General features: G+C 47.6%; 1 protein-coding gene across 3 annotated transcripts; it reads right to left on the reverse strand.

Annotated features, from left to right (window-relative positions):
* Positions 1-25676: 25676 nt before the first annotated feature.
* On the reverse strand, positions 25677-50074 carry ASB1 (ankyrin repeat and SOCS box containing 1). Of its 3 annotated transcripts, XM_073306841.1 has the most exons (6): positions 49790-50074; positions 46660-46801; positions 42926-43228; positions 33302-33687; positions 31872-32048; positions 25677-25884 (listed from the first exon to the last, which is right to left on the reverse strand). In XM_073306841.1, the coding sequence occupies exons 1-5, from the start codon at positions 49908-49910 to the stop codon at positions 31915-31917; spliced, it is 1086 nt and encodes a 361-aa protein (XP_073162942.1). In that variant the 5' UTR covers positions 49911-50074; the 3' UTR covers positions 25677-25884; positions 31872-31914. The 3 variants fall into 3 exon arrangements, with proteins under 3 accessions (XP_073162942.1, XP_073162941.1, XP_073162943.1); XM_073306840.1 differs by lacking the exon at positions 25677-25884 and having other exon boundaries at positions 26179-32048; XM_073306842.1 differs by lacking the exon at positions 25677-25884 and having other exon boundaries at positions 26179-32048; positions 46660-46806; positions 49790-49879.
* Between the last annotated feature and the right edge of the window lie 21611 nt (positions 50075-71685).

The following is a 71685-nucleotide window of genomic DNA, read 5'->3' on the forward strand; positions in this document are numbered from 1 at the left end:
CAATGAGACCACAGACTTCCTGTGGGGGTTGGGAATGTCACTTATCTCTCTGCATCTCAGATCCCCATCTGTTCAATGGAGATAATAATACTTCCTTGCTCTGTCTCAGAGCTGGTCTACACTATGCGGGGGAGGGGAACAAGGTAAGTTATGCAACTTCAGCTATGTGAATAGCGTGGCTGAAGTCAATGTACTTAGATCTACTTACCGTGGTGTCTTCACTGTGATATATCGATGGGAGACACTCTCCCATCAATTCCCGTTGTGCTTCTCATTGAGGTGGAGTACCAGGGTCAACGCTAGAGTGAACAGCAGTCAATTTATCGCGTCTACACTAGACACAATAAATCAATCCCCGCTGGATCAATCGCTGCCCATCGATCTGGCCGGTAGTGTAGACAAGCCCTTGGTGATGTAGATTGCCAACTTTCTGAGACAGAATTATTGCATAAAAATGGCCATGCTGAGTCAGACCAATGGTCCATCCAGCCCAGTGTCCTGTCTTCTGATGGTGGCCTGTGCCAGATGCTGCCAAGCGAATGAACAGGGTAATCATCAACTGAACTGTCCCCTGTCATCCAGCCCCAGCATCTGGCAATCAGAGGCTTAGGGACACCTGGAGCATGGGGTTGCGTCCCTGACCATCTTGGCTAATAGCCATTGATGAGTCTATCCTCCATGAACCTATCTAATTCTTTTTTGAACCCAGTTATACTTTTGGCTTTCACAACATCCCCTGGCAATGAGTTCAACATGCTGACTGTGCGTTGTGTGAAGAAGTACTTCCTTATGGTTTTTTTAAACCTGCTGCCTAGTAATTTCATTGGGTGACCCCTGTTTCTTGTATTATGTGAAGGGGTAAATAAACTTCCTTATTCAATTTCTCGACACCATTCACTATTTTATAGACCTCTATCATACCCCCTGACCCCCCAGTACAGTCATCATCTTTTTTTTAAGCTAAATAGTCCAGGTCTTTTTAATCTCTCCTCACCAGGAAGATGTTCTATATCCCTAATAGGGCCTTGAATTTAGCTTCAGGAACTCTAAGCACGAGTGTAGTACAACTAATAACATGAGTCTTACCAATAATATCCCATTGTATATCATTCTGTTTTGTTACAGGGAGGGACTTGCTGGCTGAAATAACATTAGTCACTCCACAGCATACCCACGGGAGCAATATGTCCCTAGCATCTCAAACAGGTGATTAAAATGAAGCAGAAAGCCGACAAGAAATGAAAGTGGGGAGGGATCAGCAAGGAAAGCTACCTCTTGGAGATCAGAGGAAAAGTGAGAACTGCCAAATGCCAAGCAGAGTTGGACCTTACAAAGGGAATTAAAACCAATAGTAAAAGGTTCTATAGCCATCTAAATGAAAACACGGAAAGAAGAAGTGGGACCGCTAAGCACCGAGGATGGGGTGGAGATTAAAGATAATCTACGCATGGCCCAACACCTACATAAATACTTTGCCTCCATTTTTAATAAGCATAATAAGGAACTTGGGGACAGTGGCTAATGGGAATGAGGATATGAAGTAGAAATTACCACATCCGAGGTGGAAGTCAAACTCAGACCATTTAATGGGACCAAACTGGGGGGTCCAGATAGTCTCCATCCAAGAATCTTAAAGGAACTGGCACATGAAATTGCAAGTCCAATAGCAAGGATTTTTAATGAATCTGTCAACTCTGGGAGTCGTACCCTGTGACTGGAGAATTCTTAATATAGTACCTATTTTTAAGAAGGGGGGGTGTGATACAGGAAACTACAGGCCTGTTAGTTTGACCTCAGTTGTATGCAAGGTCTTAGAACTAATTTTGAAACAGAAAGTAGTAAAGGACATAGGGGTGAACGGTAATTGGGATAAAATATGACATGGTTTTACAAAAGGTAGATCGTGCCAGAACAACCTGATCTCCTTCTTTGAGAAGATAACTATTTATTTATTTTTTTAGACAAAGGAAATGCAGTCGATCTAATCTATCTGGATGTTAGTAAGGTATTTGATATAGTCCCACATGGAAAATTATTAGTTACATTGGAGAAGATGGGAATTAATACAAGAATCGAAAGGTGGGTAAGGAACTGGTTAATGAGGAGACTACAATGAAGGTGACCTGTCAGACTCAAGGGAAGTTACTAGTGGAGTTACTCAGGGATCAGTCTTGGGACCAATCTTATTTAACATTTCTATTAATGACCTTGGCACAAAAAGTGGGAGTGTGCTAATAAAATTTGCAGATGACACAAAGTTGGGAGACATTGCCAATATGGAGGAGGACTGGGATATCAGACAAGAAGATCTGGAGGGCCTTGTAAACTGGAGTAATAGAAATGGGATGGCATGCATCTAAGGTCAAGTATCTAAGGACTAACAATAAGAATTTTTTGCGATAACCTGGGGATGTATCAGTGTGAAGTGACGGAGGAGGAGAAAGACCTGGGTGGATTGGTCAGTCACAGGATGACTATGAGCCACCAATGTGATGTGGCCGTGAAAAAGGCTAATGTGAGCCTAGGATGCATTAGGGGAGGTATTTCCAGTAGAGACAGGGAAGTGTTATTGCCATTACACAAGGCACTGGTGAGACCTCACCTGGAATATTGTGTGCAGTTCTGGTCTCCCGTGTTTAAGAAAGATGAATTCAAACTGGAACAGGTGCAGATAAGGGCTAGTAGGATAATCAGAGAAATGGAGCATCTACCTTACAAGAGGACACTCAAAGAGTTTGGCTTGTTTAACCTAACTAAACAAAGGCTGAAGAGAGATATGATTTGCTCTTTCTAAATATATCAGAGCACTAAATATCAGGGAGGGAGAAGAGTTATGTAAGTGCCAATGTGAACACAAGAACAAATAGATATAACCTGGACATCAGTAAATTTAATCTTGAAATTAGATGAAGGGTTCTAACCATCAGAGGAATGAAGTTCTGGAACAGCCTTCCAAGAGGAGCAGTGGGGGCAAAAAACCTAACTGGCTTTATGACTGAGCTTGATATGTTTATGGCGGGGATGGTACAATGAGACTGCCTACAGTGGTATGTAGCTGATCTGCAACTGCTAATAGTAAATCTCTCCAACAGCCGGTGATCGGACATTAGATAGGGAGGGCTACTAAGTTACTACAAAGAATTCTTTCCCAGGTATCTGCCTGGTGGGTCTTGCCCACATGCTCAGGGTCTAACTGATCACCATATTTGGGATTGGGAAGGAATTTTTCCCTGGGTCACATGGGCAGAAAACCTTGATTTTTTTTATTTCGTCGCAGCATGGGTCACTTGTAGGTCTAAATTAGGTAAATGGTGGAATCTCTATAATTTGAAGTCTTTAAAGCATGATTTGAGAAGGTCAGTAACTCAGCCAGAGGTTAGCAGTCTATTACAGGAGTGGGTGAGTGAGGTTCTGTGGCCTGCAATGTGCAGGAGGTCAGACTAGATGATCATGATGGTCCCTTCTGGCCTCAAATTCTATGAGTCTAATAGTAAGCTGCCCTTTGATGCAAAGGAACCACACATACATCTATGCAAAGGCAAACGTTGGTCCCTCATGTGGCTGAACTTTTGCAGATAAATGAATTGTCCATGCTGAAAAATTGTTGTTGGGAGGAGGGGTTTGGATTTGGGACTTTTCTCTAAGACCTCTCCCCCGCCCTTTACTGTATTAATGTCACTTCTTACAGCAAATCCTGCCACTGTGCGCTGAAAAATGATCACCACGCAGAGATGACACTAAAAGACTGCACACAGCTAACTTCCAGCCTCCGTGTTGATGGGCATTCTGAGCCATTATCAATGGGGGAGTACAGCTTAATTTGCCCATAGTCAAATTTGCTGATATCCCGGGCAGCAAATTTTATTGCATGGCAAAGAAATCTGTACTAATAATTACTTTATAAAGCCTAATAAAACATGCTGGGGGAGGAAAGGCAATCAGGACCAACTGGAATATGTTTGTGTTCACATTCTTCCACCTTCTGTCCTAGAGGCCAGGAGACATTGTCCCTCAAGTGTTGCCAAGAAAAGGAACTGAGATCCTTTTCAGTTCCCCCTTTGAATCTGCAAACTTCATCCCTGCTTCCCTCTCCTAGGGGAGGAAATAGTTCAGATTAAATTAGTATTGAAGCTGGAAGCCTGGAGTTGGAATCATTCCCCCGTTGGCCTTTGCTGGGCTCAGAAGGTAAAAGCCTTCAGGGCAAATTTGAAAATGAAATCTCCTGCCAGTCTTTCTCCCACTTAGAGGTCCTAGTGTTTTTCCTCACGTGTTCTGCTTTAGTACTTAAGAGACCTTTTCCTCAGTCACCTTAGATGGACCTCCAGGGCAAACAAAATAATTGGCTTAGTCAAATGCCAGAGAAAAAATGAAAAATTCATTTCTCAGGTGTAGCTCCGCTTGTAAATGGACTGGACCGCCACCTCTCTCCATTTCTAGTTCCCCCTCTCTCTCGGCATCCTTGCCATAGTGAATGCTTCAAAACTCTGAGTCAGAGGGGCAAATGATTAAAAGCAGGGTGTAATTCTAGTCCATTCCTTCGGCATTCCTGTAGAACCCATGACATACAGCCCGAGAGCTGTGTACTTTGTGGGGCTCAGATTTTGAAAGATGGGGTGGGGGTTGAAGCTCAGGCAGTTTGGCACCTAAATGTAGGCTCCTACATCCATATTCAGGCGTCTAAGTAAGTGGCTTTCCAAGGAGGCATAAAGGGACTCAGCATCAGGCCATTAGAAGACTATTTACAGGAAATTGGTCTAAATGGGCTAAGTGATCCGCTGATCTGATCAAACAGCAGAAGGCATTACTGCTTTAAAAGGGGAAGAGCAAGTGGTCAGAGATGGGTCATCCCAGAGAACAGGCCTTGCATAGAGAGACACGGAGGGACTCGAACAGACATTTTCAGGGAGGGCTTTTCTGTATAGGTTCCATTAAACAAATGCCCCGACCCTACTCTGACACTGTTCTAGTAATAGCAAGTTTTTATCTCATGACTCAGAATGCCCCGATTGGGAGCCTGGTCCCATTGTGCTAGACACGGTACAAAGAGACCAAGGACAATCCCTGCCCTGGAGGGCTTCCAACCCATCTTCTTGGACAAGCCCCAGGACTGTAGGATATAAACGCCGCACAGTCATTATCCTCTCCGCACCCTTCGGAGAAGGTGGCTCTTACTCACACCTCCTCAAGCTCGCACAAGGGGCCCACAGCAAAGCCAGGCTTTGACTTTGGAGAGCCTCCTGTCTGATGACTATTAATATTTATCCTTTGGCTCATCCACCTCATTTCCACTTTGGCTGAAGAGCTTCATCCCTAGCTCTGATCATCCTTTAAGTTCCTATCTTTTGGGATCATCTTCTCATAACCCTGTCCTAGCACAGCTGCAAGACAATGGGAAGTAAACACTTGGAAGAGACTGGTGTCTGACACGCTACCTGGGTAACACTCTTCCACCCACCTAAAGGGCAGCGCTGAGTGGTATTATTCCTTATTTTCCCAGTGGGTGATGCTTTACAAATGAAAGGCGGCTACAGACGGCTAGCGACCTCTAGGACACAGTTAAAGGATGGTGTTGATGGGTTTCCAGACCACATTGTTAAATGTGTAAAGGGGATCCCGTGGCAGGGACCATCCAGTCTCTTTCAGCATTGAGCCACTCCTGCTTTGCGGGGTGGGTTCGGCTTGGCAAAAGGTAGATTGCTCCACCAGCCGCGGGTAAGCAGGTCTGAATAAAATGACATCTCTTTTCCCCAGATCTTTGCCCCAAGCTGACCCTGAATGAAGCTGCTTGCAGGATTCTTTTCCACTTGGTCCCTATGTTTTCACAGGGAAGAACAATTCCCTTCACTGCAGCAATCCTGGGATGGAATTCCCTGGCCTGTATGATGCTGGTGGTGATTGATGATTGATGATCGTAGTGGACCCTAGTTCTTTACAATCTATGCCTCTCTTTTCTTGTTTGCCTGTCTTGGAGTGTCTGGTGCCAGCTGGAAGCTCCAGTGCTGAAATGCAGCAGTACAAGCTTCTCAGGTGAGATTTCTAACTTGGTTCTGCATCCTCAAGAGGCCTGAAAAAGCCTATGGATTTGGGTGCTTAACCAAGCCAAACCCCAGTTCCAAATCTTTGGTGGCTCACCCACCACTAATTACAGGAGAGGTACATACAAAGGTAAATCGTATGTGGCAACATGCCAGACTGTGGACACTGTCACAGCACAAGATCTTTGTGAAAGACTTGTTCCTGGAAAACACTCTGCACGGGTCTGCCATTAGGAAGTTGCAATGCAAAGCGATAGGAGTGGGGTGCAAATGATGTGAAGGGCCTGTTATATCATGTCCAATCAGCAAGGCAATCCCTTTGTTGTTGGTGGGGCAGTGGCAACAAATCTGATGGAGAATTTCTGAGCAAGGCCATTAGGAAAGACTGTTCCCGTCAGGTTCAAACATGGTGGGATGTTCTCCAGCAGATTCAAACACAGTGGTAAGGGCAGTGTGGGATACAGGCCTGGCTGACGGTGTCATGTCTTTCCCTGCTAACCCAAACGTATCTTAGAATTCCATCCTGGGTGTCGTTTTGGGCTGGGGTTTTCATGGGTGCCTAAGGAGTGAGATTGGGTGTGTGACTCCTCTGAAAATCCAGGCCTTAGTTACCACCAATCGTGACCCTTGTCTAGCCAGATGGGAATTCTTTGTTCCTTTGCTGCATAAACGAAACATAAACTCTGGCCCTTAACCATGGAGCAGAACATGCTATTGTGCAGAAGGCTTCAGGGCATGCCAAGGAGGGGGAATTTCAGGCACTGATGAGTAATTATGGCCTTTCCCTCTTGAACAATAGGTTGTAGCTTAGACATCATTCCCTAACAAAAATCTTTGTTAAGTCAAAATCTAGTGAAATCAGTGGCAAAACTCCCATTGATTCTGACGGGGGCCAGGATTTCACCCATTATGTAGCACACCAATTATTTTATATATATATGGGATACATGATGGGGTGGGAGAGAGGTTTCACTGACATGCATTGGGACCAAACTCATTGTTCACAAGTTTATTATGTAGCACTTCCTAAAAGATTGCTGGTAATCCTTTGCCCTAGACCATCATGCATTCTGCATATGCTACCTATGGACCAAGAAACAATTACAGAAATACTTCAGAGAGTTTGATTGGGATTATTTTCTTTCATCCTTCTTCCTGAAAAGCTAAGGAACTTTCATTGCCATGACAGGACTCAGGAGGAGCCACAAAACCGCATATGCACCAAAATAGCTTTTCTACACCTAAAGCTCAGGAATTTTAAGTGTATTACCTTGGGATGGTACCACTTCCGCAGAGGAACACTTGAAGGTTTATGATTTACATGGAGCTCCACTGATTGGCACTAGCTGAGGATGGGGCCCTAAAACCTCATTCCTTTATAGAATCCTTTGAATCAGGCAAGGCCTGGGGGAGTCCACATTTTAAAGCCAAAAGGTGGGAGTTCTTCCCACAATAGTCACGTTATTGTCCTACAGAGAACTCTCACCTCTTTCTGTAACGATCAATGTTCAGTCGACTACTAAGACAGAAAATGAGGGCCCCCTGCCTTCCACTCCTTGTAAAGAAATCAGGCAACCACGTACCTGAGGTGCATATTTTCAGAGTGGAATACAGGAAGTGGTCCAATCTCTGACACCCCATCCTCTGGAGGATAACAACTTCAGTTCTTTCTGTTGCATGAGAAAATGGTCACCCAGAGGACCAAATTCTCTGCTGGCATAAACCCATTAATGTTGATGTAGGTACACCGGCAGACAATATGGCCCAGAATCAGATACAAATGAGACAGGAAAAGACTCCTATATCAGCATGTGTATTGACACCACAGGGACTCAAAGGAAAGCCTCATGTCCCAGTTGAGTAAACATCTGATTGCAGCTGGCCAGAAAACTGATATTGAGACAGCAAGGACATGCACAAAAGACAATAGAAAATTCCTGATGCAAACAGAATATTCATTTAATCTCAGACCTGTGAATGGGATCTACAGCCAGTGACCTCACTGTGGAAATCTGCAACTGGTGATGGCAACGGCAAATTGCACACATGCAGATAACTAAAATCCAGCTTTGGGCAAAATTGGCTACAAATGGTATTTCACATCTCGCCTTTGCTATCCAGTTTATATCAAGTAGTTTTATATCTAACTTGAAACCGTTACAGTCTAAAAGAGACTGCCTGCCAGATTCCAAATCTCATTTTCTATCAAGATTTCCAAAACATTGTGGCAAAATGAACACACACAAATAGCCACTCTTTTTGTGTGACTCAACTACCACTCCATGTGGGCTGATCCTACAGTTGCTAGAGATAATAACAGTCTCATGGTTAAGGCAATCAGGATACCTAGATTTGATCCCTGTCTCCACCACACTCCCTCTGCAACCCTGGTCAAGGCTCTCTGTGCCTCAATTTCCCAACAGTAAAATGGGGATAACGTTTGCTTAGGTTGCAAGCTCTTTTTGGGACAGGGCCTCTCTCTTGCTATGTGTATTTACAGTGCTTAGCGCAGTGGGTGCCTCAGAGCACCGCTGTACTACAAATAAGAGCTAACAAACCTTATTCCAGGCACTGTGCATACAACATCACTGATGCCCATCCATTAACAAAGAGGGTAGACATTAATTCCGAATTATAATGCTTGTTGCTGTGTGGCTCACAAGGGAAAAGCCTGAGATTACAATGGGATCAAACAAAACGTGAGAGATTGAAGAGCTTGGTCTAGCCATTCCTTTCACCATGCAGCTCATTGTGTCCTGCAAATGGTCGCACAGAGCTACAGCTGCTTTTGTCCTAGTTAGTTGAGTTGTACTGGGTTAAAACCTGCGGTCCTTTCTTGGGCTTCACTCAGGCCACACCCACTGTGATGCCTATACTGAAAAGGTGCATAACTACGTAAGCACAATGACTCTGCGCCGAATGGCCCCCTACCAGCTCCTTGTAGTTCTACCGGAGTCTAACAATATTGCACGTGACACCTGTACGGGGAGATTTCAGCAAACCAGTGAAGTGCCTGAAACCACTATTGCTTATTGCTAAAAGCAGCCAAGTCAGCAGGCTTAGCTTAACCAAAGAAGGAGGGGAGGGAGTTTTTGGTGCCACAGAAAGGGCAGTTTGACCCCGCATCCTTCCTGATAAGAATTGTGTTGAAGTTGCTGATACATGCATTTTAGAAGAGCAAGATGTGCCCCAGGCATGTCTATTGGGGCCTTAAGACTGCAAACTCTCGAAAAACCCACACCTAGTTAATCAATAATTAGAAGGAACCTCTTGTTTGACCATTCAAACAGCTTACTTAACAAGTTTTCTTTAAGGGACATGTCATTCTATTACTAATGTATAAATAAGGGGGCAAAGTTTGAGGGGGAGGGGTACTCTTCGGGGCTGGACTCTCCCTCTGGCTGCATCTTGTGTTCCCCACTGGCAGACGCCGCTGCTGTGCCACTCGAGAGCCCCACTCAGCTTCGGTAATTATCGAGGGTGGGGGGTGTTCTGCTAACCTGTTGCGGACGTGTGTAAGTGCTGGAGACTAGGTAAAGTTTAGCTTTAAGTGAAAGCACTCATGTGTTGTCCTGTTTGTGCCAGCCATCACGGTCGGACGGCCGTGTCTCCCCTGATTTATTTCCTGACACCTCCTCGCACAGAGTAAAAGTTACCAAGAGCTTTGGGTAGAAAGAACCCCAGGTAACAACACCTAGGCCCAGAATTACATAGAACAATTTGCATTGCAGTATACTCCCGTTTCGCCAAAACCCTATGATCCGAATTGCCACATTAGGCACATCCCTGCCTTGCCCCCCAGCATGAGACACATGAGAAACACACCCTCTGCAGAGACCCCTGGCCAGGACTGTGAAGATGAGCTGGGGCATGAGGCCCCTTCCACCCCCTCAACCCCCCACCCCAGTCACCAGGGAGGCTACCCCACTGCTGAATGGCTCCTGACATCTCAATTATCTGAACTCTGATTAGCCAAATAAAATCCATGCCCCCCCCCATTCAGATAATTGGGGGTACACAGCACTTCAATAACAGTAGCACCCTCAAAAGCAAGTAAGCTGTTAACCCTGCTCCAACGATCTTGCAACCAAAAGAGAAAAAAGAAGGATTATTAGCACCAAGGCTGGCCAGAGAAGAAGAAGGCTGTTTCACAAAAAGCTTTGAGGGGTTGACATTAGTTTCCATTCCAGTGCAAAATGAAACCAAGACCTTTGGAAAAGTTTTGTCAAAGCAACAGAAAGAGGGAGACTGACCATTGGCAGGTCCCATCCACAGACTAAAAAAACCCCAACATTTGAGATGTAATCAGTACGCTGTAGAATGAAGAATTTAGCCTTTATGCATGTCCCTACTATGCCTGAATCAGAGCAGGGAATCTGAATCTCCCAGGGAAGTGCCTTACCATGGGGCTGTTGGTTATTTTCTCTCTCCTCCTGCTCCCAAACCCGATTTGGACCAGAAATTCCAGTCTGCTCCTGAGAAAATTTCAGGTAATCTGACATGTTTCTGTGAAAAGTTTCGGTTGCAACAATTTGGCATTTTCTGACCAAAAAAACTTTGCTGAAAAATTTCCAACCAGTCCTATCTGCCCCATATGACAGTTGGGAAACTGAGGCACAGAGCGCTTTAAATGACTTGCCCACAGGCACAGAAGAAAACTGTGGGCAGAGCTGCCATTACCCCCACTTTCCCAAGTCTAGTCTTTTACTGCAAAGTTAGCTTTAGTGCCCATGCTAAGCCCCTGTGTTCTACAGATAAAACTACACCGAAAACCTGTGTGCCTGAATGGCCACACTGAGTTTGTTTATTAATTTCAGTTTTGTCCCCACAGCCCTCAGGCTGGCTGGATGCTTGCATACCCTAATTTATATATCCACCTTTGCTCTTGTCTACAAATATTCTTATAAAACGTTAGTGAACAGGTTTTAAAAAAAAGAAAGACTGGAAAACAAAATGCCTGCCAAAGGGAAAAGAACCAAACCAGCCAGGAGAGTAATGTTATTGCCAAGAAGCTATCGCAGCCAGAGAAGGGCATTTAAGAAAAAACAGGTGGATGACATGGATCCCTTTAAACTCTTCCCAAGGAAGCAGCCTTCGCGGCTTTTCCCACCGCTTTTGAGAGAGCAGTGCAATAAAAATGTCAGTGGTGAAATAATGCAGCCCATCTTTGGAACCCCTTGCCTGTGTCCAGCCAGATGACGCTATTTTAAAGAGCCAACGAGTATCGCAGTAGTAAATATCAGAACAAGGATGCCTTTAGCATTTGGAAACCTGGCTTCGAATGAGGCTTGGGCTGTAAGTGAAACAAGCATGCATGAAGACAAGGCCACGGCTCAGTTTGAGTGGCGTGTGACATCAGGTGGAAATCACCTTGGTGGTGGTTGCATTATGATCCTGAAATTTGGGTCTAGCCCACCAAAAAGTTCTCAAGACTTTTCTTGGAGCTGAACTGCACTGACAAGTGATCTGTGCTGATGTATCGCTGTGGGTGTAAAACCCAGTTGTTTCTTCTGATTTTAACCTTAAGCTAAGCAAACCTTGGCTGAGTTTCGCTTTGAACTGGGGGTTTGGAACATAAAGCCAAACTCAGTATATGATACCCATGTAAACTAAACCTAAAAATCTGTCTTTGAACTCATAGCAACCAAAACTACTGACCTTCGCACAAGTCTATGTCTATACTAGGTTTTGAGCATAATTACAATCAAGTCAGGAACAAAGTTACAGCATTGTTAAAAACAGTGGGACTTGGCTATCTCCCATTAACCAAGCTATAGCCTTGGCTTTCCAAGGTTTAACTCAGTTATGGGGTTTTGGTTAGGGTCCTGTCTGCACTACAAATGTTAATCACGGTGTAATCAGATCTGGGGGGAACTGTGATTGTAACCAAGATTCCCGATGTTTGTAGTGGTGACACAGTTATAATTGTAGTGTAGAAGAAACATAATTCAGTGAAGAAATGTCTAAAATTGGGTTATAGCCATGCTCACGACAGAAGTGCACTTAGGGTGACCAGACAGCAAATGTGAAAAATCGGGACAGAGGGTGGGGGGTAATAGGTGCCTATATAAGAAAAAGCCCCAAATATCGGGACTGTCCCTATAAAATCAGGGCATCTGCTCACCCTAGATGCACTACAAGGACGAGCTGTATCTGTCAGGCACTAGGCAGTGCTGCCAGCTTCCATGAGAATTGCAATTCATTCTAAGAAAATAGGTGGTGGGGGGGATGAGGAACACAAGGATTTTTAAAAAACAAACAAACCCTGAAACTGTTTCCAGAGTGAAACCAGACATCAGTGATTATCCTGTGAGTAAAGGGCCAGGAACAACGCTAGTATCTGAAGATGTTTTTTCTGTTTTGTCCCAGCGCAGTCACTAATGACAACAGCTAATGTAAAAAGAGAAATATCTGTAACTGATGAAAAACTATTTTCTTATCACTGGGCACCTCATGTGGATTTTAACCCCAAAATGATCTTTCAGTCCTGGAAATATGCCAGAAATACTTCCAATTTTTGTTTAATCCTCCACAATTATGAAATATATTTTCCTCTCCATTGTCATATTCTGTCTCAGTTGTTGGCATGTCGGGAGAGAGAGAAAAATACATTGCTTTCTCATCTTTTAAATATGCTTTTATAAGAAGAGATGAAGAGCCCTGATCATATTCAAAGTCCTTCTGTTAATATCAAGAATGCTTTGGGAGTTCAAGAGGCAGCTGCTCCTACCAAGTGTGTATGTGAACTATGGATATATGGATTCACATAGGCTTTGTCAATCGTCTCGACTGGGATGAAAGGATCTTGGTTTCTCCTAGAGCAGACTCAGTTCCCCCATTTCCTTGTCTGCGATGTGTGAATTTATTTAGTAGCATTCCCCACAGTGATTGTTAGGTTGTTGTCTTGCCTTTAATTTCATGCTTGGTTCCTCCCAAGAACAATGAGATGTAAAAATCAATTTGGGCATAAAAACAAATGGAGCTGACAGAGCTCTTGGTTATTATCAAGAATAAACCCATCCGCTCCGTAAGCCGACCAGATCTTGAGTTTTCTGGTCTTATGAAAGAGAGAAGCAGGCAGAGTTAACTGCTTGTGCACACTTTGTAATTAGACATCCTTTCTGCAATGAAAGAGGGTTTACATTAGATTTACTAAAACAATAATGCTCTTCACTGAGGGTCAGATTTTCAGAGACTTAGGAGTAGAGCTGGGCCATTTGTTGTTGGTTTGTTTTGGACAAATGGTTTATTCGCTGAAAAAAAAAGTTTCAGGTCAAATTTGGGGAATAGTTTTGGCTGGGAAAAAATCACCTATTTGCTCAGCTCGACTTAAGAGCACAGGTCCCATTGACTCTCAGTGAGATGTGTACTCCTAAATTACTTAGGGGTTTTGGAAAATCCCACCTTCGTCAAGAGAAGCAGGTAATTAAAAACCTATTAACTCAACTTTTCACCTCTGTAGGTGTCTCAGCATTGGGGCCTTCAAAGCACATTTGAGAACTTTCACTAGAGGCGTTTCCCAGAAGCAGAGGGACTTAAGGTACTGAGTTCTCTTCACTGCTGGCCATATTATAGCCTTGGCTCCAGTTGAAACTGTAATCTGTTTCTCTAAAAGAACTGGTGGACTAGAAACCTCTCGGAGCTTTCGCTCAAGATGGAAAAGGAACCTAATCCCATGTCTTTGAAAACAATGCAAGCACTGTGTACAAGCTATGGTGGGTTGCATTTTCAAAAGGATCTCTGTGACTTACTTTAAATGGGACTTAGGCTTCTAAATCACCCAACAGTATTTTAGCATTTAACTCCTACAGATTTCAGGCGCCCATTAAATTAATGATCTGGGCCTTAGTACTTTTGAAAATTTTACCCCCATCCAGGGGTCAAGATTTCAAAAGTCACTCCTGATTTCAGATACCACGGTTTTATGGTGCCTAACTTGAGCCACCTGATAAAAAGTGCTGAGCTGCCAAACTCTGAAAATGAAGGCCTATTAATGAGCCTCAAGCTGGTCACCCAAAAACTGAGGCACTCCAAATCACTGGCCAGTTTTATATAGCTTGGCCATTAAGAATACGACAGCTGGTAACAACCAGACATTAATTTTTGCTCTGCTGCTGTGGAAAGCCTGTTGAATTGCAGCAGTACAGTATAGCTTCCTGATTATAATCACAAGCCATCATGATTACCCTGCGTGTAACGAATTCCAGACATGATTACAAGGATTTTTAAAAGTGACCGTGATTCTGAGAGCCCCAATATTTGGGTGTCCAACCTAAGACATCTTAAAGGGACCTGATTTTCTCAGAGCCTGAGGGGTACACTTGGAAAATCAGGTCTCTTTAAGGCATTTCATGTTGGTTACCCAAAAATTAAGGCACCAAAATCAATAGTCACTGTCATAACCATACAGCTAAGGGTAGCTTAGAATTTCTCCTTACCTGTAAGGGTTAAGAAGCTCAAATAACCTGGTTGGCACCTGACCAAAAAGACCAATGGGGAAAGACGATACTTTCAAATCTTGGGCGTGGGGGGAGGCTTTGGGTGTTCTCTTGGGAAGCAGAGAAGCATCAGATCAGAAAACTCCTTCTCCTATAAACCATCCTAAAAGTCTCTCATATTACAAAATTTGTAAGTAAAAGCCAGGCAAGGCGTGTTAGATTATCTTTTGTTCTGCTTGTGAATTTTTCCTTTGCTGGAGGGAGGTTTATTCCTGTTTTTTGTAACTTTGAACCTAAGCCTCGAGGAAGTTCTGCTGTGTTTTTTGAATCTTTTGTTACCCTGTAAAGTTATTTTCCATCCTGATTTTACAGAGGTGATTTTTACCCTTTTTTTAAAATAAAATCCTTCTTTTACGAACCTGACTGATTTCTCTATTGTCCTAAGACCCAGGGGTTTGGGTCTGTGATCACTTTGTAACCATTGGTTAGGATATTATTCTCAAGCCTCCCAGGAAAGGGGGTATAAGGGCTTGGGGGGATATTTTGCGGGAATAGGAAGCCCAAGTGGTCCTTTCCCTTATTCTTTGTTAAATCACTTGGTGGTGGCAGCGTACCCTCCAAGGGCAAAGCATTTGTGCCTTGGGGAAGTTTTAACCTAAACTGGTAGAAATAAGCTGAGGGGGTCTTTCATGCGGGTCCCCACATCTGTACCCTAGAGTTCAGAGTGGGGAGGGAACCCTGATAGTCACTTTCAAAACTCTTGACCGTAACACCTACTTATTAAAAAGCAACAGGTTACACAGGGACTAGGACACAGCGTCAAGTAGTGGAGCGTGTTAGCCATAAACACAAATCCATTTTACTTGGGTAGCATCAATTCCCTTGCAACTTTCGGCAAGAAAATACTGGTTTCCTCTCTCCCAACCAAACTTTTCCTACCTACTTTATTTTATTATGAAGCTACAATGCTACATTTTGCCAGCTCACACCCTTGGGCAACTGCATTGGTTTCTCTGGAAAGAATCTGGCCCATTTGGATTCTGGTGATGATTTGCGTTTCAACAGCCTGTGATGTCACAATGTGCACATGGGATTTTAGAAGTTCAGTGCTGCACAAAGAAGCATGCCGGGCGAGGGAGGAAGCCTTTAGCCAAAAGCCAAGCTATGATATAACTAGAAGGATCACATAAATGTACTGATAAAGTAAAGCATTGGGGGTAAAAACAAAGGGTTGGGGTTTTGGTCTTTTTTAGTTTTTTGTTTGTTTGTTTTTCTGCAAATTTACACAAAAGAGAGGACTGCTCCCCAGTCCACTCAAGAAGTAATAAAAGACAATAAAACTTCTGTTTCCCCCACCTTTGTCTTATCTACTTAGACTGTGAGCTGCTCAGGGCAGGGACTGTCTGTGTATGTACAACTGGGCCCTGCTCTCAGTTGTGGCTTCCAGGAATAAGAAATAATAATAATTAATTTTCTGCACGTGTTGGCAGAGCAGACCTCAGGTCACAGGCACTGAAATCTCCATCCTTAGAGGTTTTGAAGGACCAGCTTGACAAAGCCCTGGCTGGGATGATTTAGTTGGGGGTTTGAGCAGAGGGTTGGACTAGATGTCCTCCTGAGGTCTCTGCCAACCCTAATCTTCTATAATTCTCTGAAATAGACCTGACTCGCAAGACAGTTCATCCACACAGTGCAGGAAAGATAAGGACAAAGCAGACAGGTGCAATGAGGGTGGCTAAAAAGGGGAAAGAGACAAGGGCCAAGGTAAGCAGAGAAGAGCTGATGGGCTAGTGAAACAAGGGAGGAGAAATATGGCAGAAATCACACTGGGTTGTATGACTTATTTTAAATACAACATGATAATTAACAAATAATATTCACATTTTACAAGGAAGGAGTGACCACTCCAGGGCTTCTTTTGCATTGTCCTGCTTCCCCCTGGCTTTACAATGGTCAGGGTGTCTGTCATGGACGGGAGTGTCCCACATTTCGGGGGCTGTGCCCCCCACACTCTGATTGGAGAACTGAGGCTGATGACCCACAGCTCTGTCCACATGGGACCCAAAGGTGGTGGTTTGTCTCCTGCCATGCTCATGGCGGTCACTGCTGTCTGTGGGTGTATGGGGGTGGGGGTGCATGCTACCTGGAAGGCTCCCATCACTGCAATAGTAGCTGATGAGGGATATCGGAGCCTCTCATGGTGCAGTCATCACCAGTGGGGCCACATTAGTTGCCGTCAAACTGCAGCGTTATCTGTCGCCTGGAATTCTAATTTGTGGTTTATGCCCCATAAAAATGTGAGCTTTCCAGGCTGAAAAAAGCAACGGTTGCCTGTTTCAGCTGCCTCTTTTTTTCCACTCGAGCTGCTGTAACCAGCTAGACCTGTGCATGGCCAGAGCTGTGTATTCCAAAACAGTATGGATTTCCCATTTGTAATTTGAAAACCACACAGTGTAATTGGCCCATTGAAGTACTTGGGTCCGTTCTGATCCAGCCTCTCAGGATACTAGGCCAGGGGGAGTTCTGTGGAACACTGCTCTGTCCTAAGAAAGGCCAAATGGGAAACAAGCTGCATTTCACTTTTAATGGATGATATTTTTAAAGAGGAACTCCAGTCTAGGGAGCAAAACAGCCAATTGCTTCTCAAAACACAGCTCGAGTTCACCAGGCCCAATCTAGGTAAGTCAAAATTTCCCTCCCAACTAGGATGTGGTTATATGGGGGGAAGTAGCCTCTGAAACTGGTTTTAAAAGCAGTTGAGTTAAATAGATGCAAACCCATGTGTGGACACTCTTATTTCAGTTTATGCCCAGTAAGCTAAAACCACAAAAAGCCACCATCAAACTGAAATGACTGCCTACACAAGACTTTGCATCTGATTAACTAAATCCTCTGTGTGTGTCTCTGTGTGTGTGTGTGCCCTTCACAGAGACTGTGTTGCCAATTCTCACCATTTTACTGCAAGCTTCATGATCTCTGACATTTTTTTCTTAAAGCCCCAGCTTCTCAGCTGGTGTAGCTTGTCCCAGTGCATTGGGGGGAGGGATAGCTCAGTGGTTTGAGCATTGGCCTGCTAAACCCAGGGTTGTGAGTTCAGTCCTTAAGCGGGCCATTTAGGGATCTGGGGCAAAAATTGGGGATTTGTCCTACTTTGAGCAGGGGGTTGGACTTAGATGATCTCCTGAGGTCCCTTCCAGCCCTGATATTCTATGACTGAAAGCCATGGAGTTCTGATGCCTGACACCAGCTGAGGCTGGGCCCCCTGGAGGCCTGTGATTAAGTGAGCAGCTCCACTTCATTTTTAAAAAGTTTCTACCCCAACCAGTTGCAGAGAAAAGCTTGAAAATGGGACACCCTCCCCCGCAAAGGCACAGAAACCAAAAAGAGGTGGGAGGGAACCCAAACGTATTACTTTTTTACACATCGCTGAGGCTGTGTTCCCTAGTGGGTAGCACATTGCACTGGAACTCAGAACTGGGTTATAGGCCCAGCTCTACCCCTGGTCTGCTGGGTGACCTTGTACAAACCTCTGTGTTGCTCTGTGCCTCAGTTTCCCCATTCATAGAACAGGAATAATGATACTGAGCTGCTGATGAAAACTACTATATAAGGGCTAGGCGGTGGTGTTATTACGCATGCCTGTGTGATGGCTGCCATTTTAGAGGGCTCATACACAACAGCGAAGGAGACAACCCTGCATTTGAGACTAAGCTGAGATGCAGTTTGCCGGAGTCCAATTTTCCGCAGCAGATGGGCTTTTTCTTTCCCGTCATCATTAAAATCCCCATGCCATATGTACCAGCTCTTCAGCTGGCATGTTCCTCCCGGGGAATGATGCCAATTTTCTCCAGCTGAGAGCTGACCTACATTTTTCATTGGCTAGGGTGGTGCTTCCATTGTGAGAGTGAGCATAATGGCTGACATGTGTGGAACCGGTACACTTGGTTAATTGCACTCAGAGCTTTTCACCTCTTGGCCACTGGGGCTGGTCCATTGCTGGCCGGCCGTGACTGGCTGTCACCGTTGGACAGTTGCTGTGAAATGAGTAGGTGGGCTCCAACTCCCCACCTACCGATGCCTGCATCACAGACGCATGCCCCCTGTATTTTGCGTCAGTGTTAGCAATGAATCACAGACAACACACTGGCCACTTGCTCATCACAGCCCATTCACTTCTGTAGGTGGGGAAACGTGGGCACCAAAAGGTGAAGTGACTTGACCACTGAAATCAATGGAAGGTAGGAGGCCATGCCCCTTTGAGGAGCTGGGCCCTGGTTCTTTCATTCAAGCAACAGAGACTTTTTGATCTAGATGTCCCTGGTACCATCCCACAGTTTGCTCAGCAGGGGCATCTTTAGATCAACATAGATAATAAAATAACCAACTGGGTGGGGGGCATCTTATATTGCGGCTTTAGCTGTTCTGTGGCTAAACAAAGAACCTCAATATCCAGGGCTGTTTAACTGGTTCCACTCACTAGCCAAAAAAAATCACTTTACCGAGGGATGGTCTCCAGCAGAACATGAGAGCTATTTGATTTATCAGCTAATCCTCAAATGACAGGCATTGCAGATAAACTATTTTCCATTAAAATCTAGCTGCAGAACGACAGATGACTTGATTTAATTATCCCATATACTACCCTTATACACATTCAAACATCTGACCCACGCTAACAAGACTTGGGACTTCAAAGCCACGTGACTCATCCCTCAAACCACATGAAAGTGAGTAACAGCAGAAAAGCCAACTCCTAGCACACACCCCACTAGGCTCCTTTTGCAAACTAATTTAATTTTTATAGACATATGGTCGTCGCAGTGAAAATGACCCCAATTAACTCATTTCTCCTAATGGCAGGGCAGTGTCCTCTCAACTCCTGTTGGAGCCCGTGGGCTCATGTTTACCTCCCACCCTTCCAAAGCCCCATGTCACAATCTTTTAAGCAGGATAGACAGTTTGGCCAGAGACTTCGCTGTTGAGAGATGGAAGCTATGCGTGGTATCGCTCTAGGACTTTGAGGCCTGGTCAAGCTAGAAAGAATGAGCCCAGATGCTAATGAACAAACCTGAGTACCCTAAACAGCACTGAAGAAGGCAGCTTGCAGGGTGTGTGACTGAAACAGAAATCATCTTAAAATTACTCAATAGCCTGAATGTGTTTTAAATTACCAACTTTTCTGTCGCTTGCCAGTTTCTGTCGCAGATGTAACGTTACAGTATTTAGCTACCTTTTAGAACTAATTTCCAGTGGATTACTCCCACAACACACAATCACAGCCAATGAGACTGGCATTCGTGCACCAGAAATAAGCACACTGATCCTTCCTAGACCCGTGTGACTTGGCACAAATGACTGAGCTGCCATGGGTGCATTTTTCTTCATCTATGATGCCCTAAACATTTAGGCACCTTAAAAGACAGTGATTATGGATCCAGAGCCCATTGAACTCAGTGGTAAGATGCTTGTCATCTTCATTGGGGAATGGCTGTGTTTGTCTGGTAGAGCCCAGCAAGGAAACAATACTCAATGCATGGGTTTCACAATTAGTTCTTCGTGAGTTGGAATACAGGGTTGTATTGTACATGATCACGAGAGTACAGCGCAGTGTTGGAATATCAAACAGTGGTTGCCTGGGGGTCAACATGGGAATTTAAAACAGGGACAGTGAAACTAAGACATCCACACAACAGATGGGTTAAATCTGCAGGCGAGTTGGTAGCCAACTAAGGTAAAGGAGAACGTCTGATGCTTTGATGTTCTGACTATAAGAAAGTTGCACTAATGGAGGTTGGTAATTATAGGAACTGATGTTAGGAACGGAGTTAGGGTAATTGAAAACTTCTGCTTTGCTAGGTATTTATAACATGCTTTATTTGACTTCTTTGATGAATGCAATGACTTTAACTTTTTTTAACTACAGAAATGCGTGCAATACATTTATTATGAAGCAAAATTGTTTTACAAGTGTGCAAGATGAAACAGTCCTACAGTGGTTAACGGCTGAGTGGTAGTGTAGTGTTTGTCCTTTTAAATTGAGGATTAGAAAAATATTTAAATGCTATGGGCCCAGATCCTCAGCCGGCAGATAACAACATAGCTCCACAGACTTCACCCACTCAGGGGATAGCCTATGGGCAGATTTTTAAATGTATTTAGGAGTTGGTCTGCTGGTTGCAAGGCCTAAAACACTGAGCCTAAATCTCATTTAAAGTCAATGGAAGTTAATGATGTTTAGGCATCGAACTCCCAGTGATTTACATACTGAAGCTGATATTTATCTAGTAAATATCCTGGTTCTTTTACAACTCCTTTTTCCCGCTCCACATTGCCAAAATATTTAAGACCCAATCCCACAGAGTTGCTAATTCAGACCAGAGATGGTCAAAATTTTCCAAAATTAGATTTTTTTCAACAAAATATTTAAGTGAAATTTCAAATTTTTACCAAAGAAAGAAAGAAAGCTCTGCATTTGGGGGAATTTATTGTGTGTTTTTTAACCAGCTATAATAACTGATCAACATTTCTTGAATTGCAAAAGTTTCCCCAAAAAATTGTAAAAATTTCAAATTTTGACAATTAAAAAAAAATTAAATAAAAAATTCCCCCCAAAATTATTTATTTATAAATTTTGCATTTTTGACCCAGTAAAATCACTGGCAGAAGATTTGCGGAACTGGGGGTCCCTCAGAATAGCTTTCTCACCATGCTTCTTACCTCTAAAACCGGAGCTATTTGAGTGAGAGTAAGAAAAAAGAAAAAGCAATCTTACATCAATAAAACATTAGTGCTCAGTATGGCCATGATCCAAATTTTGGGTGTTTTTCCACTGACTTTACTGGGCTTCCCTATAACTGAAAAAAGATGATAATTTCTATTATGAAATACAGTTTGCTGTGGATATAACGACCATAGGTCTGTTGGCTGTTTGCTCACTCTATTTACTCCAAATGACTTATTGAGGACGGCTTTGCCCCAGGAGCAGATGGTTCAGTGCAGAAGATCAGTCTGAAAGAGGGTATGCCAAAATATCTGACAACTAGGGAAAACCTCTGAAACACTCTTGTTCCCAGTTGACTGGTGAGTTTGTTGGATGATTTGGTTATCTCCATGTTGACCCATCAGCAGAACTTGACTGCGGATGTGGGAAGAGTGTTGGGAAACATAAGAACCATGGACCCCCATCCCCTAATAAACCTGAATTAAATCTCTCTATTACTAGCTGCTCATTCGTGGCTTTGCCAAGAGCCCTGTGTAAGCAGCAGTGCCTCATTGAGCTGTCCCAGAAGAAGGTTGTGACTGAGTCTGCCTTCTGTATACCCAATTGAGTAAGGTGATGTGTCTACCCTGGCTCTATATGTGGTGCATATGTCCATCGCTGTACTGGCATTGGTGGATAGATCTAATTGCAGGATGGGAAGTAGCCACTCTGAGAAGGGGAATAAGCGGGCTTCTTAGGCCTCTGTATGCCCTTGGGCGCGTACCGCAGACGGGCCCCAGTCTGGCCCTAGATTTAGTGATGTGAAAGATACATATGTCACCCTCACTCAACACTATTCATTTAAACAATTGGAATTTAATTTTAATTTCCCTTTTATAAAGGCTTTTTATTGGCTTTCCTCTTGCAGTTTCTCTGGGCAATTGCTGTTGTCGCTTTATAAAATGGATGTAGGGCTCACTAGATTATTAAAATTGAAGGAGAGTGCCGCATTGGCTAAGTGACTCGTGGCTGGAAATCAATGTCCACAGAAGCTTTCAAACTGCTGTGGAAAGAATCTTTTGGCAAAAATGCACTGTCTCTAAACATGACCTCACCCCTGGTATGTTTGTGAAGCACTGGGAGAGCATAGTGTTTAAGTAATATATCATCCCTGTACCTTTGCTTTGGCTGTTGAAACAATTCATCAGTGACCAAGCCTGTCATAGGCTATATGATCCATCCTGTTCTTATTTTCTCCTTGAGCTCCAGTGACAGAATCACATCTAGATTTCTAATCATGGTGATTTCTTGAACATTTTCCTGTTCCTTCCTGGGAAAATTGTCAAAGCCACTGTGTCTAGGCTTCAAATTTTGGAATACACCACAATTTTGTAGGGCAGCTAGAGGGACACAAAAACTCGTTAGCGAGTTTGCAAAAATTTCAACAAGAAGGGCATGTCTTCTCTCCCGCGGCAGAGCTACGGAGCTCTACTGTAGGGTAGATGCTCCCTCCGGCACCGGAATGGCTTTTCCCATTGATGTAGTTAGTCCATCTCTCCAAGTCAACCTAACTACATTGCTGCACAGGGCACAGCATTTTCCACAGCCCTCCGCGATGTGGCTAGATGGATCTAATTTTTAAGTGTAGAGCTCCCCTAAATTTTCTAATCTCAAAAAGTACAGACTCATTCAAACCTTTCCTATCGTGGTCCCTTGTCGTTGTGATCTAACGCTAAAAATCTCGAGGATTTTGCTCTTTTCTTTTCATTCAGACTCATACTTTGCAGGTGAAGTAAAATTATTTAGCTTATTTGAGACATGGAGATGTTCAAAGGGACCTAATAAAGTTTAAGTGAATAGGCAGGTGACATGAACTTGCACAGTGATGACTAATGGCAGACAGTGCACACTGGAAGAAATCATTTAAACTACTCACACAACTTACTGGATTTTAAGCGTGCTGTAACAACTCAGCAACAAGACCTAGGTATAACTATGGGCAGTACACTGAAGAGCTCTGCTCAGTGAGACCCCGGTCAAAAAGGAAAAAAACATATTTGAGTGTGTAAGGAAAGGGACTGCGGGTAATACAGAAAATGTTATAATGTCATCGTATAAACCCACGGCCCACCCTCACCTAAAGCAGTGTTCATTTCTTGACACCCTGTGGCGCAGCAGAGAGAGGCAGAGTTTTGTGACAGATGACAAGGACGATTAGGGGTACAGAAAAATTCTCCTGTGAAGAGAGACTCAAAAGGTTATCACCAGCAGGAGAGTGAATTTGTGGGGGGGGGGGGGTGGAGGGTGAGAAAACCTGGATTTGTGCTGGAAATGGCCCAACTTGATGATCACTTTAGATAAGCTATTACCAGCAGGACAGTGGGGTGGGAGGAGGTATTGTTTCATATTCTCTGTGTGTATATAAAGTCTGCTGCAGTTTCCACGGTATGCATCCGATGAAGTGAGCTCACGAAAGCTCATGCTCAAATAAATTGGTTAGTCTCTAAGGTGCCACAAGTCCTCCTTTTCTTTTTGCGAATACAGACTAACATGGCTGTTACTCTGAAACCTGTCAAAAGGTTTGGTCTGTTTAGTTTTTGAGAACAGATGAATAAGAGGGGGCATGATAAAGGTATACAACGTTATGAATGGGGAAGAGGAAGTAGATCAAAAATTTCTATTTCCCCTTTCTCATGATACCAGAGGAATGCGACAGTCAGTGAAACTGACAGGCAGCAGATTTCACATGGGTATGGATGAACTAGTTGCTGGACTGCTCAAATATTGCAATGCCTATTTTCCAACACTGGTGCTCAAAATCAGCCTTATATTAGCAGGATTCTTGTAGCCTTAAGTAGGGAGAGTCTATTTGCTCTTCATAACTGCCCCCACCCACACAGCCTTTGCCACACGATCTCATGTTCTTTCTAACCTGCAATATAGGCATCCTGTGACTGATTCTACCCTCACTGAGATCAACAGCACACAATTTACACTGACACCAGTGGGAATGGAACTGAGCGCCAACCAATCTGCAACAAAAATGGTTAATAATTGTATGTAATTATAATCCTTTTTCCTCAGATATATCCAATGCACAAGTTTTTCTGCAGACTTTACTATTTGGAAAGAATGAAAGGGACGTCACAGGCCATTTCTGAGTGGAAAGGAGACAAACAAATGTTAGACATATGTCAGAATTTCAAATGAATTTTTTTTTAAATTAGCCAACTCAAAATCAGTTTGATACAATTCTGCAAGTGTAGTAGAGACACTCTCCTTTGCCTTCGCAGTAAATTCTGGCGAATGCCAGGCCTAATCAATGTTCTAAGCTAAAGTTTAGGGGGTTCTAAAACAGGGTTTTAAAACCCCAGCCTGGGATTGTCTGCCAGGACTGAACTCCAGGATCTAAAAGCTCCTGTTGCTACTGTCTGAGAGAACTCAAACTTTCACCGCTTAAAGGCCACAGCAGACTCATCAACTTCTATACATGGGCTAGCGACTAGGTGGGGACAAAGAGCCATGCGGTATTATCGATGGAAGATGGTTGCAACCTTAGCTCATCCTCTCCATAAAGAAGCTCAGTTCAGAGATAACATCCCTCTCCCAGACCTGCCCCCCCTCCCGCTCCAATATCCTATCAATGCTGAAATCCCATACAATCCATAGATACAGAGAGGCCTCAGCAGACCTGGCCTGCTGCTTCTGGCATCAAGAATTATACTCTGCAGAATGGGGCACCTTTGAACTGAATGCCTACATGCAAGCGATGAGTCAAGCAGCTACCTGCAGCTAGAACTGCTAAGACCTCACCAAATGGGTGTATCATCAGTTTTGTTGGGGAGCGGAGCAGGGTTGTGTTAGGGGTTCAAAGAGAACAAGTTGGGTACCAGGAGTCTCTGCTGGGGAGTAGGAGAAGGAACTAGAGTCGGAAGATAGGGACTGATCTACTGCAGTTATTTCAGAGGAGGGAGGAGACACAGCTGTAACCCTGGGACCTCTGGATCTAAAAGCATGAGAACCAGGCACTCTCCTGCAAAGACTTTAGCAGACCCATAAACCTCTCTCTGTGATCTAGCCAGCAGGGGGAGACAGGGCGTGGGGTTCCTGAGAAGACTGGGAGACAAAACCTGACAAGGCTTGTGTATGTCTCTAGTGAAAAGCTGAGGGTTGGAGGCTTATTCAGCCCTCTGCACCTGCCTGTCACTTGCTTCCATCCCCCACCCTGTTTAGTCTGGCTTGAGCCTGCTGCATGTGAAATGACCCAGGGCTGAGGGTGGCCTGGGAAGGCGGTGCGCTCTTCTCACTACTAGCAGCCGTAACCCAGGCTCAGAGACCACAGGTCTCTTCCCCCCTCGGGTGGTTAGAACAGAAGTTTGTGAGGCAGCTGAACGGTTTTAGCTCAGGCCATAGAGACTTGTGCTTTTTAGAACCAGAAGTCCAAGGTTCAATACCCAGTGCCAACACCTTCTCCAGGGTGCGGTGTCACCCTTTGGTTCATAAATGAGCACGCTGCGAGATGGCCTTTTTTCTTTTAAACATCTTTATTTGGTTACCATGTCCCCAGTTTCACCGCAGATGTCTCCTGTCCGCTCCCCGTTTCAACCTGACTCCCTTTAGAAGCTGTAGTTTGTCCTTGGAAAAAGCAGCAAAACACTGAGCAACATCTGCAGGCATTTCATGGAGCATCTGTGTGTTCTTATAGCAGTCACTGAAAAGAAGGGGTTAAAGAAGGTACTACAACCCCTTTCAGAGCTTCCTGCCACATTCCCATTTGAGTTGGAAGCAAATATTTCCATTCCAAAATATCCCTCCCTGCACAAGAGGGTTTCAGAACGGAATTGGAAATAGTTGACCCAACTTAGACCATGGTGAATTGACTTGAACCCAGCCTTGCTGTTGTCTTTGGAAGTGGTGGGGAGGCACACGTGGGAACAACATCCCAGACAGCATTTATCAACAGCAGAATCCAGACAAGGCAGCAAAGTAAAGAAGAACGCAAAGATGAAATAATTCTCTTTTTTTAATGGCTGTGATTGTTCAAAATGTGTCTAGGTTCATTAGCCAATTTTCCAATCTCGTTACCATATCACAAGCTGCATTCCTAGCAAGGCCACACACTAATTGATACATAATGTGCATGCGTCTATATATGCAATATACACTGTCTGGCTGTTTGATTTCCCACCTAGAATGATTTCTGGCTGGGGCAGAAGATACATGTTTGTTATGAGTTATTTATGCTATTCAGCCATTACTGTAGGACTCTATGGAACAAACGCCTTTGCAAAAGAGGTATTTTTCTACTTATGAGAAAATAGTGAAATATGAGTTAAGGCGAAAATCTCTCTCTATATATAGTTATATAGAAATATATTGTACTACAGCTATACAATATACAGCTCACTCCCAATTAGCCAAATAGCACGGGCACACAGATTTTACTTGGGTAATTGGGAGCTCGGATAATCCAGAGGGCCAGAGCCATTCAGCAGGGGGTGGCCTTCTCAGTGGCCAACACTCATCCTCCTCCTCGCCGTTCTGTTCTATTATCCAAACTCATTCCTTACCTCCCAGCATGAGATACACACCCTCTGCAGCATGTGTCTCATGCAGGGGAGAAAGGAAGGGATTTGGATAATGCAGAGGTTTGGACAATAAAGTTTTGAGTAAATGGGAGCATAGTGTATACATGTTATTACTCAGATTTCATAGTGGAAAATTATCGTTCCTTTGGTTGAAAAAAAAAAGTCAGCAGCTAGATCTAATGCCTGAAGCCACAGGTTGAGAATATCATTGACCCCTGGAAGTCACTTTTTCAATTCACAACTCAACAGTTTCCTCTAAAAATTTCAGGATATACGTATGCTTAACATTGCCCTTTTAAGCAAGGTTTGGCACCCTTGGTAGCAAACCTCCACGGGAAACCACTTTGGCACCTATCCTGCAAACACGCTTGTGCTTAACATTCTGAACATGAGAAGTCCCATTGACTTCAGCTCGTATCTGGCTGTCTCTCCACGAGGAAAGATGAGAATGGTTGACATTTTCAGAGAGGCAAGAGTCTCTGGCTTCCAATGGGAAATGAGCACCTTCAGCTACACAAGCCAGAAATGCCTCCTGCACATGATAGTTTTGATCCTCCAAACACCTGGTTAACTTTAAACATGTTTGGTTTCAATGGAACTACTCATGCATCAAATTAAGCATAGACCCAAGTGTTTGAGGCATCAGGGCCCTCAAGTTCAGACTTTCTTTAGAGAGAGAAATACAGGTAAGATTTGATCACATCTCACCCATAATCCAGGTTGTCCTTTTTAGCAGTCAGAGCAGGTAGGTGAAGATACCAGGGAGAGAAACCACTTACGATAGATATAAACCGAATTTTGTAAGCAAGGTGGGGCCAATGTGTCTTGTACACCCTGACTGTCCTATTGGTCCTTACACATAAATATTGTATGGGAGGAGGACACTGCTTGATGTGTTGTTTTTATGGATAGGAGTAATGTTTTTGAGGAGAGGGTAGATGTGAGGGTTTATATGGTTAAAATTGTATAAGCCAGTAGTGCGCCTTTAGTGGGTTGCTCACAAACATGTTGTATGCGACTGTCTTAGCTGAGTACACACTGGTAAATGGCTCAACTACTGACCTGTTAGGAAGGAAATAATGAAATACAATAACATGGTGCTGTATGACTTAGAAGGGCTATAAGTCTTAGCACTAATTATGCTGTCAAGGCACACTGGGCTCAGATTTAATCACACTCCACAAGAAGTAACTTCAATTGCTGAATTTGATCATACATCCAGCCATCAACCATCTTAGCTATCCAATCGTTTCAGTCATGGGCCAAATTCAACCCTAGCTCAGCTCTACAAAGTTACATCACAGTTGAATTTAGGGCTGTTTTGAGGTTTTGTTCTTTCTCTATCATAATGATGTTCCATCTCAGACCCTTCTTCCAACATCTCCTTTGGGGCCAGGTTTTTAAAGGTATCTAAGTGCCTAAAGATGCACATAGGATTCTACGTAAGAACGGCCACACTGGGTCAGACCAAGGTCCATCTAGCCCAGTAACCTGTCCTCCGACAGTGGTAGGGTGACCAGACAGCAAATGTAAAAAATCCAGATGTGGGTGGGGGGTAATAGGAGCCTATATAAGAAAAACCCCCAAAATCAGGACTGTCCCTATAAAATCGGGACATCTGGTCACCCTAGACAGTGGCCAATGCCAAGTGCCCCAGAGGGAATGAACAGAACATGTAATCATCAAGTGATCCATCCTCTATCACCCATTCCCAGCATTCTAGTGGGATCAGCCAATCTGCTGGGGAGGCCTCCAAGGGGTGGAGCCTAAAGGACCTAAAGACTCTACAATACAGGTTGTCACTGATCTAACTTTCCAAAAGCATGTGTCTGTCTATCCATCCACTTTCCCTCATTTCCTCCCTCCCTATCTATGGTTTTTAAAACACCCATCGCTCTGGTGTCTGAGGACCTACTCATCACTCAAAATTCGGCAAAACCTAATCAGCAGAAATTTGTTTTTCCTTTTCATCTCACATACTCAGATATTTGTTTGCAATGAAACAGCGAGCAGAGGCAATGCAGGACCCATCTTTATATACTTGCCATCTACTGCCGCCTTAGGCCAGACTGCATGGCTGCTAATCTGAAATTAAAAGGCCAATGATAAGGAACACTGAGGACTCTCTGTCCATTGCTCCCCTTTCTTCTAATCTACCTCCTTGCCAGAATGAACTGTTAATGCAGAGCCGTTAATACAAAGTAAGAAAATAGTGAAATAACAGCAAAAAATAGCAATCCAGCATTGCCTACCAAATTTAAACACAAACATTCATAGGATGAAATTCATAAGGACAAATGCAAAGTACAGCATTTAGGAAGGAACAATCAGTGGCACACATAAAAAATGGGAAACGACTGCTTAGGAAGGAGTACTGCGGAAAGGGATTTGGTGGTCATCGTTAAGGCTGCGAGTCTTTCACAGAGGTCACGGAAAGTCATGTGACTTCTGCAGCTGCAGAGGCTGACCCCAGGGCTGGCTGAGCAGCTGGGGTGGCCCCGTGGCCAGCCGCACTGGCTGCTGCTCCAGTGGCCCCAGGCAACTGGTCCTGGGCGCTGCCCCAGAGCAGCGGTAGCAACCCACCCCAGGAGCATCAGCGACCGCCGGAGCACACACACCCCAGCAGCAGTGTCTTCTGGAGGACCCTACCCCAACCCCCCACTGCCTCTCTCTGTCTTTCACACGCCTCAGCCAACTCTCCACAACTGCTGAACTGCAGGAACTCAAGACAAAGCATGGTCTCCTCAGCTGCTTCACACTGGGTAAAAGGGCTGGATCAGAGTAAAAGCACGGTAACCACCCAGGGGCGGCTTTCTCTGGCACAGGCACTGCAGAAGACAGCCTCAAGGCTGCATTTCAAGAACCCCTCAAAACACCTGGTGTAGTGGGTGTGCAGAGCGTGGGGCTGGGAGGTGTTGCGGGGGATGGCTCGAAACCCAGTTTCCAGGCAATTCCCTGTCTAATGCTGGAGCCCCAAGAGTTGCATCCGATGAAGTGAGCTGTAGCTCACGAAAGGTTATGCTCAAATAAAATGGTTAGTCTCTAAGGTGCCACAAGTCCTCCTTTTCTTTTTGCAAGAGATTGCTGTAATTTAGGCTCCTGGGACTGACTACATGACACAGGGGGCCTCCCGCAGCCCCTGCAACGGTCCAGGATTGGGAGGGCACAAAAGCGACTATAGCTTCCCCTCCCTTTGGGCTGCAGGTTTGGTGCTGCACCCTCAGAGGTTCAGCACAGCATCTCACCCAAAGCATATACATAAATATAGTGTATAGAAATCAACAGCTAAACAAATGAGTAAAAGGGAGGGGGAACTTCTTCCCAGCTGTGGGGCCACCTCCTTGCAAACCTTGACACTCCACTGCTAGGAGCACCGCAGAGCACATACTGCGGGGCTCAGTGGGACAGGGCCTCCTATCTGTTTTTAAAACATCCCTACACAAAGCATAGGACAGGAAAGCACTCTAGGTGCTCTCCTTGGGACAGGGAGTCTCTTGTACGGATTGTATTGGGCCTAGTAGAATGTGGCCCCAGTTTGTGATTGGAGCCCATTAGTCATTACTGCCACATAAACAATAATAATTAATGGAGACACTAGAAACAAAGGGCGCCTTGGCCGAGCTGCCCAGCATTCTTCCATTGGGTGCAGTGTTACTCAGTCTTTATTCAAGATAAAACCAAGCAGCTCAGTCACACGGACACCCCAAGAAATTGTTCTGTCCACAGCAGAAGTAGGAAACACCTGATGGTTGGGGAACATTCTATCTGACAATGATGCCAACATAGGATGGGCAGGGAAGGGTGGTAGTAATGTCTATATGCGTGTGCCATGCTTTGCAAACTGCCGACACCTCCCCATCGATAACTGCCAACACGGCTGTTGGAACACTGATAACATTTTAGTGGGGGCGGCATGTTTCTAAGCAATGAAAGCAGACTAGTATTTGGTTTGGTGGAGTTTCTTGAATGGAGTAACCCCACAGCAATTTACAAGCATGGAGTTAATTACCAGTAGCGTAGGGACACTACAGATACATTTACCAAGTCATTCACCGAACAATAGCTCCCGTTCATCCTTGGGTATTTCAACCAGCATTACTGCGCATCGAGCTGTTCAGCAGAACATTGTCTTTTTGAGAAGTGCCATGGGAGCTTTCTGGTGGCCCATGGACATTAGAAACATTAGCTTAATGCCTCATTAGAAGGCTGAGACGCACCACAGTCACGAAGGAGTGGGACAGAGCATCTGAGCACAATCTCAGACTGACGCCTCCACAACTTGTAGCTGAGTGGGCTGCCTGCTAAACCACGTGCCATGGTGAGTGTTATGTGCCTTCTCCACAGTCCCATTGAGAAACCCCATTCTTTTCTTCTCTCTTATGGGTTTTCCCCTTCATGCCATGGCAGTGATTGCTATAGCTGGTCCACTCCCAGGCATTCATGTAATTGGAGACCTATTTTTCTGGTAGCCCACCCAGACCTATATATTTTTGGTAGCAGGTACGTCAGGACACCATATCACATCTGAGAGTGTTTTGAGGACACCTGCAGTTGCTCAGACCGGTTGGCTATCTCCTAGCCTTTTAGTAGTCCCATCTCGGGATTTCTAAATAACAAAAGCCAAGTGATCTGGCTTGGGACTCTGCTGCTACCTTGAACAGCTAGGCACACACAAGCAATTTCATATTCTCCAGCAAACACACGGCACCAGACAAGAAACCCAATGCATTCACCCCAGAATGAGACATACAGCAAGTCAAAACACATCAACTTGCCATATGCACAATAGCAATTGTCAGCTCCTCAAGGGAGCAAGGTCGAAGTAAGGACAGCTGAAGCATGAGAAGATAATGGAACAGTACTGTTGTACACGCCCATTACTGATGAGGTCAGGGACTACCTTTTGCATATTATAGGCAGATAAAAGCCCACCGTTTGAGTATGTACAAGTTCGGCATACGGTAGTGTTGCTAAAACCCAAGACAAGTTACAAGTAACAGCAACAGAGGTAGTGTCATAACAAATAACCTTATGCAAATAAACACAGGATATATCGTTCAAAACAGCACTGTGGGGAGGGGGCGATTGGCACCTGTTTTCATCAGCTTACTCATTTCTTACAGCAAACTGTCCCCAAAGCAGCTGATTGCATTCTAGCTCTGTTTGTGAAGTAAAAATTGTTTGATAGGGTCTGGGACTGGAAGAGCATGTATCAGATGCAGATGGTATTTGCCAAGTATCCTCCGCAGGGCCACACGGCACAAAGACAATAAGCTCCTGGGGCAGCCTGCAATCAAAATAACAAAGGGGAAGAGAGAAAGGAATAAAAGAGCAAATGTAAATTGTTACTGGGCCAGATCTCCCTCGGGTGTAAATTGCCATAGCCCTAACCACTTCAGTGGAGCTATGCTGATTTATACCCCTGGGGATTGGCTCCCTCCCCACGCCCTTGTTCTATACCATAATAGAAATTCACTGTTAATTCTTGCAAGGATCAGACAACGCACTTTGCAAAAGCTCAGCACCCAGGGCAGGCAGGAGTGTGTCTGACACTAAGGCCTCTGGATCAGATCTTCAGCGGCGATAAAGCGGCATGACTCCATTGAAGTCAGTGGAGCTATGCCAATTTACACCTGGTTCTCTGTTTATGAGGGGAAATCTCCAGCTCCCCTGAATGCTTAGCACCAGTCGAGTCATTTTGGTTTTAAGTTACACACATTTTCTTTTTGAATTAAGCATCCCCGGCACACAAAAACAATTAACACTGGGTAGAGCTAGGACCTCTTCTCACAACCTGTCTGCAACGATGCCCTGCAAACCCACTCCCCTTCCCTGACCTCTCTATTTCAGGTGAGAGGCACAGGGTGCACTGTCCTCTTTGCCAGCTAAGCAGGGGTTGAATGGACATCACACCACTTCCTTAACCCTCTGGTTGCTACTTTTCAAGAGGACCATGTGTTCAGCTCTGACCCTATGGCCACACGTTTGCTCCTCCCACCCCTGCTCCCGCTTCTTGCCACCACTGTTCCTCTGCTGCTTTGCTTCCCAGCCAGCATGCTGCAGCTGGAGACCTAGGCCAGCTGGCCCGGATAATCAGGGCCAGACAGGTACTATAGGCTCAGGCCTAGGGCTCCGGCACCAGGACTTGGAAAATGGGGTCAGAATCTCAGCTCTGATGTTTTCAAAGTTAAGTTTCTAGCCCTGTTGGACTCAAACAAGCTGGAAACATCACTTGAGTGTAACTGAGGCCTGCCTGAGTTTGCAGACAGCCTGAATCAAGAGCCCCAAGAGGCACAGACTGCCCTATTGATCTTACCTCTGAAACCTGCTGCCAGCCCAAGGAGGGCTGGCACCATGCTCCAGGGGCAGAACCACGACACAGGGGTGGGGTAGGGCGGGACCCATGTAGGGTGTGCCTAGGGCTCTGAACTGCCTTCAGTCAGCCCAAGCTACAAGCACCACAGCCATAGGGAACCGTTTGCTGTGCTTCTCTCTTGGCAGCACGAGCAAGTCAGTGCCGAGGACTCGCCAGCCACTTACTCCTGGCTTCTTTGAACACCTGCAAGGCTTCTGGGTTGACTTTGACCCTTCCAGTCGAATCGGCAGCCAGGGCTTCTGCCTTCACCAGGTTCAAGTTGGCTCCAAAGTCAATCAAGAGGTTGACAAAGGCTGGCTCGCAGCCGTGTCTCAAGACAGCATCCATCACGCAGACCGGGGAGCCCCTGGAGAAGCCCTGGATGTTGACGGGGCCGCAGCAGTTAAAATCGGGGTTGGCTCCAGCCTGGAGCAGCAGCTTGAAGCACTGGAGGTTGTGATAGGCAGCGCTGATGTACAGAGGGCAGACCACCAAGGAAGTGAGTGGGCGAGAGGAGGGGCTGGGGAGCCGTGAGGGCAAGTGGTGGTTGACGTCCACGTCAGCGCCATACCTGAGTATGAAAAAACAAAAGCCATCTTGGTACCGAGGCAGACGGGTGCGGGCACACAGGGCCTCCAGAGGGAAAATGCTTGAAAGCAATAACACGACTGAAGCTCAGGTCCATGGAGAAGCTGGAAATCACTGAGAAGGCAGGAGAGCCCCACCACCACTAACCATCCAGGGCCTACATCTAGGATACTTTGCTGGCTGCCAGCCTCACAGTATCTGTGCATTTAGTCTCACACTTTGTATGGGGGCGGAGGGCAGTGTGATTATCTCCACGGTACAGGTGGGAACTGAGAGACTCCTTGCGAGAGTGGGTGGCCTAGCAATGGCTCTGCCAGCTTTACCCCCTTCCCACGCACAAGGGTTTTCTTGACAGCCACGCAGCACAAAGCAGCAGCAGCAGAGGCCGGAATATGGCCTGTGAAGGATTCATGAATTGCAGGGACAAAGCGGAGGGCGTGTGTTAAACATTGAGTTCAATGACAGGCTCACATTCCACAGGGGTAAATTTAGGCTCCTGAAAGTTGGGGAATTCTGGATCGCCTGCCAAAACACCCTGCTCCTGGTCCCTTCCCTGCCCGACACAGAGAAGCCGACTGCATTGGGGAGGTGAGCACAGTGTATGTTGAGCTGGCCACTCTACAACTAGCCCAGTGGTGGCTATGGCCACTCTGGTGGCTGTTGGTCCCCAGGATCAGGAAAGCGGAGATGTGACTTAGAGACACTTTCCTCTCCCAGTCATAAGGGCTGTGCTGAGCATTGTCCTTATGCAGCTAAATATTCTGCCCTGAGTGACCAGTGTGTAAAATCCACCATTAATGGTTTGGCTAGGGGATGTGTAAATAGAATCATAGAATATCAGGGTTGGAAGGGACCCCAGAAGGTCATCTAGTCCAACCCCCTGCTCAAAGCAGGACCAATCCCCAGTTAAATCATCCCAGCCAGGGCTTTGTCAAGCCTGACCTTAAAAACTTCTAAGGAAGGAGATTCCACCACCTCCCTAGGTAACGCATTCCAGTGTTTCACCACCTTCCTAGTGAAAAAGTTTTTCCTAATATCCAACCTAAATCTCCCCCACTGCAACTTGAGACCATTACTCCTTGTTCTATCATCTGCCACCACTGAGAACAGTCTAGAGCCATCCTCTTTGGAACCCCCTTTCAGGTAGTTGAAAGCAGCTATCAAATCCCCCCTCATTCTTCTCTTCCGTAGACTAAACATCCCCAGTTCCCTCAGCCTCTCCTCATAACTCATGTGTTCCAGTCCCCTAATCATTTTTGTTGCCCTCCGCTGGACTCTTTCCAATTTCTCCACATCCTCCTTGTAGTGTGGGGCCCAAAACTGGACACAGTACTCCAGATGAGGCCTCACCAGTGTCGAATAGAGGGGAACGATCATGTCCCTCGATCTACTGGCAATGCCCCTACTTATACAGCCCAAAATGCCATTGGCCTTCTTGGCAACAAGGACACACTGTTGACTCATATCAAGCTTCTCGTCCACTGTCACCCCTAGGTCCTTTTCTGCAGAACTGCTGCCTAGCCATTCGGTCCCTAGTCTGTAGCGGTGCGTTGGATCTTCCGTCCTAAGTGCAGGACTCTGCACTTGTCCTTGTTGAACCTCATCAGATTTCTTTTGGCCCAATCCTCCAATTTGTCTAGGTCCCTCTGTATCCTATCCCTGCCCTCCAGCGTGTCTACCTCTCCTCCCAGTTTAGTAATAACTCAGCTCCTCACTGAATGGGTACCAGATAGGCCCTAAAACAACTTCCCCCCCGGGAGGAGATGAGTAGTTAATATGTTAGTGCAAGCGCCCCTTACCTGTTGCAATCAAGGAAACTGAAACACAAATCTCTGCTAAACGGAGGAGTGTAACGAATTTCAAGAGTCTCACTTCAGTGGGAACTCAAATAGTGGAAAGCCAATCATAATGTCAAATGCTGGAGTTTCCCCCTGTACTCAGCTGTTTATGCTAAATAGATGTACCAAATTCCAGGCTTGTAGCAAATTGGGAACATATAAAATAATTATGTCAGTTAGTCAGCCATCCCTGAGAACTGTATTGTATTATCCTAAAATTAAATATTATGAGTTATGTCATTATAGATCACTTTTAACATCTATTCAGGTTGTTGGGTTTTTTTATTATGGTTGACAGCTGCCATCTTGGCCAATGCACTAGAGATGAACCATGGATCTTCAGAGCTGCTATTGCGTGAGCTAAACTGCTAACGTTTTCTCGGGAGGGCTGTAACAGACTCAGATACTGTGGACCCGGAACAGAGTGGGAACTGTAGAAGCCATTCACCAAGGGCTTACGGTCAGAGCTATGCAAATAACTGATTTTTCAATTCACCAGCTACACATGCCAAAAAATTGTAAAAGATCATTTTGATGAAATGTTTTCAATTTTTCAGCAAACCAAATAATAATAATTTTACAATCTTTTGCATCATTTCTGGGGTTTTTTTAACCTTTTCAAAAATAAAATAGATGTACAATTCAAAAAAAGACGTCGTTTTGAATCAAAATGATTTGTTTAGAAATGTCAGAACATTTCGATTGTTTCAGATTTATATTTTCTCCTGGTTTTTCTGACCGAAAAATATGGTGAATTTGACACAAATTTGCAAAATGTCTCAAATCTGCATTTTTCAGCAAAAGAAGGTTTTGTCCAAAAACTTTCATCCACCTCTCAGTACAATGGAACAACACAATACAATTTAAGGGGCTGGTTCTCAGAAGCATTCTGCTTAGGTCTAGCTCTGCACTCATTGAGCTCAATGGATTTCAAAGAGAGCAGATACCCCAATGTCGAGCACTTTTGAAAATCTCACCCTCGGTGTTTAGAATCTATGCTGTTATGCTATAGATGTTACTTTGATAGTACAAGGCATGAAACTATACATTTTACATGTGTAGCCTGTGCACCTGAGTGGATCAAACACTGAGTGAACAGAAAATAGGAGGGTTTTGCAAAAGCCTGCTGAAGAATAAGAATAGCACAAAGAACATTTGCTCCCTTTAAAAATATTTACTTTGAAACACCATAATACCGCATTTGACTGAAAAATAATAATAGCAACGTGTGCTATATGCAATGCCGTACCCATACAGTATAGAGCACATGCTTCCCAAATGGTGCACTCGCACCCATTTTACATACCGTAAATGTTAAAAAAAGCAGGGTGGGGGAAGAACAAGCCAACCTCTTTTAGCCATTTTTAATTGCTCCTTTGCAACAGCCAAGGATGGATCCTGGATAGAGGAGAAGTGTCGTGCTTCCCCTTCAGAGTAATACAATGCTCTTCCGCTCAGGAATAACTCTCCTGGGTTTGTAATCTTAGCATTCAGAGAATGAGGCTTTTCTGCTCTCCTGTATAGTGTAGGATTCCTCTTTCTGGTTAATAAAACATTCTGGGCCAAATTCTGTCTAGATCTTTATGAAGCTCTCACTGAAATCAGTGGGTTTCTGGCCCTGCTGCTGCAAATATTTATCCATGTGCTTTAACTTTGAAGATATGAATAGGCCCACTAAAGTCAAGCATGTGCAGAACTAGTTGCAAGATCATGGGGCATTCAAGCACATCCAAGTGCTGAATTTGGCACTTTGCGCATATTTCTCCGCACTCCTCTCCACGTCACAGCACAGAGACTGAGACCTCAGAGGATGACGGAGAGGTGGCTGCAGGCATGAGTGGAGAGGACAGGACGTTACATGCTGACTTCCCCCAAACGCACACTGCAAAGTGGTCTCTGTCTCCTCCATAGTCACAACACAACAGCTCAGCTTTGCTTAGTGAAGGCTAAAGCTAAGAGAAGGGAGAAAGTAGCCAGGAACAGCAGCTCTCTGAAGAACTGTTCCCTTCTGAAAGAGGTTTTCAATGTTCTGTGCTGAATTGAGGCCATACTGCATATAATGGTTTCATCCTAGAAAGTTTACATTTAAATCGGGTTTCTAGGAAAATGGCAAAGGCTCAAAGCCAAGCAATGGGACTCCTCCCGAGAGTCAGGCCTGCAGGATTGGTTTCCTTTGCAACTAGCTGGTCAAAAATTCTCTCTTGAAACTGCTTCTCAGCAGAAAATTTGGTTTTCAATTAAATGAAATTTATTGCAAAAAATTTCTGCATTCCACAGAAATGTTTGATTTTTTCATCAAAAACCCAAATGGCTGAAAATCAAAATCTGGTCAAAACCGGAAATATTTCTATTTGGATTTGCTGCCACAGTGCCTCATTGCAGCTGTAGTCCGCTTTTCTCATGCCCAGTTTTCTTCTGTTGGCCAGATTCCCTGCCAAACTACATTTCTACGATGCACCGTGGCCAGTGACTCCCATAATGCACCACCCTTTAGGGAGAGCAAATTTTTTCATGAAAAAAGCCATTTTCTGACCAACTCTGCTAAGTTATACTTTTTAAAACAAAATCAGTCAAACTTTTTAAAAGTTTGTAAGTACTGATACAATTCCCCATGACTTTGTCAGTTTAACACTGTCCTTAAATGGAATAAGCAGAATATATATCTCCTAATATCCTGGCTCTGCCCTCTATTAGACTAGAAGTATGATGCAATATCCCATCACAGGATGATTATGTAACAGGCTGTTAGGAAAGTAATCTATACGCCAGCCATATAATTGTAAATATTTCCACCAGTCTTACTATAAAACACGGATTACCATTCCATAGCTACGTGTGTATTTACTATTAGTGGATAAAATTTACATATAATGTCCTATCAGCTCCTGCTTTTTGCCTGGTATTCTGGTTCAGCAATTGTAGCAGGTCACAGGACTTCAGGAATTGTAATTGTGCTACCATATGATTTAATAAACCAAATCCAGCAGAGTCAATAGCAACTGCGGAGTTTGTATGTTAACAGGAAGCACCACATTGACTGGTAATTAACTGGGAATAGGGTGTTTTGAAGAATATGAAAATGTATAATTACATCTTGGTAAAAAATGTCATTTTATTACATTTACCCTGTCAAGGAAAGAGTAACTTAGATCAATACTTTTAAGCTTCTACAGAGCTCTGTAAGTCAGGATTGTGTTTTAAAGTAAGCAATTCTGAATAGATCTATGAAATCCCTATTGAAAATTTTGGGCAAACTGACCATTTGGTATTAACTTAGCAGCCTTGGGAGAAACATTGCCTAATAAAAAGATATTGGACAAACTCCAGTTAATTTTTAATCCTGAAAGTTTTCCAGAATCATGCTTTTAAATTGCTGGCAAGGCATCTTTAGAGGCAGACGTATAAATCAATACATCAACTCCATCTGCTGAAATATCATTTGCTATGTTTTGTACTGTGCTAGCAAATATACTGCGGGAGATTCTTAGGAATGTAGCTAGTGGGTTCATTCTGATGTGTACACATGCAAAAGAGGAGAAAATTCAAGTTTATAGGGCCCAGTGCAAAGCGCATTCAGAGGCTATCAACCCTCCTGCTTCAGGGTTTAAGCCAACCTCTAAGTGCTGGGGGTAGGAGGAAACTTCACAGGGGTTTTCTCCCAAAGCAGCCTGCTCTAGGGTTTCTTGCACCTTGCTTGGAAGCAGCTGGGACTGGCCACTCCTGGAGCCAGGATACTGGACAAGATAGTCCATAGCTGCTTTGTAACTTTCTGTACCAACACTTTGCATTAGAGGTGATCCCATGCCCCTGTGACTTCAGTGGGCCCATAATGAGCTAGGACCATGATTTTCAAAAAGCTGGGCTCCCAAATCCACCTTTGCTGCAGAGTTAACTTGGGCTTTTACTCTGGGGTTGCCCCAATCCCTCTTTCCTAACACATTCATACCTCTCCCAGCTAACATTGGTGGTGATTTCAGCCCAGACTACCTGTCTTGTCCTGGGGCTATAGGCTAAAGCCAGCCTAAGTGAGGCTTTCCCTTGGGTTTGTATCCCACCCACTTTGCACTGAGGATGCAGGCTACATCACGTGACTGCTGATAGTCCTTCAATGACTTCCCACAATTCCCTTCACATACCTAGAAGTTAGAAAAAAGTTCTCTCACTGGGAAAGAATCAAAGTGGCTCAGGTGACAGCAGCACAAAGAACCAGGTCCACGTCCCAGAAGTCCAAGTTACGCTCATGGGGAGAGCAGCACCAGTGAAGACCCAGTAAGTCGGGTGTGGCTGCTCACATCCAGGAGTGACCAACCCTGGTGCTGCTCACCCCACTTAACTCTGAGGTGACGACAGATCCCAAATCATTTCAATAAGCAGGCTGATTTTCATTGGTGATGAGCACCTACAATCCCACTAAAGTCTGTGGGAGCTCCTAGGGGCTCCTTTGAGAATCAGACCACTTATCCAGGTATCTAAATACAGGTTTAGGAGGCTAAATGTGGGTACCTGGTTGTGGCCAGTTTGGGCCTCGGGCAGTGTGCACAATTTCTAGGAACATAAAATAAGCATTGTATAGAGAAATCAAAGGTCATCATCCATCATTCTTATCATTAAATGTCATATCTTATTGAAGTGCTTTGCACACGGACCAGAAGTCTTTGCCCAGGATTTATTTTGGCTTTATTGACCTTACAAAAGAAACTTCAAGCTCCCCGCAAAAATAGGCACCTAACTTCTCAGCTGATCTGCTGCTTTGTAACTTTCTGTACCAACACTTTGCATTAGAGCTGATCACAAACTAGAAGTCAAAACAGCTTTCTGTTGGAAAATGCTTGGGGTTCTCAGCGGCACACCTGCTCTGAGCATTCAGTTCAAATCACCTGTTGAAATCCCTTGTCAGACATAGGCCGGACTTGAACTAGGGGTCTCCTGAGTCCCAGGTGTGTGACCGAACCACTGAGCATTGGTGGAGCTGGAGGCCTGGGGCAAGCCTAAGAAGGAAGGGCCAGCACTTTGAAGGTGGGGAGATGAGGTTTCACTCTAACATGATGACAGATGGGGAGGTGGCGGAGGGATCTGAAGAGGGGAGCGACTGAGTGAGAGCAGTTGCACCAGAGGGGAGATGTTGGAAGCTGGACTGAAAGGACCCGCCATGGAGCAGATGAGGGGACTGCGCAACCTGTGTGCTCCGTGAGTTTGAAGATAAACGGGGGGAGGGAGACAGAAGGCAGGACTAAAAGAGAGTTTGTGAGGATAGAGGAGAGCAGGATACTTTTCTATTGTGAGGGGAAGGAGCCAGGGGAAAAGAAGGAGGCCAAGGGAGGTTAGGAGACATACAGGACACTCTCTTTCCTCCCTGGCTCTGGATGCCGTATCAAATCCATGGCACAAACTCAAAAGGTAATAACAAAATGATTTTTAAGTACATCAGAAGCAGGAAGCCTGCTAAACAACCAGTGGGGCCCCTGGACGATTGAGATAGAAAAGGAGCACTTAAAGATGATAAAGTAATCACAGAGAAACTAAATGAATTCTTTGCTTCAGTCTTCATGGCTGAGGATGTTAGGGAGATTCCCAAACCTGAGCCGTCTTTTGTAGGTGACAAATCTGAGGAATTGTCACAGACTGAAGTATCACTAGAGGAGGTTTTGGAATTAATTGAGAAACTTAACAGTAACAAGTCACCGGGACCAGATGGCATTCACCCAAGAGTTCTGAAAGAACTCTAATGTGAAACTGCGGAACTATTAACTATGGTTTGTAACCTGTCCTTTAAATCACCTACTGTACCCAATGACTGGAAGATAGCTAACGTAATGCCAATATTTAAGAAGGACTCTAGAGGTGATCCTGGCAATTACAGACCAGTAAGTCTAACATCAGTACCGGGCAAATTAGTTGAAACAATAGTAAAAAATGAAATTGTGAGACACACAGAAGAACATAAATTGTTGCGCAAAAGTCAACATGGTTTCTGTAAAAGGAGATCGTGTCTTACTGATCTATTAGAGTTCTTTGATGGGGTCAACAAACATGTGGACAAGGGGGATCCAGTGGACATAGTGTACTTAGATTTCCAGAAAGCCTTTGACAAGGTCCCTCACCAAAGGCTCTTATGTAAATTAAGTTGTCATGGGATAAGAGGGAAGATACTTTCATGGATTGAGAACTGGTTAAAAGACAGGGAACAAAGGGTAGGAATAATTGGTAAATTTTCAGAATGGAGAGGGGTAACTAGTGGTGTTCCCCAAGGGTCAGTCCTAGGACCAATCCTATTCAACTTATTCATAAATGACCTGGAGAAAGGGGTAAACAGTGAGGTGGCAAAGTTTGCAGATGATACTAAACTGCTCAAGATAGTTAAGACCAAAGGAGACTGTGAAGAACTTCAAAAAGATCTCACAAAACTAAGTGATTGGGCAACAAAATGGCAAATGAAATGTAATGTTGATTAAAGTAACGCACATTGGAAAAAATAACCCCAACTGTACATACAATATGATGGGGTCTAATTTATCTACAACTAATCAGGAGAAAGATGTTGGAGTCATCGTGGACAGTTCTCTGAAGACGTCCACGCAGTGCACAGCGGCAGTCAGAAAAGCAAATGGGATATTAGGAATCATTAAAAAAGGGATAGAGAATAAGATGGAGAATATTTTAGTGCCCTTATATAAATCCATGGTACACCCACATCCTGAATACTACGTACAGATGTGGTCCCCACATCTTAAAAAAAATGTTGGCATTGGAAAAGGTTCAGAAAAGGGCAACTAAAATGATAAGGGGTTTGGAACGGGTCCCATATGAGGAGAGATTAAAGAGGCTAGGACTTTTCAGCTTGGAAAAGAGGAGACTAAGGGGGGAGATGATAGAGGTATATAAAATCATGAGTGGTGTGGAGAAAGTGAATAAGGAAAAGTTATTCACTTGTTCCCATAATATAAGAACTAGGGGCCACCAAATGAAATTAATGGGTAGCAGGTTTAAAACAAATAAATGGAAGTTCTTTTTCACTCAGCGCACAGTCAACCTGTGGAACTCCTTGCCTGAGGAGGTTGTGAAGGCTAGGACTATAACAGGGTTTCAAAGAGAACTGGATAAATTCATGGAGGTTAAGTCCATGAATGGCTATTAGCCAGGATGGGTAAGGAATGGTGTCCCTAGCCTCTGTTTGTCACAGGGTGGAGATAGATGGCAGGAGAGAGATCACTTGATCATTATCTGTTAGGTTCACTCCCTCTGGGGCACCTGATATTGGCCACTGTCGGTAGACAGGATAGCGGGCTGGATGGACCTTTGGTCTGACCCACTATGGCCGTTCTTATGTTCTTACCCCACAGACTGACCCTGAGCTGGGAAGGTAAGGGGACCGACTATACTTGCCTTATCAGCTCTCTCAGGATGTCGGCCCTGCCCACGCGGGAGGTGTGGTACACAGGGGTGCTGCGATGGTGATGGCTCCCGTTGGGGTCTGCACCAGCTTCCAGCAGGATTTGGGCGCATTCCAGGTGCCCGTTCACCACGGCAACATAGAGGGCTGTCTGCCCCTTCACATCCACCAGGTCAATCTCCGCCCCTTTCTGGAGGAGGAAATCCACACAGTTGCCATGGCCGGCGGTGGCAGCGATGCGCAGTGGGGTGCAGGGCAGCCAGCCGCAGCACCACACGGACTTCTCGTTGATTCGGCTGAGCGGGGGGGCAACAGAGCAGAGTTATCTGTCAACGCACACGGCTTCTTCCGGGATACAGCCCTGCCTCCCCCCGGACACACAGTGGGTAAGCCACAGGTATGGTGTATGCCCTGGCCTCTTGAAGCCTCATCTAGTACCTTTATTACGGTAGCACCTAGAAGTGCCCACCAATACCAGGGCCCTATTGCACTGCATGTTGTATGTACACATAACAAGGGGCAGCCACTGCCCCAGGGAACTTACAACCACGTAGACAAAGGAAGGATTATTAGCCTCATTGTACTGATGGGGAGGTGAAGCACAGAGCGGCAAAGTGGGCAGACCGTGCAGAGCTGGGAGCTGAAGACAGATCACTGGCGTCCCAATTGAGCACATTAGCCACAAGAGCACCCTCCCGCTTGAAGAATGAGCAAAGATAAAATATCCATTCTTCCTTCCGAAGTGCAGGACTCTGCACTTGTCCTTCTTGAACCTCATCAGATTTCTTTTGGGCCAATCCTCCAATTTGTCTAGGTCACGCTGGACCCTATCTCTACCCTCCAGCGCATCTACCTCTCCCCGCAGCTTCGTGTCATCTGCGAACTTGCTGAGGGTGCAATCCACGCCATCCTCCAGATCATTAATAAAGATGTTGAATAAAACCGGCCCCTGTTTCGACAAAGAGGATGTTGCATGTCTGCTTGTGGTGCAATAGTCTATGTTCCAGGGTGAAATCGAAATATGATTTCACTAGCAAAGCTGTCATTTACAAACCAGCTTTGCTAGAACCATCACAGCCGAAGTAGGTCTTTTCCCCCACGGCCAGGCAAGAGGTGAAAGTGTGCCGAGCACACACCGGGCTGTGAGCTGCAACAAGGACCCTGTGACTGTGCCAGAAGAGCAAAGGAGGGAGCAGGGGTGAGGAGGAAGGCAGGGAAGAGTTAGTGACTGAGGCTTTTAGAACAATCTCCAGTCTTGATTTTAAAATCACCAGGGACGGTGCATCCCCCACGCCCATTGGTAAGTTGTTCCAATGGTTCATTACCCTGCCTGTTAAAACTATGCACCTTATTTCTAGTCTGAATTTGTCTTAGCTTCACCTTCCAGCCATTGGACCAGACTATACTTTTGCCTGCGAAACTGAAGAGCCCATTATCAAATATTTGTTCCCCTCATGGGTCCTTAGAGAATATGATCAAGTCACCCCTTAATGAAGCTAAATAGATTGAGCTCCTTGAGTCTATTACTCTAAAGCATGTTTTCCAACTTTAATCCTTCTCATGTCAGTTAGGGGCTGATTTTTTGCAACAATTCTTCTTTACAGGCAAAAGCCCTACTGTAGAAACAGTTGTTCTGGCATAAAAGTGTCGATTTCACTCACTGAAGTGGTATAAGCGATCCCAGAAAAGGGACGCTGTATAAACCATATAGCTATCCCGGCAAAACTTTTCTGGCCTAGGCTAGGCCTCAGAGCGCAAGAAAGCACAGACACAGCAATGTCCTCAGTTGGCAGGCAGCGCAGCCCAGTGGCTAGGCCATTCACTTGGATGTTAGGCGACCTGGGTGTTCTCAGCTCTGCCTCTCACCCACTGCTTGAGTGAGTCACTTCACAGCTCCAGGCATCAGTGCTCACATCTGTGCAATGGGGTAATAGTACTTCATCCCCCCACCCACACACACACACACTCACACTTGTTATTTCCCATCCTTAATCCAGGTTGTCTCTTTATATTGTAAATTCTTCAGGGGCAGGGAGTGTCTCTTGATAGGGGTTTGCATGGTGCCTGGCACAACAGGGCCTCTAAGCACGGCTGGAATATAAATAATAATCAAGTGAGGCTGATGGGCACAAATAGGTGACAGGTGGAAACTTTATAAAACTTGGTGGGCCAAGTGACAAAAGGAATGCCCCGGAAATTTGCTAGGGACAAAGCAGTTCATTCTTAGAAGGGCTGGCTCATTCTGACTCTTGCTGAAAAGGCAATTTCAGGCAAGAGTTGTCATTATGCAGTTTACTCAGCAATGCAGGAAAATTAATTAAATATCCCAATGGCCACAGACATAGGCTGGGCCAAAATTTTAACACAAGGCGTTTCAGTTTTATATGTGATTGTAATCCCCTCTGCATGGTTTTGCCATTACACATAGACTTCTATTTCCCCATTATTTTATTTCCAGGCTGAGCTGAAGCATATTCACAAGCGGAGGCTGGATATTTATAACTGTACGTAACTCAGTTGAAATTTGCTTGGCATGGGATTAGCCTGGGTAAATTCAGGTGTTACCTGAGCAGCCTCTGACCCGCAATACAAAGAGCCTGCTGGGTCCTGCCAAGCTGCTCTGTTAAAGCTGAGGAAGTGCTGAGCTCACTGTGCCCTCAGGGAACGGCTGATTACTGGGAAACACAGGAAGAAGCAGTCATCTTCCCTTCCCCCTGCGTTCCCAGGAGGGTCTGACGGTGGCCTCTGGATCTGTACGTTCAAAGATACCCTTTGTGTGTGAAAGGCATGAGGAACTCCGTGGTGCTCAGTGCTGGGATCGGGGTATCTGCTGAACCAGGGAAGCGGAGCAAGTGAGCTGATCGATCTGTGAACTGCCAGGTGTAGGAAATGTGCCAGAGCCACATCTCTGAAGACACCAGTGCCTGCTAGCATTGGGGAGCAGATTTCCTATCACCCCTCCTTAGGAGAAGGCCTGACACTGGAGGGGGAGATCCGACCCCAGGCTTCACTCCCCCACTTTCTACACAAGAAGATCTGTCAATGCACAAGTTCTTCACCATTTCAGAACCAGCTTGCTGAAGATGGACAAGGCAGCGGAGGGTGGCAGGGGGGGTGTTAGATTTTTCTAAACCTGTTTACCCCAGCCCCTGGAGCCCACTCATGGCCACGGCCATCTCGTGACCTGCTGTACACAGAACAGGCAAGTTATGTCTATGCAGCATCCCCACCAAGGAAAACACTCCCACAGGTGGCAAACGGGACAGCAGCCTCGGCTGAGAAGCCAAGGGAATACCACTGCTCTCTCATCCCTCCCAATAACCCCTTCGGCTCAGACTGGAGGGACAGACTTTGGCCCAGCTGCGAGGGCGCGACAGGCCACATTGCATATGCTCTATTAAAAAACCAAGGCCTGCATACAGTGTGAGAACCTAAAACCACTCTGACATATACCAGGTGAAATTGGGTAGGTTAAGAGCTGCAGCGTCAACTGGCAGTATGATGGGCCAGATGCCCACCTGGCGTAAGTCGGCATGCCTCCACTGAAGGCCATGTGTGTGTGCTGATTTACACCTCTAGAGATCCAGTACCATTTCTCTCTATCCCAGACCCTGCCAAAAGGAAGCTTGCATCAGACTCCCCATCCGAGCATCACTGAGTAGCGGGTGTTCCCAATACCCAGCCGCGAGGGGCATGCTGGGAGAGCAGCAGGGGAAACGAGGGTCACCTTTGGAAGCTCTCCTCCTGCAGCAAGCTCCGGAGCGTCTCCAGGTCCCCGACATAGGCAGCATTGTGCAGCCTCATGTCTTCGCAGTGCTCAAGGGGGTGGTCACAGAACTGCTCCCTCAGCCACTCCTTCAGATTGCGACCTGCGCTGGAGAGAGGGTTGCTGTGTTAATCCTGGAGATGCCTGGATTCAACACCTACCCCATGGGCGCTACCTTGACCAATGCACCGGGGAACTCAAAGCAGAATTTGCTACAACTTGAGCTGTCTGGAGCCAGGGTGCTAACTTGGGGTTATAAAATCTCCCATTCTCTGTGGTGCGGCCTACGGGGGGCTTTGTAATATTCTCCCCGGTGGGTTATGTCCTCTGGCAGTGTGAGGATCTGAGGTGACATACGGCAGCTGCCTCTACACACAGCAGACACTGAATGCTAGAGGCTTCATTAGCCAGAGCCAGCCACGCTCTAGGGGCATGAGGGGGGCTGTCTTCCAGGGAGAGACAATGCAACAGGGAGCACCCGGGGGAAGGCAGGGTGGGCAGCCTGTCTCCACAGAGCTGCCGCACGTTGACAGGACCACTGGCACAGCAGGAATGATGGAGGGGACCAGTGTGTATGGCAGGGATATTCTGGGTGCGTCCAGTACCCAGCGCAATGGGGCACGCCCGTGGCTGGGGCCTTCAGGCCCTGCTGTACTAGGCATAAGCGTCTCTCTGCACTGGCCCCCAGCTCTGGGATTTGCTGTGTATTGTTTTCGCCTTCCCTTTTCCCTGGTGGTGTCATCTGTCCACTCCTCCTCCTTTCCCTTTCCCTGTCACCCTCCTCCCACTCCCGTTTCTCTTCCCCTCCCTCCCCTGGGCCTGCCCACCCAGCCCTTTTCCTGCCAGGAGGCGGGGAAAGCCAAGGGCCTGAAGAGAGCCAGCTCTTTGCTACCAAGTTAGGGAGGCCAGGTGAGCGGAGAGGTGATGCCATAGGCAGCCGGGCGAGCCAGGATGGCGGCTGTCTGTGCTGCTATGTTGCAGCGCTGGGAGACTTGAGAATCCTGGGAAAGTCCCTGGCTTTGGAAAGCCAAATGGAAGCTCAAATCAGGGCCTGGAAAACCAAAAGAGTCCTGCTTTTTGTGGGCTTCTGGTCACTCTACCCCAGAGGCCAAACCGTGCTCCTTCCCCTCCCCGCCATCACACCTTCCTGATTTCCCTTTGACCTTTCACCCAGCCATCCAAGCCTCCCAGCTGCCCCTCCCATGGCGATTCCTGCTTTCTTCAGCACGCTTGTGTCAAACGCTCAACCCACCGCCCCTGCTCCAGAAACAAGCGGTGCTTGGATACACTTCCACGTCCGAAGCCCTCCCGAACAAGGCTCACAGTTAGCAGGTGTGAACAGCAACAATCACTGACAACACATGATGCAACCAGCCAGGCTGGTCACTAAGAATGACTCCAAAGGTTTGGAATAAACAAGAATTGGCCTAACCCTCTGCCCACAGCTAAAACAAGCCCAAGCCAAAAATATTCCAATAACTGGTTGGTGTTTTGTCCTCACAAACGCTGCCCGTCCTAGCTCCAGCCAGGATCGGAAGTGTAAAGTACTCAATGATGGTGCAAGATGTAATGCTCTACAAGATTTGTAGAGCAATTTAGCAGACTCGGGAGGGTCGCATCATTTGAAGTGGTTTAGCTGAAGCAGCCAAAGCACTGGGGAGTTCTCTGAAACATCTGTGGTTCGCTTGTCAGTAAATATTACCTCCGGAAAAACTAAAAGGGAAACTTCTAGTTGCAACCTTAACTATAGGGTGCTGTCACATGCGCCAGAATTTTCAGAAGAGCTCGGCTCCCGTTTAGGCAGCAATACACACGGTCCGTTTTTGCCAGCACTTCAGCGCACTGGGTGCCAAGGTGTCCTGAAGAATGTGGCCAGAGGTGTCACAAGGGCAGCCGCTGGGTGCTGAGCACTTTGGGTAAATGGGAGCTGCAGGGCTCTTTTGACAGCTTGGCTCCAGTTGTGGATGCTGCTGAGCGCTTGAAAATGCAACTTGAGGTGGCTCAGCCTGTCCTTTTCAAATACATGTGAACATAAGAACAGCCATCCTGGGTCAGACCAAGGGTCCATCTAGCCCAGTGTCCTGTCTTCTGACAGTGGCCAATGCCAGGTGCCCCAGAGGGAATGAACAGAACAGGTCATCATCAAGTGATCCATCCTTGTCGCTCATTCCCAGCTTCTGGCACTGTGTGATGCACTGTGTAGCAAGCATACAATAAACATGTGAGATGGACAACGCTAACAGGGCTCTGATGATAGTCGAGTATCTCTCCATGTTAGAAAACGACGACGGTTCCATGAGGTGTCTTTAATCGTGTAGCCAACCAGCCCTTGGGGAGAGAGCTGCAGACATTAAGTACGTTTAATTTGAGAGGCAACTGGTAGACTTAAAATGGCAGCTCAAAAAGGGAAAATAGCAGAGTGATTTAATATCAGAGCTTAATTTGTGCCAGGGCTGAGCCCCGGCACCTTTAAGCCTGGCAGCTCATAGCCCCAGCACCTCTGGGCTTGCTTCATCTGTTATGAATGTAAAAAAATTGCTTGAACCATGGCACCTCTTTCATTACAGATTAAGCACTATTTCATATCCCTGCACACACAGAGAGCACACCCGCACACACTGGACTAGAGGCATAAACCACCTGCTTCTCATCCAGCTATGTGGACTTGTACTTCCTTAAGAGAATGACAATTGCATGGGAGCAGAACAGAGAAACAAACCACGGGGTTTGCAAAGTCCCTTTTGTGGTGCTGCTCACACGTCCCTCTGGAAAACCCTACACAAATCCGAGAGCCCCCTGAATGGCCGGCATTCCTGAACATCCCGCAGCTTACAGTGAGAGAATGCACTTCCCTGCCCCCAGCCTCCCACCCCCACCACACCACCCTACCCCCAGAAAAAGACCAGGGGGCACTCCAGAGTGTTCCCCCCCCCGGCCCCCAGTTCATTGCCAGGGAAGCAGAGCCTTGTAAAGCACAGCCCCCCCTTCCCCAGGCAGCGCCACAGGAAAGGAGGCAGGGCCGCAGCTTGAGACTGCTCTGGTGGCTACAGTCCCTCTGCTGATGCTCCTGGCTTGGCTTTCCTTACGTTACCTGCATTTCCATCGGTGGCACCGAGGGTGGCACCGTGACTGTCACTGCTCTGGGCTTCCAGGCCAGCCCCAGGTTCTCTTTGCAGGGAACCAGGACTGTTGGGGTAGTTTCCTTCAGCCATCTGGCCCACTCTTCTACACCGCAGCCGCCCAGCCACTCCCTGCCCCCCCCCAGGGGCTCCCCAGGGCACTCCCTACACTGAGCTGCCCTGGCACAGGAACCACAAACAGGCTGAAGCTGGCATGTCATTTCCCTGGCCTGGGAACACTGTGAGCGCTGCACACTGTCCCACCCTCCCCGGATCCGATTGGTGAGGGCCATGGCTCTCTGCTTCCTGCTTCTAGTTAAGGTGGTTTGGGCTGTCAACACTGAACCAGAGCAGGGAAGCAATTCCTCCTTTGCAAGGGAAACAGGCTGGCTTCTCTCCCCCAAAAGGGCAGACCTCCGGAAGCTGAAATAGCCTGTCATTCGCAGGAGCACGCCCTCATCCCAAACAGAGGAGTCTGCGGAGAGGAGGGCCGAAGAAAGAGTGAAAGGGGAAGTTTGTGATAATAAGATCCACAGTCTATAACACTGTCCAAATGATCACAACAGCCGTGAGACAAGTTTGTCCCTGTGTCAGTCAGTCAGTCAGAACACAATAGCCCAATTGTTGGTTCGTTTTTCTGCTGCCCCAGCTTTCCGGCTAACCACATCTCGCTCCCTTCCATATGGGCCTAAGGCAGCCAGCATTGAAATCGCTCCGGCTGACTCTCTTTAGATCCCCTGTCCGCTTCCTGTGGAGGGAGCAGGGTGTAGTTTGGCTAGAAATCCAACCAACACGGAACATTGTGACTTAACGTTTGGCAAAGGCTTACTCACCCCGCTGGATGCTGACAGCAGCCAGCTGGGCCATCACGTCAAGGAGGAGAGAAATGGCTGCTATCCTGACCCAGCCTTGATCGGCTCTGTGTGCCAGAAGCCCATCCCTGAAGGGTGGAAGGCCTGCTGGCAGGGCCAACTTGCCCAGAAAATCCCCGTGTTCTGTCCCTGGAGCACCAGGACAGGGAGCATGAGGCCTGATGCACGAGGATGCATTGGTTTCAAGGGGAATCCTGTGCACTTGGGCAGCGCGGCATTCTGCAAGAGGAAGCAGCTGGCTAAGGAGAGTCCACCTTTGTAGTGTAAGGCAAAGGCGAAGGTTTGGTTTCTGCAAGCTCATGGAAATGCGATCAACAGCCGAGGCCAAACTGTTCTGGGTTCGTTCACCATTAAACTGTCAAGTCAAGCCCTGGGGATGCTAGTAGGACTAGAGCAGCAAATGTAAAAGCTAAGAACAGATCTATATGCTCTAAATAGGAGCTCTTTTTCCAGCAAGTGGTAGAAAAAGAGGAAGGGGGTTGCCATGAAATTTGCAGTACCACCCTTGCTTTTGAAAACAGCCTAGTAGCTTCAGTGGCACTTTTGCAGGACGCAAAGCGCTAGAAAGAGAAATGCTCAGCATTGGAAAGCCGTTATAAGCTACCAGCTTAGTGAAATAGCCAGAGGAGTGTGAAGATTTCAGATAGAACGGCACTTGTATACTATGGGTGTGTCGTTATCAGCTCCACCGTTAAGTTTGCATTGACTTTCCACTCTTAGCACAGGTTCCCTTAATTTTTATTAAATGAGTTATACAAAATTTTCCCCACAGCGGATGCTAAAATTATGGGTACAAGTGTGTGCGTACTCACATTTTTTGGAAGGTGCAGCTTTGCACACACAGGTTTTCACTTGGAGAAATGCACCAGATTGTGTGCAAGAGTGCTGAGGTTCCTTTCGCTTATATTGGCATGCATGCATTAAAGTTTATGGAGTTGCACCAGTGTAAAAATTAGTGCAAGTCAGAGGAAAATCAGACCCGTTTTCTATCATTCCGAAAATAGGGTAAGTAGCTTTCTAACTGTTTTGCACAAACAAAAACAGGGCCATGAAAAAGTGGGTAAGAAGAAATTTGAGCATGCAAAACTAGTTTTGTGGCCTGGGTAGAGATAGTTTAGTACAATTGATCGATAGGGCACAGTTTCATATGGTCTCTCCGACTACACTCACAAAATTTCCAGGGGCCTCTATCTGCAAATGCAAAACCTACACAGGAGAGATAATTACACCTGCAAAGCATGTTGTGTGTGCAAGTGACTGGGATTGTGGATACAAACAGATGCACCAATTGCTGCAGGCATACTTGGCATGGCTGATTTCAAATACATCCCACATCATCTCCGTACACAGCCCTAACTGCGCATTTTGTTGGCGGTCTGGAAAGTGTTTTAAACACACCCTGTCTCATGCATGCAAATTTGGGTCCCCACTGCCAAATGGAAAGGAATGGTTGTAAGCCACTTGGCTCTCCTGCAGCTCCACTCCTGCTGCTCAGCCACACGCAATCAGTGCACAGACTCCTGACTTGGGCTGCAGATGTGGTTTCCTATAACTTATGGTTTTAGATCCATTGATCCTTAGGAGAGCTATGCAGCTTGAAAACCAAACCTATCTGTCCTGCCTGGTAAGGGTCAGACAGGAAGAGAGAATTTCCAGACTCAGTTCATACCATCTTGTCCCCTTCTTCCAGCGTTATCCTTACCCCAGGCATCCCTCAGCTAGACAGCAGCTCCATGGTGACTGCCAGTTTAAAAATCTGATCTGATGTTTGTTTGGCCCTCCAAGGACAAGCTGTAGAAATGCTTCAGACAATAGTGCTTCAGTTTATGTCCCTTACTTTTGAGTTACCGTGCTTCCGCTTTTCTGCAGCAGACCCTCAGAGAGTTAATACAGGTTCAAGCGCTCTTTAGCCCAACTCAGCTGTCTAAGTTCTGGACACCTCTGGCCCTGACAACTTATTACTGCTGTTTTATTCACCATTGTGCTGAGCTCACAGGTCCTCTTCATGCCCAGGCCCTGTGGTCCCTGGAATTTCACTAATGCAGAACTGGTCACAAGACCCTTAAAGACATTGCTTTAGACTTTGGTTGCTCCTTTTCTGCTGTGTTGTCATAGGGCTCGGCCTTGGCTCCTGCAATATTCTCCAGGAAGCCCAGCTTATCATCTTCTTCTTTGCCAAGCAAGCCAGGGAATTGGGAAGCTGGTAGCAGTTTCAGGGGCTCAGCTTTCTGGTTCCCAGCAGGGGTGGCATTTCAGCTTCCTAGAGCCCTCAGTAAGCAGCCTTCTCATCCAGACTCTCCCTTAAAAGAAGTATATTCATTTCCTTTTATTCTGAACTGGTGCTTTGCTCTTTTGCCCACTGGCAGCATGAGAAAGAGAGGGCCCTACTGTGGGTGTAATGTTTGCTTGCAGTCTGTTAGTCAGCCACTAGTTGTCTCTGTGTCCTATGCAGAGTTGCAGACAGCATGAGGTCCCTGATAAACAAGGAAGACAAAGCTGGAACTCAAGGTGGACGAATGCCTGTTTGTTCATGGCCATAGTTGTGTAAGCAGAGTCAGGATGAGCTCCACCCTAACATCTGGTGGTGAAGCGTGGCAAGTTGTGGAAAAGAACTTCAGGGGCTGATCTCATTTGCATAGGCACACCCACCCCGCCTAGAATGAGGCCATAGCTGCCCAAATGGTCACTTTGGCTGCTGTGGAATCCCCAGTGTCTCTGTTATTGGGGCAGGAAGAATAAATTGTTATTACCCTGATTATGGGAATCAAGGACAGTGGAACTGAACTTGGCCTTTTGTTATGATGGAGGGACTCGCCATCAACTAAGTAGCATCTCGCTAGGCAAGGAACATGGGTTCCAAAACTCTGTGAATTGAAAGAGGCTGGGGGCAGGTATTAATACTTGGTGGCATAGGCCCCACCCTGGGTGAGGGCCTTACATGCTAATTGCATTTCCTTCTCTCTCCACTGTGGACTATCAAAGCTAACTGTGATTCCATTAGGAGTCTAGTTACAGGCTGCTGAGCTCACTTTGGGCTAAGGGTGCACCAGCATCGAGGCTCCCCTACTACAAGCTGAAATCACCAAAGAGCTGACCTGACTAAGAGCTGAAATCACTAAGCGTTGGGTTAAGTAGTGGGGGAGCCTGAAGCTATATGGAAGAGCAGTTTGCGGAGTGGCTGGCAGAGCAGTTTGTGGGATGACGAGCGGAGCGATTGGTGGAGCAGAGCAATTTGCGGGATGGCTGGTGGAGCGGAGCCCCATGGAGGGGTGGGGCCATCAGCTTTGGACCACGTAAGGTGCCCCTTAACCCCCCCCAGTCTCCACCCAGGTTGGGAGGTAAAGCTCCACAGATAAACTTTTGAACTCTGGGGCTGCCCTGACCAAGGACAGAGACTTTTGGGTCGTTGGACTTTTGGGACTTTGGGTGATTTGGGGTTGCCGGACTCAAGAACCAAAGGGAAAGGGCATGCCCCAATTTGCTTGGGGTGGGTTTTTTGCTCATGGGTTGTGTTATGAATCCTGTTGGTGGTGTTTCCCCAACATAATGCCACATTGTTTCTCTCTGTTATTAAAAGGCTTTTTGCTACACTCAGACTATGTGCTTGCGAGAGGGGAAGTATTGCCTCTTGGAGGCGCCCAGCGGGGGTGGTATATATTTGTCCCAGGTCACTGCGTGGGGGCTCGAGCCGGTTTGCATTGTGTTATTGGAATGGATTCCCTAGATACTGAACCCGGCCCTTGTTGCTGCCAACTCTGACAGGCAGAAGGGTTACAGTTGTTTGCTCTAATAAATGGCTCCTGCTTAAAACATCCTGTGATTCCATGTATAATGAACGAGGAGATGACTGCGCTTTCTGGCCCTGTTCTCTGTACTCCATGCTTTTGAAAGTACATGCCTAGAACCGAAGTGAAGAGGAGAGCACAGACAGTCAGGGACCCTCTTCAAAAGAGCTGTGTTATCAGGAAAAGGACATATCTAGTCCGAGACCAGAGACCAGCATGTCTTACAGCAGGCCTTTATCTCTTTGACTTGGCTTTCCTTCACTCAGGGCTTCACACACACAAAACCAAACCGTGAATCTAGTTAGTTCTCCTACAGGCGAGGCAGACCGCTGTAGTTTATTTCTGTTGGGAAGCTGCTACAACAGGACAGTGGTGAGAATAACCCCAATGACTTCAATAGAGTTGGGTTGATTTACACTAGTGAGCATCTGGCCCAATAGCTTGCATGTGTCTGGCTTAGGAAACACCTTGAGGTCTGCCTGATGTACATATCCATTATGAGCAGCGGGTGCTGTATATTACAATGCTGGCAACCAGCCTGGCATCTCACTAACAGCCATTCTTTAGCATATCATGCCACTCCATTTTGAGAATTAACATCTGATATCAGCAGCATCTCCTGCTGCCTGTAATGAAGCAAAGTGATACATGATTAGGCTGTATTGCTGCTACATGGCTAGCGTTACAAGAGATTCACTCAGGGGGCAGCTGACTTTGCTTACACGTTGACTCCATCTCGCTTACACGTGAAAAGTACATTGGTGCAGATTTGGCCCAGTGAAAGTGAAATGGAATCATTATAAAAGGCAACAGATAGGACCTTCTGCCTTTGCTAGTTCCCTCCTCAACATCATTATTGCTATTTATTATTCATATCCTGGTAGTACATGGAGGCTTTACCAAGGGCAGGGCCCCACTGTGCCAGGGGCTGCACAAGTCCTTTGAACATGACGGTCCCTGCCACCAAAGAACTTACAGTGTAAATGCTCAGCAGACAAACAATGAGAGGGGAAACTGAGGCACAGAGCAGGGAAGGGACTTGCACACGGTCACCCAGCAGATCAGCAGCAGAGCTGGGAATGGAATCCAGGCCAGTGCTCTGCACACCAGGTCACAATGTCACTCAGGGAAATGGCGTATTAGAGGTATGAAGTTGACAAGGGGTAGCCCAGCTATTTGACGTTATCCCACTAATAGCATGGGCCCATACTTCATACCATTCTTTAAAGGTATTTAGGCTCAGAACTTCCATTAAAATCAATGTTTGCAGTGTTCATAGAATCATAGAATATCAGGGTTGGAAGAGACCTCAGGAGGTCAGCTAGTCCAACCCTCTGCTCAAAGCAGGACCAATCCCCAACTAAATCATCCCAGCCAGGGCTTTGTCAAGACGGCCTTTAAAACATCTAAGGATGGAGATTCCACCACTTCACTACCTTATTAGGAAATAGTGTTTCCTAATATCCAACCTAGACTTCCCCAACTATAACTTGAGACCATTGCTTCTTGTTCTGTCATCTGCCACCACTGAGAACAGCCTAGCTCCGTCCTCTTTGGAACCCCCCTTCAGGTAGTTGAAGGCTGCTATCAAATCCCCCCTCATTCTTCTCTTCCGCAGACTAAACAATCCCAGTTCCCTCAGCCTCTCCTCATAAGTCATGTGCCCCAGCCCCCTGATCATTTTTGTTGCCCTCCACTGGACTCTCTCCAATTTGTCCACATCCTTTCTGCAGTGGGGGGCCCAAAACTGGATGTAGTACTCCAGATGTGGCCTCACCAGTGCCAAATAGAGGGGAATAATCACTTCCCTCGATCTGCTGGCAATGCTCCTACTAATGCAGCCCAATATGCCGCTAGCCTTCTTGGCAACAAGGGCACACTGCTGACTCATATCCAGCTTCTCATCCACTTTTCATCCACATAGTTGTTATTGGGACACTTAATGCACTGGGAGAGATACACAATGTCTTGTGATAGGCATGTGTAGCACCCATGGATCTTGACAGGTGGGCTGTAGAGGGGTGTTGATCATTGTAGCAGTGGAGCTATGACTGCAGGTTTCGAATCGGTTGTTCTGACAGAGTCTGGCGCTGCTTTGAGTTGGTGGTTCCTGGTTTGTGGGGAGCTTGCTTCTGATGAGGAGTTTGGAGACGCTGTGGGGTTGTTTGGCGGCCAGATGAGAGAATTCGGGAAATATTTCTTTGAGGACGTGGTCTTCATAACTTATGGTTAGTAATAGACTACTGACCCCCTCCCCGTATGGGTTCCAGCGTAGGGCGGTAAGTGACAACAAATGGTGTGAGGTCAGCAGGCTTTCTGTTTCATATTGAAACATGATCTCTCAGTGTCTTTGGGTGGCCCACTCCATGATGTGATCTCCATTGCTGGTGGAGTGTCTTTGTCTGGTTCTAAGTGTGTTAAGGTGTGTAGCCCGGACTTTCTCCTTGGATCACATTCTCTGGTAGCTGAGTGCCTGGCTGAAGATAACAGATTTCTTGGTACATTTCGGGTGGTTACTGGATCTATGGAAGTAAGTGTGATGATCTGGGGGCTTCGTGGCTATAGTTTGCTGAAGGGTTCCATTGGAGAAGCTGATCGTGCTGTCCAGGAACTTCTAGAACACTCCGACACCAACGTCAACTTCCCTGACAGTACAATGGGGGGGAGCGGAGAGGGGTGGGTGCTCTGCTTGGGGAGCTGGGGGCAGTCGGGTGTCAGGAGTTGGAGGGGAGGGGGTGGGGGCTCTGCCTGGAGAGCTGGGGGAGTTGGGTGTCAGGAGTTGGAGGGGAGGGGTGGGGGCTTTGCGGGGGAGGCAGGGGCAGTTGGGTGTCAGGTGTAGGAGGGGACAGGGAGGGGGTTCTGTGGGAGAGGCAGGGGGCAGTTGGGTGTCAGGTGTAGGAGGGGACAGGGAGGGGGTTCTGTGGGAGAGGCAGGGGCAGTTGGGTGTCAGAGGTAGGAGGGGACAGGGAGGGGGCTCTGTGGGGGAGGCAGGGGGCAGTTGGGTGTCGGGGTACCAGGGGACAGGGAGGGGGCTCTGTGGGGGAGGCAGGGGCAGTTGGGTGTCAGGGGTAGGAGAGGACAGGGAGGGGGTTCTGTGGGAGAGGCAGGGGGCAGTTGGGTGTCAGGTGTAGGAGGGGACAGGGAGCGGGTTCTGTGGGAGAGGCAGGGGCAGTTGGGTGTCAGGGGTAGCAGGGGACAGGGAGGGGGTTCTGTGGGGGAGGCAGGGGGCAGTTGGGTGTCAGGGGTAGGAGGGGACAGGGAGGGGGCTCTGTGGGGGAGGCAGGGGGCAGTTGGGTGTCAGGGGTAGCAGGGGACAGGGAGGGGGCTCTGTGGGGGAGGCAGGGGCAGTTGGGTGTCAGGGGTAGGAGAGGACAGGGAGGGGGTTCTGTGGGAGAGGCAGGGGCAGTTGGGTGTCAGGGGTAGCAGGGGACAGGGAGGGGGCTCTGTGGGGGAGGCAGGGGCAGTTGGGTGTCAGGGGTAGGAGGGGACGGGGGGGCTCTGTGGGGGAGGCAGGGGGCAGTTGGGTGTCAGGGGTAGGAGAGGACAGGGAGGGGGTTCTGTGGGAGAGGCAGGGGGCAGTTGGGTGTCGGGGTAGCAGGGGACAGGGAGGGGGCTCTGTGGGGGAGGCAGGGGCAGTTGGGTGTCAGGGGTAGGAGAGGACAGGGAGGGGGTTCTGTGGGAGAGGCAGGGGGCAGTTGGGTGTCAGGTGTAGGAGGGGACAGGGAGGGGGTTCTGTGGGAGAGGCAGGGGCAGTTGGGTGTCAGGGGTAGCAGGGGACAGGGAGGGGGTTCTGTGGGGGAGGCAGGGGGCAGTTGGGTGTCAGGGGTAGGAGGGGACAGGGAGGGGGCTCTGTGGGGGAGGCAGGGGGCAGTTGGGTGTCAGGGGTAGCAGGGGACAGGGAGGGGGCTCTGTGGGGGAGGCAGGGGCAGTTGGGTGTCAGGGGTAGGAGGGGACGGGGGGGCTCTGTGGGGGAGGCAGGGGGCAGTTGGGTGTCAGGGGTAGGAGGGGACAGGGAGGGGGTTCTGTGGGGGAGGCAGGGGGCAGTTGGGTGTCAGGGGTAGGAGGGGACAGGGAGGGGGCTCTGTGGGGGAGGCAGGGGGCAGTTGGGTGTCGGGGTAGGAGGGGACAGGGAGGGGGCTCTGTGGGGGAGGCAGGGGGCAGTTGGGTGTCGGGGTAGGAGGGGACAGGAAGGGGGCTCTGTGGGGGAGGCAGGGGGCAGTTGGGTGTCAGGGGTAGGAGGGGACAGGGAGGGGGTTCTGTGGGGGAGGCAGGAGGCAGTTGGGTGTCAGGGGTAGGAGGGGACAGGGAGGGGGCTCTGTGGGGGAGGCAGGGGGCAGTTGGGTGTCAGGGGTAGGAGGGGACAGGGAGGGGGTTCTGTGGGAGAGGCAGGGGGCAGTTGGGTGTCAGGGGTAGGAGGGGACAGGGAGGGGGTTCTGTGGGGGAGGCAGGGGGCAGTTGGGTGTCAGGGGTAGGAGGGGACAGGGAGGGGGCTCTGTGGGGGGAGCTGTGTGCAGTTGCGGGTAACAGAGGAGCGGGGTGGGTGCTCTGTGAGGGAGGCAAGGGGAAGTCAGGTGTCAGGGATAGGAGGGGAGTGGGGTGGACCTGGACCTAGCGATCTGGGCCTCAGATACCATTTGACCCTTTTTGTCTCCACCGCGTAATAAAAGGGCTGGTTCAGTCTCAATTGAGAGTCTTGTTAAACGCTGGAGAGCTGAAATTACCGATACCTAGATCTAATTAGACCTGCTTTGAGACAGTGTCGCTGATGCAAGAGACTGCTCTGTGTGCATTAGCAGAGAGGCTCCCCCACGGAAAGCTGAAATCACTGAGACCTGTGTTAAGTGGCGGGCCCTGAAGACATCTCAGCGAGCGGCTGGTGGAGAGAGGCAGCAAGTGGGCAGCCGACAGAAAGGGGTGGCGAGCGAGTGTCCAAGCAGCGGAGTGTGTAAGGTGCCTCCTTACCCTCCCCTCCACCCAGGGTGGGAGGTGAACTCTGAAGATGCACCTCTGAATTCTGGGGCTGCAATGACCAAGGACAGCAACTGTGAGTGGGGTGCAGAGAAGGGACGGGCACGTGAAAGCGACTTAGGGGTTGCTCGACTTAAAAACCTGAGGGGGAAAGGACACTGCCCCGCTTACTTGGGGATGGGTCTTTTGCTCATGGTTTATGTTTATGATCTCTGTTTGTGGTGTTTTCCCAAATTAATGCCAAGTTACTTCCCTCCTTTTATTAAAAGTTTTTGCTACACTCAGACTCTGTGCTTGCGAAAGGGAAAGTATTGCCTCCTAGAGACGCCCAGGGGGTGGTGTATAATTGTCCCAGGTCACTGGGCAGGGGCTCAAGCCAGTTCTGTGTTGTATCAATGGAAAGGAACCGCTAGATATTGAACCCGGCCCTGGTTGCTGCTGGCTGTGCCTGACAGAAAGGTTACACACAGGAGTGGGAGATGGCAGTGTGGCCATGTACACAGTTTGCAGGGGACATCAGTTCCAAACAACTCACTTTAAATGAGGCACAGAGATGGAAACAGATCAGCCCTTACCCTATTTCCATTCCCCCACTTCCGCCTCCCAGTGCCCCCTGTGTAGAGTTCTCCCTGGAACTAGATGGGAGGCTCTCTGGGGCAGGTCCCTCTGGTGGGGCCGCTCTGGGCACGCTTCGATTGCTATTCCTAATCATGAAGAAGGCTACAATTCAGTCACAGAAGTCATGGCAGTGACAGATTCCATGACTTTACTGGACCTCCATGACTTCAGCTGTCAGCAGCTAAAGCCAGGCCCAGAGCCGGGGCTATTCACCCCATATAGCCCCGCGGTGGAGGCTGCAGCTGGGGCCATGTGCCTCTCCTACACAGCTTGTACAAGACACAGACAGGTCACAGGCTCTGTGAGTTTTTGTTTGTTGCCTGTGACCTTTTTGTGACTTTAAGGCTAAGATTTTGTCACAGTTATTTTTAGTTAATCATGAACCATGCGAATGCCACTCAGTGTTCACCAGTGCATCCTACGGTCTCCCACAGTATTCTTGTCAGCAAGTTAAGGAAGTATGGGCTGGATGAATGCACTATAAGGTGGGTAGAAAGCTGGCTAGATTGTCGGGCTCAACAGGTAGTGATCAATGGCTCCATGTCTAGTTGGCAGCCGGTATCAAGTGGAGTGCCCCAAGGGTCGGTCCTGGGGCCGGTTTTGTTCAATATCTTCATAAATGATCTGGAGGATGGTGTGGATTGCACTCTCAGCAAATTTGCGGATGATACTAAACTGGGAGGAGTGGTAGATACGCTGGAGGGGAGGGATAGGATACAGAAGGACCTAGACAAATTGGAGGATTGGGCCAAAAGAAATCTGATGAGGTTCAATAAGGATAAGTGCAGGGTCCTTCACTTAGGACGGAAGAATCCAATGCACCGCTACAGACTAGGGACCGAATGGCTCGGCAGCAGTTCTGCGGAAAAGGACCTAGGGGTGACAGTGGACGAGAAGCTGGATATGAGTCAGCAGTGTGCCCTTGTTGCCAAGAAGGCCAATGGCATTTTGGGATGTATAAGTAGGGGCATAGCGAGCAGATCGAGGGACGTGATCGTTCCCCTCTATTCGACATTGGTGAGGCCTCATCTGGAGTACTGTGTCCAGTTTTGGGCCCCACACTACAAGAAGGATGTGGATAAATTGGAGAGAGTCCAGCGAAGGGCAACAAAAATGATTAGGGGTCTAGAACACATGACTTATGAGGAGAGGCTGAGGGAGCTGGGATTGTTTAGCCTGCAGAAGAGAAGAATGAGGGGGGATTTGATAGCTGCTTTCAACTACCTGAAAGGGGGTTCCAAAGAGGATGGCTCTAGACTGTTCTCAATGGTAGCAGATGACAGAACGAGGAGTAATGGTCTCAAGTTGCAGTGGGGGAGGTTTAGATTGGATATTCGGAAAAACTTTTTCACTAAGAGGGTGGTGAAACACTGGAATGCGTTACCTAGGGAGGTGGTAGAATCTCCTTCCTTAGAGGTTTTTAAGGTCAGGCTTGACAAAGCCCTGGCTGGGATGATTTAACTGGGAATTGGTCCTGCTTTGAGCAGGGGGTTGGACTAGATGACCTTCTGGGGTCCCTTCCAACCCTGATGTTCTATGATTCTATGATTCTATAGTGACCCAAGGTAACACTGCAGCTAGTGCCACAGGCCTCCAAGGATCACCATGGCCCTGATCCTGCTGCAGGGATCCCCGTGGTGGGGATTCCTGTGCCTGTGGAGAGCCCCACTGACTTCCTCTTAGGAGGAGAGAGTCAGCCGTGTGCCAGGGATGCCAGCCAGGAACAAGGGAGGGAAGATGGGAAGAGCCAGCTGATGAGGGCTGTGGAGATTGAGGGGCGGGGGGGTGAGAGAGAGGATAAAGTGGCTCCTAAAACTTACCGACTGCTCCAATATCTTGTCTCTGTCTCCGTGGAGAAATCAGGGTGTTCTCTCAATAGGACACACGCTTTATGCAGGGAAACTTAGGCTTAACTGCTAATGGACAGTTGCAGGGTGGCAGTTCCCCACAGGAAAAAAAATGGGCCAAATCCACAGCTGGTGTAAATCCGTATTGTTCCACCAAAGTCAGTGGGCCAGATCCCCAGCTGATGTCTATGGGCATAGCTCCATTGGAGCCAATGGGCCAGATCCAGACAGATGCCCAACTGGTGTCACTGAGTGTAGGTCTAGTTACACCAGTGGGGCTACAGTGATTTACCGTAGCTGGGGATCTGGCCTATTTTTTCTTTTTTAAAATCTGCTCCGGCTGACTCCAAGAATCATACCCTGAGACTGAAAGCAAGTGCAATGCACAGGCTGGATGGGAAAACTCACTCGCCCACCTCATCCTTCTAAGAGCTCATTCCTGCATGGTCTGCGCTTCCTAGGACTGGCCTTTCATTGCTCTGTTGATTTCCAGTGCAGCTGAAAGTGGGGATGTAAACTGATCTCCTGAGAATGAAGAGCTGGGCTTTCTCTACTGGAGCGTCCATGCTCTAAAAATATACTCACACTAGTCTAACAGGACCCAGACACGGTGACTTTCTTTTTATAATATGCTTTTTTCTCCCTCTCCCAACCATGAAACAATGAAAAGACAGGCAAAGACACAGGTTTCCTACAAGGTTAAAAAAAAAACACATCCCAAAAGAAACCAAGAAGAAAAACACAAAAGAATACATTCAATATTCTGGTGTTTTTCCCAGAAATAAAATTGCACCCACCTTTCTCCCTTTTTAGAACTTGCTTGCCAAGAAAATCCATCTAATTCTCTGCATAATCGCTCGGCTGGGGGACACTCAGACTGAAATGTCTAACTCAGCCACTCCACCACATCCGCTAATGTTTCCAAAAGCTTCCCGTTACCACAGGTACTTTCTCCAGCTTCCCACTCTCAGTGCCCCATTCTTAGCTTCCTAGCATGCTCCTGGTGGTCTGAGATATGTCTAGCAATTGCCAGTATTAGTCCCCCATCCTGCAATTAACAGACCCATGTGGAGCACCACTGAGGCAATGGGAGAATGATCCTATGATCAGGGTGCTGGCCTGGTTGTTAGGAGAGCTACTCTGCTACAGACTTCCTGTGTGACTTCGGGCAAGTCACTTGTTGTCTTAGTTCTCCATGTGTAAAATAGGGCTCTACTGTGCACATAAATACATTGAAGATTGTATTGCTCACATATTGTGGCAAAGGCGGGGTGGCCATCTACATCCCTTCAACAGAGAGCTGGGTGAAAAGCTCAGTGCACATTTTTCTAAAAATCTGAATTTCAACCAGCTCCAGTGTAAGTAATTGGAATGGCTGTCAGAGATAGGCCTTTCCTGTTGGCCATCTCACCCAACTTTCCACCAGGCCACGGTTGTTTCCATTGGCATATAGCCTAGAACTTCGGACAAATCTACCTGTGAATAAGTCACACAATGGTCCTTTCCTTAATGTCCTAAGGGAAAGGACCTTGGTTTTAAATCTCAGCCATGAGAATTAACAATGACTTCAATGGAGCTACAGCAATTTGCAGCAGCTGAGGGTCTGGCCCAACTTCTGGAACACAGCTGAGCCAAAAGTTGTTAGTGTGTGTGATCGTCCAAAGGTAAATTTCATTTGTTTCCTCAGATATGCAACATGTTTGGCTGAAGTGCCAGACGATGCCTCTGCAGAGCAGTCTGAATGATACACACCTGTATGGACGGCATGCACTTGCCGTGTGGATAGCACCCACCTATGGGTGTGTGCATACAAGCATTTCTCAAGCATTTTGGGCTCACGACCCATTTTACATGTTTATTGCCTGTTGCAACCCAGTAAATAGTCTGGGGGTAGAGGCCCTCAGGTGGTTTCAGTCAGATCCTGTCCCCCTCCCGGGGGAGGGGTATTGGATCCTGCCCGGCCTTCACCCCACAGTGGCGGCTCCTGCAGCTCCTGTGCTGTGGGGCTGGCTGGGCTTGGCTCTCTGCTCCAGGCGTTGCAACCTCCGGGACTGCAGATACGCTCAGGTTTGGCCCTGCCCCCCTGATTGGACCCAATTTGTGTGAGTGGAGCTGTGACCCGGCTCATGGGGTTGCAGTGCCATTCACTCACGTTTGGTCTACCCAGACTCCCGTCAGCATGACGACTGGGCCACACCTGAGTGGTGCTGGGACCGCAGAGGTTGCAGTGGCTGGAGCAGAGAGGCCAGCCCAGCCAGCCCCGGGGGACAGCAGCTGCCACGCCACCCTTTGAAACATTCTGGCAACCCAATTTTGGGTCCTGACCCACAGGCTGAGAAACCCTGGAGACAAGGACAGTGGTTTCGCACATAAACTGGAGATTTCCAGCTTAACCCCGTGGAAAGGTGACACAATACATATGCTAAATGGATCCCAAAGGCTAACATTTTATTCTATGTCACCAGAGAACTCCACCACTAGAGCAAAGGAAAAGGGTCATAAGCATCTCCCACTGCTTTTACTTCCTGGAAGTACGCCAGCATTTGCATTTAGTGCAGTAGAAGGAAGAGGATGGAAATGTACCTCGCTCTCATTTCTGGCTTAACGAGAGCCCCCCATGACTGTGTCCCACACTCTGATTGGACACTCTGTTCTGTGACTTCTAAGGGCAGTTATTTACTATTGGTGCTGAAATGAAGGTTAGCCCCCCACCACCTTCCACACCCTTTCCAGAAGCAGCCGCCCTCCAATTCCCCAAAGGTTCCAACCAGACCTGTCAAGTAGCAACAGCAAGCTGTGTTATGGAGTACTTAGCAGTATATCTGCTTCGGCACCGGAGTCACAGTCAAGCTGCTCTTTAAAAAAAGGAAAAAACCCAAGATTGTAGCCATAACTGTAATTCACACTTAGCTCAGTCTATAAAACCTTTTTCTTCCTGGCTCTCGGCCAAAGACTTAACTTTAGAGTTCACTAAAAATTCAAGTTGCTCTGGGGATTAATTCCTCCATGCCAGGGGAAGGGGGGGAATCCCTACCATTTTAGTGCAGATAATGAGATCTGTACACTAATTGGCAGTCAGGAGAGTACGCCCACCTTCGAGAGGGAACTGCAGAACATGTCCAGGAGCAAAAGTCGGTATTAAAAAATGGAAAGAAGAGGAGATGTGAGGAATGCTTAACTCTGACATACTGGCTCGTCAATAGGGTTTGTGGTCCTCTCGAAGAAGGCAGAAATAGATTTCTTCAGATCCAACAAGCTCACTGAATGAAGCTTTGCCCATTGAACTAGAAGAGCAGAACGCTGACAATCCCACAATTCACTTCAGTGCCATTGTCTTCACTGAAATGTAGCTGAGATGGTAATTAAAGTCCGTGATGCCAATGCTCCAGCAGTTCTTCAACCTCACTTTCAACAAGCAGGTGTGTTCATTCATCTCAAACACCCAAACAGTAGAAAAAGATCAATGGGTGATTACACCATAAAACAAGTGAAAGATAGAGACTTGCACCAGATAGGGAAGTCACAACTTTCTTTCATCTGTACTGGAGCACAAAATGAGCCAGTCAATGAAACAAATTAAGCAATTTACCTTGGATATACTGGTCCCAAGACAGTTAGACTCACACATCCCATCCTAGATGCTGCCAGCGAAAAAACAGGGCGGGGGGATAAACCAAGATCCAAAAGGATCAACATGGACAAATCATAGGGCTCGGTGCAAGAATCAATGGGAGTTTAACCACTGACTTCAGCAGGGCCAGCATTTTGCTTGGTGAGTCTGTGGCATTAATACAAGATGCTGACAGAAGTTATCATATTCCCCTGCCATACAATCTTCAAAGTCCAAACTGGCACAACTGTGCTGAATGGTGGGCAGCCAGAGACAAATGTCCAAATTAGTGGGTGCCTGCGTATGAGAGGGAAAAGCTGGTTCTCAGATCTATTTCTCAGAACGGATATCACCCACTCTTCTGGGCAGACCCTCCCTAGGGAGCCACCCCAAGTGTCCTAGATCCAACTGAGTTTGCAGATGTGCTACCATGACATTTCAGCTGTGGAAGTCACCTCCCGGCAGTCAGAGGGCAATGCTGCAACAGCCAGCCGGGGGAGCCTGAACTCAAAGGAGGAAGGAAAGGGGAGGTGGGAAGGGAAGCCTAAGCCGACTGTGCAGGTCTACCACACACACAGCATTCAGAGCAGTGGACCGCTTGTGTCTGTTCACATGCAATGGAAGTGAAGCAGAGTTTGACCGGCAGGATTCGAGCATCTTCCCATGGGCCATGACTGCTGTTTGCACCACAGCGCCACCTATTGTAGAGCAGCAGATTACAACGAGGGCTGCACTTGCCAGAGGGAACCGCTCTCACTTCACCTTTCAAAAGAAGTGAGCTACAGACAGGAATCAGACACTGCTGAGGCGGTGCAGCCGGCCCACTCTGTCTCTTTTGTGTTCACTGGCACGTTACAGAGCCTGTCTTTCACCTCCTCAGACGCTAACCAGACCTGCTGTCACAGAACAGGCGGGATAAAACTGGTGCACAAGCGCTGAGCGTGCCTCAGGTGACAGAGAGAGGTTGCAGTCTGCATGTCGACCTCATGCTTCCACGAGAAGTGCCTGCACTGAGTTACAGGTACTTACTGCCGAGGACATACGCTCCATAAATCATCCATGATCAGCACCAGCCATAGGCACAGTGAGGGACATCCCTGACACTTAGAGCCAGCTGAAAGCAAATGCTCTGAGGGCTTTTACTGCCGCCCTCCAGCCAAAATCACCATCTGCACCATTCCCCTGCTGGCACACCTGGAGCTAGCAAAGCAGAAGCAGGTGCTTCCTCCCCCTCAGTCACCCACCCAACCACCTTCGTGCAAGCCGGCTAAGGCCGCTGAGCACAAGTTCTCACGGACAGTAAAGATCTGTCCGAAGACAGGTCACAAATGAAAGCGAGTCTACTGTTTCAGCCAAGCTATTTTTTTCCAAGGCTAAATGGCTTTTTAGCCAAAAAAAAGGGGGAGGGGGGAATTGTCACTTTTCATGGAACGTTTTCTGGGTTTTGGAGGGGGGAAAAAACATTTTGGCGTTTTTTCAGCACAAGTCAGAAAATTTGCAAAGAAAATTTTTGCCACAATTGGGGGGGAGGGAAGACACACACACGCACTCACTTCTCTTCCCTCCCCCCATTCTAATTACATTTTTTATGGGCAGACAAATTCATGTCCTGCTATGCACTGCCCATATGCATGCCACCACGGCTGTGGACCTGTAGGCATGGTACTTGCCACTGCAGAAGATTTGCTGGTGGTGCAGCTGAGTCTGAGTATGCACCGATTAGCCATCACTTCCCAAAGCTTGAGAAGGGGGGGGATACACCGTACTGCACCGCAAACCCACCCTGGTACAGCTAATGGGGATGGATTGAATTATCCGGCATGAGATCCTTAAGCCTAATAATGGGGCAGCCCTATGTCACCCTTCACTCTTCTCCCTCCATATCCACTGGCATGGCTAGGAGAGAAGGAAACCCCCACAGGCCACATACCAGGAGTGGTACTTGTGTATGGCAAGAACGCCCTGAGGATGCCAATTTAGGGGCCTCATCACTGAGCATGGCCATGGCCACGGCCATGCAGGGGTGTGGATGCTCTGATGAGGAGTCCACATGGGGAATCCACAATTAACAGAGCTGGGAAATGATGGGCAAATTTTTAATCCTCTTCCATGAGGATCAAGGGCAGGGCCTGACCCAGCTGGGTTCCCCAAATGCTCAAGGCCTCCACACTCCAGCTGAGCCACTTGGTGCCTCCAGGTCCTGTCTTCCATTTGCGGAGACAAGGCCTTACAGGGCCATAGAGCCTAGTCCTGGTCTCTAGCCTCCTCTGCCCCTTCCAAAGGAGACCACTGGCATTTACTCATGTAAGAGCCATGAAGGGCCATTGTCGGGTGAATGGGGAGGGGTGGGACATATTGTGTCTCCAGTTCTCAGCAGAAAATGGCCTCTGAGAGGAAACAGGGGATGGAGAAGAATCTTTCCAAGTCCCAATCAAGAGACCTTGAGGAGCCAGGGCCCTCAGTGCTGGTAAAATAACAAAACTGGGGGACTTGCCCCGACTGCTGCGGGGGACTCTCCTGCAGGGCCAGCTGCAGTGTCACCCAACTGCCTCACACACTGATGTTTGGAGGGCTCCTTTGGTCACACAGGGTTGCAGGCCTTCAGCGTGTATTGCAGATGGGAATGTTGATACGCCTGGACCCAGTATCCTGAGACAGAGGGATGGAGTAGGTCACAGACTCAAGCACAAGTTACAACAGGACCCTATACCTATTGCCCCCAACCTCCGTCTGTCAGATGTGTGTGGGGCCTTCTATCTCCCCACCACATCCAGCTACCAGCATCATCTTCACACTGCCAACACCTCATACCCAAGATACCCCGCTGTCTCCTGCCTCTTCCGTCTTCTTCTTGACTCCTCAGTACCCTTGACTCCCTCCCATGGGCTCACAATGGTAGCACCAACCCCAGAATTCAATCCTATTATTATTGTTCATATTGCAGTAGGGCCTAGGAGCCCTAGTCATGGACCTGGGTCCCATTGTGCCAGGCACGGTACAAACTCACAGCACAAAGAGGTGATGGAGGAGGGCATGGTCGCAGCACAGAGCAGGAGTCATAACCTCTAGAGGTGGCGTGAGGTGGGATGGGGACAGGCTGTGAAGGCAGGGATTCATAGCTTCCAAGGCCAGGTGGGACCATTGTGATCATCTCATTTGACCTCCTGTGTAGCCCAGGCCAGAGAATATGCCTGCATGAATTCCTGTCTGAACTAAACTATGTCTTTTAGAAAAACATTCCATCTTGATTTTCAAATTTCTATGAGCGGCTGCGTTTGCAGCAACGGCAAAGGAAGAGCCAGGGGAGGGATGCATGGAGATGGGGGATGCCTTCAAAGTGCTGGGTGGGGGAGATGCCCTTCGCAGCAGGGTTTGGAATGGACCAAGGGAGTGAGATGGGCTTGGACAAGGCAGGGAGGATAGTGCAGAGACAGGAGGCGACAAGGGCCCGGACAAGCATTCTAGCTGGGCTGATGGGCAGCAGAGGCTGAATTTAGTGACAGGATACAGGGAGAAGCAGCAAGAGTTAGACGGAGCCTGGATGCAAGGATGGAGAGAAGGCTGAGTGTCAGAGAACGCCCAGGTGTAGAGCAGACGAGAACCCCTTCAGTGCTGTTACTATCCCAGCGCCCTGCCCCATCCTCATTCATGCAGGGAGGGGAGACTACCCGTGGGGGCCCTCTACCAGCCCCACCTCACCAGCACTGAGGGGAGAGGCTTACCTTCCCAGCTTTCCTCCACTCTTTCCCAGGCATCTGACTCTGGAACCTGCAGGCCCAGGGCCCTTGGTGGAGAATAGACACGGTCAAGCTCCCTGCTCCAGTGAGATCTTCCTACGCCCCAGCCTTGTCCACATAACAGGGCTTCCCACCCACCCTGGCCACCCTCAAGGGATGAAATCAGCTCCTGAGCTCAGGGACAGAGGGGCTATGGCCAAGGAGAGGCAGAGTGTGCAGGCCGGCAGGTGTATATGTGCGCACACGTGTCCACATCCCCCACCAGGCCTGTGAGTGCACACACAGCCTCCACTCTCCCTCACCCTGTTCACTTCCCCAGCCAGAAAGGGGCAGCAGGATCCTGGTAAAGGCTGCACAGGTCAGCCATCAAGCTCTGCACTGAGGCCCTAACTCAGGGTCCTAGTTAAGATCCAAGGTCAGCCTCTCATCCGTGCCGCACAGTCCCTGGGCCATGTCCCCCAAGAGGGGCTTTGCTCGTGGCACAAAAGGATCCTTGGGGAGCATTCGTTGCCCCCTACCTAGATAATCCCCATCCTAGCATATGCTGAGCCCCCTCTCAGCCAGGGCAGGCTATGCTACAGACATAGGCTCCTTTTCCTCCCGGAAGACAGACCAGGCCAGTTCCTGGTTCTGCTCCCTGTGCCCCAACCAGTCCAGTGCTCCTGGGTCGCCCTGGCAGAGCTGCCACCAGGAGCAGTCCCTCAGCTCAGACAGACGGGCCCTCGATTGGCTTTGGAGTCAATGACATTCCTGCTCTGGTCCCCTGGGTTTTCCTTTGCTGGTCATCCCTCCCCTCCCAGGGACTGGCAGCCAGGATGGACAGGCCCTGGGTGCCGAGAGCCTGGGTGGGTGAGGGGTCCTGCAGCCCAAGACGTGCCACCATTTTGGCTGCTTATGAATCCCTGAGAGAGGCACTAGTACACAGAGAACCGGCCGCTACGGAGCTGTTTCACACAGAGCAGAGCTCTCTGGCCCACCAGACACACCATCATGCTGGAGAGAAGCCCTCTGGAGCATTCAGCATCCGGTGTCCCCACCAGCTGCCTGTGGGAGGACAGGCCATTCTCAGAGCTGGCACACCCTAAGGGATCAGGCCAGAGACCCTAAGCCCTGGGGAGTTAGATGAAGGAACCATTCCATGGAGACAGTCCCTGGGGGCAGGATGAACACTGACCCCCTGAACAAGGTGAGGCAAATAACATGACCCCAACCAGCTGGAGATCTGCCTCTGGCCCCAGGGCACCTGCTGCTTGGGATGGACACACGGAACCCCCAGGGTTTAGTGTGTGAACCCTAAAGGCTCAGAAACCAGAAAGAAAATAAAAAGGACCCAACGTATATTGTCTTTTTTTTTCCCACTCTCATTTTTTTTAAGACAATCTTACGATTTTTGGGGAGTGGGAGGGACCTTTATGGATGCTTGGGGTTGAAATATTGTAATAATACTAGGAGGACTTGTGGCACCTTAGAGACTAACCAATTTATTTGAGCGTGAGCTTTCGTGAGCTACTTTCCTCCTTTTCTTTTTGCGAGTACTGACTAACATGGCTGCTACTCTGAAACCTGTAATAAGACGGCTTTTCTCAGTCTTGTCTGTTTTGACCAAAGCTCTTTGGGGCAGGGACTGTCTTTACGTTGTTATGAAGAATTCACTTACCGCTAGAGCACCTCCTTCTGGTCACGTATGGCATAGCAGCTCCCCCCACCATGCCACCCCCTGCCAACAGTTGCTTCAGCACTATGATAATCTCCCAGTCCCGCCAGACAGGTCAAAATTTAATCCACCCCTTCTGGGATCACAATCTAACTATCCTCACCAAAAGGCCTTCAGCCCCAACTCCAGGTCCAGAGGCCATCACATCTTTCTCTCAGATCTCTCCTGTGGCCCTTAGCCACTTCTCAGGGGCTTCACACCACCTTCTCAATTGGCCATAAGGGAACCCAGGCCTTCACTGCACATCAGGTTGCAGCCCAGGGACCCCATAACCAGCAGTCAAGGTCTGCTCAGTCCCACTCCTTGCTGCTGCTTCCCTAGGCTTCTTCCTACCCCACCTTCAGAGGCCTTCTCCCCCACAACCTCTCTGGCTTCACCCTAATTTCAGGGCCAGGACTCTCAGGCCCTCTCCAGGAATCCCCTAACAAAATCCCAGCCTAAAAGTATAAAAAAAAGCCTGATTCTGCCCTCTCCTCCTTCTCAATTAAATGTCTCTTGGGGATCCCTCTGTAGAGGCCCCCATCTTGCCCTTTGGCCATGGCTTCCTTCCAGAGCGCACTCCATGTCACTCCTGGCCACTTGCAGTCTGCCCCACTCAGGAGAGGACCCCAGGCCTTGGTATCCTTCAGGTTTCCATCTCTCTAACCCCAGAGTGAGACTGCATTCATGGTAGAAAGTTGGCTAGATTGTCGGGCTCAACGGGTAGTGATCAATGGC

This window comes from Lepidochelys kempii, chromosome 11 (genome assembly GCF_965140265.1).
Source record: "Lepidochelys kempii isolate rLepKem1 chromosome 11, rLepKem1.hap2, whole genome shotgun sequence".
In the NCBI taxonomy this organism is placed as follows: Eukaryota; Metazoa; Chordata; order Testudines; family Cheloniidae; genus Lepidochelys; species Lepidochelys kempii.

Coding starts and splice junctions, on each gene's coding strand:
- ASB1 (XM_073306841.1), bottom strand. CDS start 49,910: ATGGCTGAAGGAAACTACCCCAACAGTCCTGGTTCCCTGCAAAGAGAA. Junction 43,229..46,659: donor CAGGAGGAGAGCTTCCAAAG/GTGACCCTCGTT, acceptor CCCCCCGCTCAG/CCGAATCAACGAGAAGTCCG. Junction 33,688..42,925: donor ATCCTGAGAGAGCTGATAAG/GCAAGTATAGTC, acceptor TTTCATACTCAG/GTATGGCGCTGACGTGGACG.